The 72,089-nt window shown below is 39.6% G+C and overlaps 1 protein-coding gene across 2 annotated transcripts; it reads left to right on the top strand.

Annotated features, from left to right (window-relative positions):
* Positions 1-34,743: 34,743 nt before the first annotated feature.
* Positions 34,744-71,280, top strand: HNMT (histamine N-methyltransferase). 2 transcript variants are annotated; one of them, XM_032636534.1, is made up of 6 exons: positions 35,034-35,170; positions 41,821-41,873; positions 58,428-58,535; positions 59,583-59,713; positions 63,274-63,367; positions 70,533-71,280. In XM_032636534.1, the coding sequence occupies exons 1-6, from the start codon at positions 35,034-35,036 to the stop codon at positions 70,886-70,888; spliced, it is 879 nt and encodes a 292-aa protein (XP_032492425.1). In that variant the 3' UTR covers positions 70,889-71,280. The 2 variants fall into 2 exon arrangements, with proteins under 2 accessions (XP_032492426.1, XP_032492425.1); XM_032636535.1 differs by lacking the exon at positions 58,428-58,535 and having other exon boundaries at positions 34,744-35,170.
* The last annotated feature ends 809 nt before the right edge of the window (positions 71,281-72,089 follow it).

Raw genomic sequence — 72,089 nt, 5'->3', positions numbered from 1 at the left:
CCCTTAACTCTGTCCACACACTAAATGGCCTCTTCTTTAAACTCCCTTCAATTACTCTTTAAAAAAAAAAAAAAAGACTTTTTTAAAGAGCAGTTTTATATTCACAGCAAAATAAAGAGGGAGGTACAGAGACTTCTCATATACCCCCTGTCCTCACACATGCATAGACCTCCCCCCAATTATCAACATCACCCCAGAGTAGTACATTTGTTACAGCTGATGAACCTACATTGACACATCATCATCACCCAAAGTCCACAGTGTACATTAGGGTTCACTCTTGGTGTTGTACATTCTATGGGTTTGGACAAATATGTAATGACAGGTATCTACAATTGTATTATCATACAGACTCTCTTCACTGCCCTAAAATCCTCTGGGCCCCGCCTATTCATCCTTCTATCCAGCCCTCACCCCTGAAAACAGCTGATCTTTCTACTATCTAAATAGTTTGCCTTTTCCAGAAGGCCATATATTCAGAATCATACAATGTGTAGTCTATTCATTGTGATTTCTTTCACTTACCAACATACACTTAAGTTTCTTCCATGTCTTTTCACAGCTTGATAGCTCATTTCTTTTCAGCACTGAATAGTATTCCTTTGTTGAGATATCCCACAGTCTATTTATCCATTCACCTACTGAAGGACAACTTGGTTGCTTCCAAGTTTGGGCAATTATGAATAAGCTGCTATCAACATCCATTTGCAGGTTTTTGTGTGGACACACATTTTCGGCTCCATTGAGTTAATACCAAGAAATGTGATTGCTAGATCATAGGGAAAGAATATGTTCAGTTTTGTAAGAAACTGACAAACTGTCTCCCAAAGTCGCTGTACCATTTTTCATTCCCACTGGCAATGAATGAGAGTTCTGTCACTCCACTTTCTCACCAGCATTTGGTGTTGTCAAGGTTCCAGTGTCTAATAGGTGTGTAGTCATATCTTCTTGTTTTAATTTGCATTTCCTTGATAACATATGAGGTAGAACATCTTCTCATATGCTTATATGCTATCTGTATATCTTCTTTGGTGAGGTGTCTATCAAGGTCTTTGGCCCATGCGTTGTTTTCTTACTGTTGAATTTTAAGCAGTTACACTTTCTAGCATGCCAACTGCCCCCAGCAGGGATCTTGCTGGTGAAATTATTATTTCTACATCATAGCTGAGGAATCCAAAGCTTCAATATTTTCAGAAGCTTGCTGAAGAGCACACAGATAGGAATGGCCGGGATTAAAACTGAAACTCCAGTTTTAATCCCGGTAGACTTTGTCTAGCTTCAAAGTCTGGATTCTAAAATAACAATTTCTCTCCTTTTGACAGATACATAAACCCTAGAGCACATACCTCATTGTCATTCACCTGTTCTGACTATACAAATAGGATGGACCTGGCAGACAGAGCTTTTGCCTCCTACAGCCAAAATGGCTCATATGTTAAAGGGCAAAAGGGAATACAATGGAGAATATCACCCCACCTACCACTCATGATGGTTGATGAACCCAGTTTGGCTTTTTTATTTTGGTTGTACACGTGCTCAAGTTCTCATCGTCTGTGGAGATCTGGGACCTTTGTAAGTCTGTACAAAGAGGTAAGTTTTGCAGTTATAATTCCCCCCTCTCCTTATACATTTCTGAAAGTAAATTGCGAATTAACTCATGAAAGAGTAAAATTCTCGGTTGTATCTTGGGGGAAATGTGTAGTTTTGTGTGGAGGAAAATAGGGGTCCGTTGGAAACTTGGTCTCAATGAACCTCAGTCCTTTGAGGAAGGTCGGCAATGGGTACAGGATTCATGAGAGGCACCCTCAGTGATCCTCAGCTATAAATGTAAACTTTTTTTTTAAGTTACATGATTACTTTTAATTCTTTACCATAAAACTTACTCCAGCACCAAATTCATAGAAGTATAATTCAGCAATATAAGTGCCCAGGCCCTGGCTTGTTGTCCGGGGCTTCCAGACATACAGTGTTTGGAAGGCACAAAAACAAATGTGTAAGGGTAAAGAAACACAGCTGATCCAGGGTACTAAAGTTCATTCCCTTCTCACTTCCTTTCCATGATATCTCCTTACCCAAATGATGCACAAAAATGCATTATGAAATTAAGAAGCTTAAGAAATTAAATGGAAAATCATAGCAGGAGTAAACTGCAATTAAAGGCATAGGCAGGAAGGAAAAATGCATCTGAGATTTGACACACTGGGATTCAGCTCAGCAAAGCAAGAAGGAAAATTGGGCCAGCCAAGTCCTGCTGAGAGAGCGAGCTGCTTTCAGTTCTGCATCGTCCATTTATGTGAAGAATCACAGAAGATCCGATATGCAGGAGAAATGAGCAGTGTGGTTTGTGGGAAGAATCTAACACAACGAAGCATTTGCATGCAGGCTAAACACTGACTTGGAACAGCCAAGAAAGACAGAAGCTTTATTTAATGACAGGGTAACAAAAAGGAAAGAATATATACAAAATTATAAAAATCTTACTTCTTACAAATAGACATGTCCCCAAGTTGGGGAGACTTTTCAAAAGTGCAAATTCACAAAGGAGACAAGTTTATTTTGAGGAAAGTTTAGAGCAAAGAAGGAGGGACAGAGGCTCTTTGTGGCCAGAGTCTGCTTTGAGAGGGGACCCTTGTCTCTCAGGGTGCTGGGAAGTCATGGTGACCCACAGATGCAGCAGCAACGATCGTGCATTTTCTCCTACAAAATTCCAGTCACCTCCCAGAGCCTTCACAGATGGTGAAGATGACCTCTGAAGGTTTGTGTTTGTTTTGCTGCAAGGTTGCAGGCTCCTTTGTAGCCTATGAGCACCCTGAGAGCAGGGACAGCCTTTACTCATCATTGTTCTTTATTCCTTACCTTTGTACCTGGACACACAGCAGGCATTTGATAAAGTCAGTTCTGTTGACCTAATTTTTTTCTCTCTCTCTTATTCCTTTTTTTAAATTGAAATATAGTTGGTTTACAATGTCTCTGGTGTACAGCAAAGTATTCAATTATACATATGCATATATATCTATCCTTTTTCAGATTCTTTTTCATTATAGGTTATTACAAGATATTGAATATAGTTCTCTGTGCTATACAGTAGGTACTTGTTTATCTATTTAATATATAGGAGTGTGTATCTGTTAATCCCAAATTCCTTATTCCTAATTTATGCCCCTAATTATGACCTAATTTTTATTTTATTTATTTATTTATTTATTTTTTGCGGTACGCGGGCCTCTCACTGTTGTGGCCTCTCCCGTTGCGGAGCACAGGCTCCGGACGTGCAGGCTCAGCGGCCACGGCCCACGGGCCCAGCCGCTCCGTGGCATGTGGGATCTTCCCAGACCGGGGCACGAACCCGTGTCCCCTGCATCGGCAGGTGGACTCTCAACCACTGCGCCACCAGGGAAGCCCTATGACCTAATTTTTAAATGTCTATATTTTTCCTCCTTAGGAAAAAGACTTATACACACACACACACGTTTTTTAAAAAATAAAAATTAATAATAATGGTAAATCAAAGGCAATAAAACATTCATTTATGCTAAAATTTTAAAAAAGCTCAAAGTAAAAGATTAAAAGATAGAGAAGCTACAGAAAAACATAGACCCACAAAGCATATTTCATGTCTCCATATCTTGATTTTTTTTTCTCTTTAACATGGAGAACGAGGTAGGATTTCTATGGCCCGCATTTTCTGTTGGCTGCTGAGGACCATACTTTCTTTTCTAATCAGAAACTCAGCAGTTAACCATAGGTGTTCTTGTCACTAAATAAACCTTGCTTATCATTAAACAAATATAAATTATAAAAAGGAAGGCAGTGTAGTGGAATAAAGTATCCTCCCAAAATGTATGTGCACCCTGAACATCAGAATGTGACCTTATTTAAAAATAGAGTCTTTGTAGATGTAATTAGGAAGTAAAAAAAGAATCTTGAGGTGAAATCGCCCTGGATTTTTTTTTTTTTTTTTTTTTGCGTGGTTACAAAGACTTTATCAAACTATTTCAAATGTTGGCATTTATGTATTCGCATGTATACATAAAACAATTACATAGAATCTTCAGGTCACTGGGGTGTTAATGTGGTATACACATGAGCCTGGCAGGGACTCAAGTGAGACCAGGCTTGGAGGCACGGGGCTTTGAAAAACTGGACATGCTTCTAAGGACCTGAGAGGAGTACGGTGAAGAGGAAAGGGCATTTCGGGGGTTTGGCTTAAGTCCACTGCTCAGAGCTCCACCTCAAGCTCCTTTTCTGTCTTCAGGGGGAGGAGACTCATTTTCAGACTGTAACCCCACTACACAACAAGCCCGGTCCCTAAAGTCTTCATGTGGCAAACACACCCAAGAATCCACTGGACCTGGTCCTTACAAATATATTTATATCAGAGAAAACAAGGCACTTTGGGAGCATGACGGCTCACTCTCCTACACATACATCATTCTAAACAGAAAATAAAAATTGCTTAGTTTCTCAAGTGAGTTAAGTGAGTAAAGTTAGTACAATAACAAAATTGTTCCCTAGCCCTTCCTGAGGCACAGGATGAGACGCATCTCTGGGCGACACCTGGTCCCAGGTCAGGTGAACCCCCGTAGGGCTCAAAGCCCCCAAGAAGCCTGACCTCTCTCCTGAGCAAAAGCCCCTGGCCTCGGGGGCACTGGCCCCCTCCTCAAGCCCCGAGGTCAGGTGAGAGGGGTTGCAGTGGGCGACAGGCTGACAGCAGAGCTGGGATATGGTGGGAATGCTTAAGCAGTGTCACCAAAGCCACAGAGACCTCAGTCTGTCCGAGCTGGTGCTGCCGAGCCAGGGGATTGGCGCCACGGGAAGAGATTTCACATTAGCCCTGATAACACCGCCTCTGCTCTGTGGTGACACTGGCCAGGGTCGTTTCTGAAGGATGCTCGAGCTTCCGTTGGAGGCGAGGTTACCTGGATTTTAATCCTAAATCCAAGACAGGTGTCCTTAAAAAGCAAGGGAAGGGCACAGAGACATAAGAGAGAAGGCCACGTGAAGACAGAGGCGATACAGGAGTTGAGAAAGTGTGACTGCTTGGTTTATCTCTACATAAATACTTCCTGCCCAAGAAATGCCCCATCACCCTCCTCTACTGCCACCAATATTTCATTTTTATTCAGACTTTTCAATCCTTTAGAAGTGTTAGATGAAATTCCAGACTTTGTTCCTGGTTTGAATTGAGTTATATGCTAGGTAGTATCAGTGTCCCAGGGAGGGAAAGGAGAGCTGAAGTAGATGCCCCCTTCCAAATCTGTACCACCCAGAGAATAATGTTCTGGATTTTTCTGACATGCTTCTCGAGGGTGATGACGCTAAATGTCCCTCACAGTGTCACTTCTCATTCCTAAATTAACAGACTTTATTATGTCTCAGGAATCAAATTTTCTGATTAAGTCTTCCCTTTGCTCCTGTTGAATTGTAATGACTTTAGAATGACTGCCCTTCTTAGGTATGATTTGATTTCACTGTGGTGGTGGAGGCTTTAGGTTGGGAGGACTAGATACATGTGTTGTGTCTTACTCCTCCAGGAGATAAAATTAATGTTCAGAAAATGTGGCCTTTCAAGGGACATGGCTGTCAACTATAGTTAATCTTATGAGCTGATTCTTTTTTTTTTTTTTATAATTACAAGGTGAATACAAAAAGTGTTTCTAGTTAAGTACTCTTATTTTTGAGACATAAGATCTAGGCTTTGGAAGCTGGAGCCGAAATTGTCCTAAGACCTGAATGACCTGATGAGACGGGCTAGTTGTCACGAAAACAAAATATTTTATTTTCTTTGTTTTATCACATTTATACCACAACTGAGAAACCCTGACATTTGCAAATATATGTTCTTGCTCATAAGCACACATACACATATCTTACACATAATTATTTCAATATATCTTCACTTAACAGATGAGCAAACTGAAGCTCAGGTGGGTTAGGGGACTTATCCAAGCCTACACAGTTCATTAATGCCTTTAGCATTAATGAAGAGCTTAACAGAATACCTTAAGCTCTTGTTTCTCAGGCTTTTAAAACTAATACTCCCTTCAGATAAACCTAAAAGTTTTGTGAAGTTGCATGGAGTTTATTATAGACAGCTCCTCTCCCTTCCCCCATACTTCAGCTCCTTTACAGTCACTGGTATACTTAGAAGATGGCTTATTTTCTGTGTACACTAGTCAGATTGAGCTTTTATTTTTCTGTGGTTGAAAAATAGATTTATTTTTGAATTTATATATTCTACCCTGACCCTTGCTCCATTACCCTCAAAACATGAGTTAAGAATGGTATCATTTTGGGACCTCCCTGGAAGTCCAGTGGTTAAGACTCTGTACTTCCACTGCAGCAGGTGCAGGTTCAATCCCTGGTCGGGGAACGAAGATCCCACAGTCCATGTAGCATGGCAAAAAAAAAAGAATGGTAGCATTTTAATTACAAAGTTCTTTGTTTACACTTAAAACATGCTTTTTATTTATAAATGTTGAGGTGAGGCTCCAACTTGTACAGACAGCCTCTGAAGAATGTTACAAACATGTGTGAACTTTTTAAATACCTTAGCTCCACCTTTTGGTTCTTCATTTACATCTGTCCCTAATCCAGCCCTGTGCTGGAAGCCTCTTCAGAGTAAGCCAAGCTAACATTAGGCCTTTAAAACAGTTGTTCAGAAGTGTGTTGTTTAATTTCCACATATGTTTAAATTTTCCAATTTTCTTCCTGCTATTGATTTCTACTTTCATACCATTATGGTGGTAAAAGATACTTGATATGATTTCAATCTTCTTAGATTTGATAAGACTTGTTTTGTGACCTATCAGATGATCTGTCCTGGAGAATGTTCCATGTGCACTTGAGAAAAATGTGTATTTTGCTACCATTGAATGGAATCTCTATATATGCCTCTTAGGGCTATTTGGTATATATTGTTATTCAATACCAATATTTCCATATTGGTTTTTTTGTCTGGATGACCTACCCATTGTCGAAAGTGTGGTACCGAAGCCCTTTACCGCTATCTGTGTCTCCCTACAGTTCTGTTAATATTTGCTGTTTATATTTAGGTGCTCCGTTGTCGAGTGCATATACATTTACTATTTTTACATCCTCTTGATGAACTGACCCCTTTATCATTATGCAGTGACTTTCTTTGTCTCTTGACTTCCTGATTTCATATTATATTACAAAACTATAGTAGTGAAAACGGTACGAATACTGGCATAAAAACAGACACACAGACCAATGGAACAGAATAGAAAGCCCAGAAATAAACCCTCACATATATGGCCAACTAATATTTGGCAAGGGCATGAGGAATACACAGTGGAGACAGGGTAATATCTTCAACAAATGGTACTGGGACAACTGGATAGCCACATACAAAAAAAAAAGAAAAGAAAAAAAAGAAAAGAAACTGGACCTTTATCTTATACTATACACACATACACACAAAATGGATTAAAGACTTAAATGAAGAACTGGAACTGTAAAACTCCTATTAAAATAAATAGAGAAAACCTCCTTGACATTGACCTTGGCAATGATGATTTTGGACATGACACCAACAGCACAGGCAACAAAAGCAAAAATAAACAAGTGGAACTACATCGGACTATAGCAAAGAAGCTATATCAAAGCTTATATATAGGGCTTCCCTGGTGGCGCAGTGGTTGAGAGTCCGCCTGCCGATGCAGGGGACGCGGGTTCGTGCCCCGGTCCGGGAAGATCCCACATGCCGCGGAGCGGCTGGGCCCGTGAGCCATGGCCGCTGAGCCTGCGCGTCTGGAGCCTGTGCTCCACAACAGGAGAGGCCACAACAGTGAGAGGCCCGCATATCGGAAAAAAAAAAAAAAAAAAGCTTATATATAGTAAAGGAAACAATCAACACAGTGAAACGGCAACCTATGGAATGGGAGAAAATATCTGCAAACCATGTATTTGATAAGGTGTTAATATCCAAAAGTATATAAGAAACTCATACAACTCAATAGAAAAAAAAACCCAATTAAAGATTAGGCAAAGGACTTGAATAGACCCTTTTCCAAAGAAGACTTACAAATAGCCAACAAGTATATCAAAAGGCACTCAGCATCATTAGTCACTAGGGAAATACAAGTCAAAACCACAATATCACCATCTCACACTTGTTAGAATGGCTATTAACAAAAAAAGGAAGAGATCACAAGTACTGGCAAGGGTGTGGAGAAAAGGGAACCCTTGTGCACTGTTGGTGGGACTGTAATTGGTATAGTCATTGTGGAAAATAGTATAGAGGTTCCTCATAAAATTAAAAATAGAACTACCACATTATCTACCAATCCCACCTCTGGGTATATATCCAGAGGAAGTGAGATCAATTTCTCAAAGAAATATCTGTCCTTCCATGTTCATTGCAGCATTATTCACAATAGCTAAGATATGGAAACGACTTGAGTTTCTATCAACAACTAAATGGATAAAGAAACTGTGGTATATGTATGTACACACACACACACACACACACACACACACACACACAATGTTATTTAACCTTAAAAAGAAGGAAATCCTGCCATTTGTGACAAAATGGATAAAGCTGGAGGGCATTATACTAAGTGAAATAAGCCAGACATAGAAAAACAAGTACTGTATGATCTTACTTATATGAATCTAAAAAAGTCAAACCCATAGAACTAGAGAGTAGAGTGGTGGTTGTCAGGTGTCGGGAAAATGGGGAGATGTTGACAAAATGGTACACATTTTCATTCATAAGATGGAAGTTTCTTGGGATTTCTCCCATCACCAACACAAGAACAACTAAAAAGGTAACTGTGACATAACAGATGTGTTAATTAACTTGACTGTGGTAATCGTTTCACAATGTGTGTGTATATTAAATCATCATGTTGTACACTGTAAACAAAGCAAAACAAAACTAAATAAAGAGGTGTTAGCTTTTCTTTCTTTGTTTAAAAAATCATCTGTGGAGTTGACCCCAAGGAACCTTTTGCACTGAGGTAAAGTTTGCATAAATTCCAACCTATACACTTTGAGAAAAGGGATATCACAAACTTGATTAGCTCTGCTTGGTCTTTGCATTAGAAAAAAAACCCACCAGCTGTTTTCAGAGATAAAGCCTGAAATCTCAGTGGATTAACAAAAAAAAAAGAGGTTTATTTTTCATCATGCAAAATCCAATATGCAACAGGGGTGGGGATGGGAGTGGGATCTATGTTGGATTTATCAGCTCAGGCCACCATAACAAAACACCACAGACTGAGTGGCTTAAACAACAGAAATTTATTGTCTCATAGTTCTGGAGGCTGGAAGTACAAGATCAACACGTCCCCAGGGCTGGTTTCTGGTGTGATCTCTCTGGTTTGCAGATGGCCGCCTTCTGGCTCTGTCCTCGCATGGCCTTTTCTCTGTGTGTGCACAAAAAGAGAAAGCACGAGCTCTGCTCTTCCTCTTCTTATGAGGACCAGTCCTATTGAATTAGAGCCCTACCCATATGACTTCATTTAACCTTAATTCCCTCCTTAAAGGACCTACGTCCAAAGTCACACTAAAAGTTAAGCCTTCAAAATATAAAATTTCTTTTTGAGGGGAGAGGCCACAATTCAGTCCATAACAGTGATGTACACAGTCTCTCAGAGATTCAGGCTGAAAGAGAATCCAACATTTTCAGTGCAGAGCTTCCAAGGTCTCCCTGAGTGTCAATATCCAACAGTAATAAGTGAAGAGAAAGGACTGAGCACAGGAGGGTAAGGGGCGAAGAGTAGTGATCACTTTTGCCTGCATTCCACTGGCCAGATGCAGTCATGTCACCTAACTGCAAGGGAGATTGGGAAATGTTGTCTAGTGTGTGCCTAGGGTAAAAGAAATCTCTACTCCAGCCCTTGGTACTCCTAGACATGGTTAAAAAGAAAAGAGAAGAAAGGAAAAAGTATACTTTTTATTAGCTCTCCCAGAGTGTTCTCTAGCTCATGTTACTTTCAAGTTCTTTTCCCCAAATTTTCCACCTGCTTTCGTCTACAGAGCTATGTGACTCAGGAAGTGCATGGGCAATGTGTTCATGTAGGAAAAAGGGAGTGTAAGACCACATATAGCTTATGTTTTAGATCTAGAGAATGACAAAAGATGTCAGTCTGAGGGTGTATGTGCAATTGTAGTGAAGAGCTTCATCCACTTCCTTTTTTTTTTCTTTTTTAATTGAAGTATAGTTGATTTACAATGTTGTGTTAATTTCTGCGGTACGGCAAAGTGATCCAGTTGTACGTATATACACACTCTTTTTTTAATATTCTTTTCCATTATGGTTTAGCATAGGATACTGAATATAGTTCCCTATGCTATACAGTAGGACTTTGTTGTGCTTCATCCACTTTCAATCTGAGAAGTCCTGAAGCCCTCACACTGCACACGCAGAGACACCAGATCTGTGTACACAAGAAAAGAGAAGCAAGCCCCTGTGTGCACTCCATGTTTTCTGTCACGGTGGGAAGCGGTAGGAGAGAGCTAGAATAAGACCCTAGAAAAAGAGGCAGCAGCAGAGCACAGATACCTTCTGTCATCCCTTCTACTATCTTTCCAAGAAATCCCATGTAAAGCTTAAGCACACTGCAAAGCCCTGGCTTAGACACGTTTATCTCCCCAGTATCAAAGCCCAAGCCCTTCCCCAATGCCACTGGGGCCCTTTCAGGGCACCACTCTCAGCATAAGCTATTGGTTGGATCGAGTATGTAGGGGATCTCCTAGTGCCACTGAGATGAGGTGATGATCCTGGTCTCCCAGCCGAGGAAGCAGGCTGGTCCAGCTGGCAGGGAGGGCTGGGTGTGCCGTTCGTTCCTCTGTGAGAAATTCCTCAGACACACCTCCCCTTCCAGTTAATTCTCCTAGGAAACTCAGTATCTTTTGCTATTCTTTTTTTGTTGTTTTGTTTGTTTTTAATTTTTTTTTTTTTTTGCTATTTTTTTTTTGCAGTTCACGGGCCTCTCACTGCTGTGGCCTCTCCCGTTGTGGAGCACAGGCTCCGGACGCACAGGCTCAGCGGCCATGGCTCACGGGCCCAGCCGCTCCGCGGCATGTGGGATCTTCCCAGACCAGGGCACGAACCCGTGTCCCCTGCGTCAGCAGGCTGACTCTCAACCACTGCGCCACCAGGGAAGTCCTTTTTTGCTATTCTTTAAAGGGTACAAATGAAGACCCAATTTTTTCCCCCAGCAATCTGGGTATAGTAGTCTAAACGTTTTAATGTTTTGTTTCCTGAAAACAGTAAAATTTCATTGCCATCCATTTTTTTTCCCCATACAATCCTCTTTACTGTAATTTCAAAGTAAGCCTTTCTCATCACCCTGAAATGCTTTTGTCCTTAGGTGGTCAGTAAAAACAAGTCGGCCTCTTTGACTCAGTTCATTGAGATATGAGTGCACTGAAATGTGTCCAAAGGGCCATTGCCAAAGTTGCTGTATTTCAAATCGTGTTTGAGACAGAAGAGTCCGAGGAGGATTCCACTTGTGTAGGCTGTATAAGAGCCGACAAACAAAGCTGAACGGGATAAGAGTATAGAGAAAATAAAAGCAGCATAATATGTGATAGAGGCCACAGATACTGCGAGGAGGGAGAGCAAGATTGTGACAAGGTGAAAAGAAGCTGCACATTTATTAAGTGGCTCAGTCCTTCCTGAGAGCTCTCTTCCATATCTCCTTTGCACAGGTGCAGATTTTGCCTTTAGTTTTACAAAGATTAGAGCAAGAAAGAAGCTGCTTTAAAAACACAGGGAAAACATCAGTTTCAGGGCACTGGCTTGTAGTATATCCTGGAGCACCCTGTTACGGTCCCTGCATCATCTTATTCTCACATTGTGCCATGTATATAGTATGAGCTTAATAAATGTCTGTTGCACTGAATTGCCCAATTTTCTATGAATTCATAGAAAGAGAAATAACCCATACTATATGTCATTTCTGTGCATAATCCAAGTGTTACACTTTGAATGTATCAACCCGAAACATTTTATACATTTTATAAGCCAATCACCAGATTCATTTTGCCCACTCCACCATCTCTAGGCAGAACTCTGTCAAACCTACCTTGATTAAAAAAAGACATTTACAGCTGACTTTATGATGGTTGTACCACAAACCTCTCTAAGTAATTAATCCCAGTATTAATTAGCAGCTACTTTTAGGAAAGTTCTCCATGGTTACTTGGATTCCAAACACCTAATGTAAAAGAGTGTGTGCTTCTCTCTTCCTGTTTATTTGGCTTTTAGAGATTAGGAAGAGAACCAACCATACATGCAGCTTGTCGACCACAACAATGTACCTTTTCAACTTTTGGTGGATCAAGACATGAAAAGGTAATAATTTGACTACTTTTTATACCAATATACATGCATATTTTCACAGCTTTGCTTCAAGACTTAAACTTCTCCAGCTGATTATTAATTGCCAGGAAATGTCTGCCCAGTCTATCACAGTGTCTTATTTAAGCCAATGCACAGAAATTACATGGGAGCAGCGGGCCATGGAATTCACCAGGTGTAAAGAATTCTGAAGAAGCAGTAGCTATAGATTTCCCAGGGTGTGCTAATAATACATACAAGTTAGGGGACAACAGAATTAAGAATTCTTTTTTTCCCTCCTTTCTACCAATCTCCTCCCTTTCTAACTCTTCAGTCTTTAACTCTCCATGTAGGTGCCTCTTCTCTCCAGAGAATTTCTCAGTCTTCCTTTTCTGCCCTCTATTAGGCTACATTAAGTGACCCTCCTCTGCATTCCTACCGGTAAACAGCATTGCCATTGTTCTAACCACAGTCTGCTCTAATGACTTCATTAGGTGTTTGTCTCCCCCCCGATAAGTCTACGGTCTTGCCCATGCCTTATTCATCAAAGTATTACCAGAATTACATAAAATGCCCAGTCTACAGTTCTCTCCAAAAACTGATTGGTGCAATGAAATGTACAATATCACCATTTTGAACTACCCAGAGCACTTTAGAAAACAGAGGAGCAGAAGGTGTTATTTCTTTTTAACTTTTCAATATTATGCTTATTTTGTTGAGATGTGGATGGATCTAGAGACTGTCATACAGAGTGAAGTAAGTCAGAAAGAGAGAAACAAATATCGGATATAAACGCATGTATGTGGAACCTAGAAAAATGGTACAGATGAACCGGTTCGCAGGGCAGAAGGTGAGACACAGATGCAGAGAACAAACTTATGGACACTAAGCGGGGAAAACCACGGTGGGGTGGGGATGGTGGTGTGATGAATTGGGAGATTGGTATTGACATGTATACACGGACGTGTATAAAATTGATGACTAATAAGAACCTGCTGTATAAAAAAACAAACAAAAAAACTAACACTAAACTTTCTTTGGGTTATTTGTATGGAAATACGTTAATATAAATGTTTCAGACATTACAGGAAATTTCTAAAAATCTTGTATGTTCTGGTATAATGTTATAAGTCATAATTCTAGTTATTACTTTAAAATGTATATCTCTGAAAAAACTAAATTTCCTTGCCAACTGCATTATCATGAACTTTCATCAAATCTTTAACCGTGGTCACTTTTAAGTCTTTTGTCATTTACAGACAGTTCTGGGTGTACTCTGAGGCTTTTGCAAAAATGTTCCTATAAAAGCGTTTCATCTTCAAAGAATTCATGGAAAAGACTGACAAGTACAGGTTTCTGGTAACTCAGTATACTGCTGAACTGAATGAATAAGCATTTTCAGAACTCTAATGGAAAACTGATGAACTCATAAAAGTGTTAACAAAAGATCAAGATGAAAAAAAAATTAGTTACATGGGACCGAGTGAACTGATGAGGATGCTTATAATTTTTGTGACTTTCTGTTTGAATAAAAATAAATAAATAAATAAATAATAAATAAATAAATCTTATGCTTATGAACAGAGCCTGCAGTGGGCAAACCTTCAGTTAATTCCCTATCTATTTTTTGCCAAGCTGGGAACTAAAACATTTTGGATTATATTCTCTGTAGGCTGCTGTGTTTTCCATAAGTCACTCCTCAGAGGACTTCACCAAGGGCCTGGGGGTGGAGAGGGGCCCACTGGTGAAGAGCAGATGCCCAGCAGACCTAAGGCATGTCTGACATATGCATGATGGAGAAGATGGGGAAAGGGCGCAGCAGTTCCTGCCGTGACATATTTAAGAGACTGAGGAGGTGTATTGCTTTAAAATGACTGATCCTAAGAAACAGTTGCTGCAAATGGTGTGTGGGATGTACCCTTCTGTCCACACCAATGCAGTTGGTAAACACAGAGAAACGGAATCTTCCCTGAGTACTTGAAGCTCAGAGAAATGTCAAGAGGAAGAGGGGTGATGCAGTTAGAATCCCTGAATAGTCTGGAGCTCAAGTCTGAAGGTGAGAGAGGATGAAGGAGCTAAGAGTGAACAGGCTGGGGCATCAAGCAGCAATAATACGTGACTCGGTGCTTGTCTAAAGGAAGGGAGACAAAATGTTCACTGCTTTAGGAAAAGTCAAGTGCTCACCTTTCTGAGGACCTGGCCTTCCAAGAAGAGATATGTGAGCTGCACGAGATGAGCACTTTCTCCAAGAAGCTGCGGGTTTGGCTTCCTTAATCTTTGCAAAAATAAAAGAAAAAGCAAATGCAGCCACTGATGTTCAAAGAGTGGGAGGGAAGCCAGAAATGACCACATCAATGACTGCAGAGTTGTTCACAGGATTTGCAGGGGTACATGGGATTTGCATCCCAAGGAAGGGCACTGGCCCTGTTCAAGGAAGATTAATTTGGGTAACACTGGTTGAATTTCCCCTCCCTTTGGCATTTGAAACAACAAAATCTATTACTCGTGCATTGTTAGCAGGGTAGTAAGGGAGTACAAGCAGCAAGAGACATTCTCTGTCCCAAAGGACCGTCAGGACTTTTGAGAAGATTGTATAAATAGATGAAAGTCAGCGAACCATGGTGTATACATTTGGCATAGAATGGGCAATAGGTGAATGCTTATAGGGATTTCTGCTTAGTGATAAAGCGTGCAGTCTAGCTGCTAGATCGTACTAGGTGTTAGGTGCATGGTATCATCTAATCTATGCTCAGCCTAGACGAAGAGCGAGGCCTGGACTTGGCACTGCCTCTCCCTCAGGTCTGCACACGGAGTCCCTGTGGTTCGCTGTCCTCAGGGATACCTGCCCTTTAGTTTCACGAGGCCTCTTTCAGGACGTGACTCCTTGGCCCCAACCTACACTCGTAGCCTGGCAATTGCTGCAATTCCAGTTTATCTGCCAAAGGAAACTCATCTGTGCGATTGTGAAAGTCTGTAGTACTGGGATCACGTGTGAGGGCTCCGCCTTTCGACAAGAGATTGATGAGCTCTAACGCAGAGAGAAGACACTGCACTTGGAGTTGGAGTGCAAAGTACAGTCCGTCCGGGTCTGTCTTTTACAAGCGTGTGCCCTCACACAACTCACTGACTCAGAGCCCCAATTTCCTCATCTTTGCAGAGCAGGGATCCCAAAAGCAGTATAGGCTTTGCTAGCCCAGTGGAGTGAGCCGACCAGGAGTGGACAGGCTTCAGTTCGTTTTGCATGAACGATGCTTTGTTTGACTCAAAACACACATGTTCCCGGGGGTCCTTCATGGGTGAATGTTGGCAAAATCAAGTAAAACTTAGGTTACAGCCAATGATTTGACCTCACCCGTGCCAGTTTCGTAGAAACTTGGGAAATGCAGCTTACATATAATGGGAAAGTACATCATTTTCCTCAGTAAGGTTATTACGAGCATCCAAAAGAACCTAATCTCAGTGCCTAAACGTTTCTCTTCTTTTCACTTTTTGCAGATTTATTGAGATATAATTGACGATAAGGTGCACATATTTAAAATATACAGTGCCCAAACTCTTCTTAAATCTATTTTACAACTAAAATTATTAAGAAAAAATTGTGGTTGATAGTAAAAATAGAAGGCTTAGGGTACAGGGAAGTAATCTGGGCTTTGTACTCTTACTCCAAGGTGGTGGCCACCCGCTCTATGTTTCTTCTGGGGGTCAGCCCAGCTGCCAGCTTTCAGTACCTTGAGGCATCGATTCCGTCTTATTTATCGCTATATCCGCCACAACAGCTCATAAAGTGGCTTATGACACTAGAAGTTCAACACTAATACGCGAAATGAAAAAGGAATAAAATTATAATCGGAAGTCCATAACATCAAGGAGTGGCGAGACTAATGCATGCAACAAAGTGTTTGCTGAGGAACTGCTTAGCAACCCACGGTTTGGAAATGCTACGCTCACGAGTGTGCCGTTAATTAATGAACAGCCAAGTTCTGAGTTCAGGAATGCGAAGACAATTATAGCTCAGCTGCTGGTGAGGCAGCTCTTTCATCGACATGTGAGCCCTGCACAAAGCCTTGGATATTTCCATTTGAATAAAAACAACCTTGGAGAATCACAGGCGACAGGAGAATCTGTTCTCTATCCCTGACACTTCGGTTGTCTCTCACAATGAGGTTCTGCTAGCCTGATGCGAAATCCTGGCTGCTAGTTCTGTTCACATTTGCAGGCCCCCTCTTGGCCCTCTAAGAAAAGAGACGGGAGAGAGGTTGTGGGTATTCAACTCCCACCAGACCTCTTTCATGCTGACTATAATTAGATTTTAGTCTGAGGTCAGAAGGAAAAGGGTAATTGGGGCAAAATGTTATCAAGCCAGGCACTTGGCGTGTGACTTCGGTTCTGAACTCAAACGAGCTCGGCCTCTCTTGCGGATTTCCGCTTCTGTGGGATCTCTCCTGCCATTCCTGGTGGCTCCCCCACTACTAGTGGCCCTTTTCACTAAGCAGTCCTCTCTGGGATCTCTCAGTCATTATTTATGTTCTTGAGAGGCTCACTGACTCTTTTCCCCTTAGATCTCTGACTAAGGATCCCAGTTTTCAGCAGTCTCTGCAATCCTTTGCAACTCTAAAAGAAACACTCAACTTAATCATTATTTGTGGATTGCCAAGAGCTAGATCCCAGCAGGATAGTTTTTCTGACTGACATGAAGGATTCAGTCAGAGATGAGCTGGGAGTCAGATGAGTTGGGTAATTAAAGGCGTTTTTGCTTAAAAACCATGCATGGAGAGCTCAGTCAAGACAACTAAGACTCATCCATGTGTTGAAAGCAGTCATAGAATTGCATTTGAGCCCTGAGAGGGGGAAAAGAAGACACAGGATGGAACCCGCTTTGTCCATGTGATGATGCCAAAGAATCCCAGGGGGGTTTGTTATCCTTGTCGATGCTCTTTTCATTAGGGGCTTGGGGTGGGCGTGAGTGAGGACAGCCAGAGTCTGAGCTAACTCAGTGACACTCTGCAGTTCTGGGTTTCAAAGCCAATGAGGAGTTAGGACTGGTCCAAGTGCAGTGAGTACAGGTTGCTGGGTGTTCTAGCAAAGCAGAGACCATATCCTGTGGGAAGGATGGACTTCTGGGTATCAAGGATTATGGACAAGGACAGCAGGACTGGGGTGAGTGTCCTAAAGCAACCAAGGAAGGGAATAAATAACAAATGCAATATGGTCTTTTTTTCATTTTCTATTGCTGCTATAACAAATTACTACAAACTTAGGGGCTTAAAACAACACGGATTTTTTTTATCTTCTAGCTTTGGAGGCCCGAAGTCCAAAATGCATCTCACTGGGCTAAAATCAAGGTGTTGACCAGGCTGCCTTGCTTTCTGGAGGACTAGAGGAGAGTCCTTCTTCTTGCCTTCTCCAGCTTCTGGAGCTTGCCTGCGTTCCTTGGTTCATGGCCCCCTTCCATCAAATCTTTCTCATGATGTCATTTCTCTGGTTCTACCTCTTCTGCCTCCTTCTTCTACTTCTTTTTCCTTTTTTGCTCTGTTTTTGAGGAGTTATCCTGAATTTTATCTTCTAACCTTTCTATTGCATTTATCTTGGCTATTGTATATTTAATTTCATTTTTCATAGCACCTTAGTCTTATGGATATATCAGCTCCTCTTATCTATTTGAGATTGTTAATGATAGCATTATTTTGCCTTATAATCTTGTTTCTTCTCTGTGATGATCTGTTTCCTCCATGTTCTGCATATTTAACCTTAGGTTTCCTGGACATTCTCTCTTGTCTTGCTTCCAGAGCACTAACTGGCAGTCAGGAGCTATACCCCTGGGCAAAGGCAGAGGGGTCCTCTCTAGAGAAATGGAAGAGCCCCAGAAACTATGTCTACATATTGTCAGGAAAAGGATCTTTGGTTTAAAAAAAGCCAAAATTTGGTAAACCTCCATGATAAAATCTACTTGCTGGCAAACTCTCCCTATGCATCCTGAGTGAGCCCTTAAAAAAGTATTTAGAAGCTCAGGTCCATGGGTGCAAGCATGTAGATGTTTACATAAACTGCATTCATCCCCTAACCCTCATATAAAGTGGTATCCACGTCTATCACAGGCCAATCAAATTTCTCCCCAGAATTATCCTCCTGGGATGTGAGAGAGGGGTGTTATCTATTCTAGCAGCTGTCAACCAGAAGAATATGTGGAATATAGAACTGAAAGACAAAGTGTCTGATCTGAAGAAGGCCAAAGTGTGGTGACACTGATATGCATTTAAACTGATCTAATATACATTGCTTTGATAGAAGTATAATGAGGAGTTGATAAGAACATTGTAAGATGAAAACAAAATGCAATCAGTGATGTCACAGAGCGAAGAAGTGTTGTCTCTGCTTGGGGAAAGTTTTAGAAAGCTTTCCAGGATGAGGAAAGCCTTTGAACAAGAAGTTTCTGAAAGAAATGTGTAGACAGTAGGGTGGAATTTCCAAGCAGCAGGAGGCATTAAGAAAGGTACCAAGAGGGGCTTCCCTGGTGGCGCAGTGGTTCAGAGTCCGCCTGCCAATGCAGGGGACACGGGTTCCTGCCCCGGTCCGGGAAGATCCCACATGCCGCGGAGCGGCTGGGCCCGTGAGCCGTGGCCGCTGAGCCTGCGCGTCTGGAGCCTGTGCTCTGCAACGGGAGAGGCCACGGCAGTGAGAGGCCCGCGTACAGCGAAAAAAAAAAAGAAAGGTACCAAGAAATCTTAAAATGCCCTGTTATTTTTGGAAAATCATAAGGAGTTACGGGTGATGGAATGTTGGCCCTGAGAGTAAATATTCACTCTCAGAGATCAAGATTATCAGCAGCTATGCACCTATACTGTGATATTACTTCAGTAAAATTCAATTGTTACCTTATTCCTTGAAATGTTTTGGGCTGCTCATTTTCACTGTCTTTCTCACTGTGATTTTGTCCACGTATTACTCCTTTCCTAAACTACTGTGGTTCTCTCATGTCTTCTATTACTCGGTAATTTAAGAGAGATCTGAGGCTTATTGAATCAAAAGGAAACAGAAGGGGGTAATTCGAACATATGTGATGGGATTTGCAGTTTTAATTCACATCACATCTACTGCTATCAGAAACCTTGTGGATTCCAGCTCTGGCTGTGAGTTTCATAAGAAATCATTAAAGTATAGATATTTATGGCTGGAGGACCTTTACAGACTAGACATGTTATAATGTTGCACAAGGTGACATGGCTCTTAATCTCAGTGCTCCAAAAACTTAGACCTCTGGTATACCAGCTCAGTGTTCTTTCTATTCTGCGTCAACCCTGCTTAGGTCCACAGGATCAAGAATCAACAAGATTTCTTCTTTCAGTGGAAACAGGGTCACAAGCCACCAGGTGGCACTGGCTGTTAAAGGTGGATGCAAATCAAGAATACTCTGTACTCATTGTTCTTCTTTTCATTCTGGCCATATTTAAAGACTTTTACACATTCTAAAGGTTCATCTAAAACACCGAGCCAGATACTTCTTTTCTAGGGGCGATGTCATGCTCTCAAGTTAGGAAATCTGAATTATATTTCACCCTTCTAAGGCCTTAATCATTATCCAATTAATCTTTACTTCTTACTAAAACGGTGCTGTTGTCTGAATCTTCTCACTTACTTCTAATGGCTTAACTACTGAGCAGAATCTAAGCACTTCAGACTAATAACCAGAGTTCTAACAACCCTTGCCTTTATTTTTTTTTGAACTTTTGAATTTTATTTATTTTTTATACAGCAGGTTCTTATTAGTTATCCATTTTATACACATCAGTGTATACATGTCAATCCCAGTTGCCCAATTCATCACACCACCACCACCACCCGCCGCTTCCCCCCCTTGGTAGCTATACGTTTGTTCTCTACATCTGTGTCTCAGTTTCTGCCCTGCAAACCGGTTCATCTGTACCATTTTTCTAGGTTCCACATGTATGCGTTGACATACGGCATTTGGTTTTCTCTTTCTGACTTACTTCACTCTGTAGGACAGTCTCTAGATCCATCCACGTCTCTGCAAATGACCCAATTTCGTTCCTAACCTTGCCTTTATATAAACATAGAATCACACTGTGTTATACTTTGAAGGTGCTTAATAAAATTTGTTCTCTGATTGACATTTGTATGTAATTATACAAATTTATATAACTGAAAATATAAGGGATACTGTCTTTCAACCATTTGTATTACTGCTAGCTCTCTCTGCAAATAATATACCAAAAGCAAATAAGTCATTCAGAGCCTATAGGCCCTTGAAGTATAAAGACTGTAAATGTCAGTGTCACCTCAGAATTTAACCACAGAGCCACAGTAGAACACTACACATCTTTCTGTGACAAGAACCAGCTTTTTCTTCCATTCGGGTTAACTAGTTTAGTTCACTTACATCCAGGAAATAAACTCACCAACTGATTTAAGATTTCATGCAGACAGTAACGGTAATAATAATTTCATCTTGCATGCACAGAATAGTTTATAAGTGCATAAGATATCTTTACTTATTATATCATTTGAAGTTATGATATCATTTGAGCCATACAGGTCTCATATGAAGTTGACAGAAGAGTATTAGTTGTTCTCTTTTACCGAAAGGGGAATGTAGCTTTAGTGGAAATAAGGTATTTTTCCATGGTGACATGGCTAAGAAATATGATCTCCACTGGGTCTCCAGACCCCCAGTTAAAATATAAGCTGGACAAACTTTGAATGTTGGAAAAGGAACAGGTGGCCAGGTGGCCACTGTGGCTTACTTCACTACCAGAATATTTCACCCAAGTCTGGAAGAACAGCTCTGTCTTGCTATTCAGGGAAAGGCCAGAAAAGTTAATGGAATTTGGTAGAGACTAAAGAACGTCTTCCCTGCTACCCAAATGTGGGTTCCAAACTTTTTTCTTGGCAGTAGAAACCCTTTTTCATAAGAAAACATTAAATGGAACTGCCCTGGTTGAAGGGGATGGTGAACCCAGAGAAATGCAGCCTTGGCGTACTTTGTCTTCTCCACATTGCTCCTGGGGTACCCACAGAACCACAAGATTCCAAGAAATATAGTCAGAAACAAACAACAAAAAAAAGCATTTGCAGTATTCAAGATCCCGCTTTACAAGCAACAGAACCTGAGTCTAGCTGATCTGGGCAGAGAAGGCATTTATTTACTTGAATATTCTGAAGGGTTTTGAGTCTCTCACAGGGAGGCCTAGAGAAGTGGATCTGAGGGCTGCTTGCCAGAAACAAGCCAGAATGATGCGATAAGGATACTGCTGCTGCAGCAACTGATGCTGGGACGGACCTGCTTCCACTGTGGCCCAAGAAATTCATTCTTGGTGTCACAGCCACTGCCAGCAGAGAGACCTGCTGTGACCTTAGCGTCCTGGGATCTCCAATTCCCATTCCAATTCCCCAAATCCAAGGCTGGTGTGTCTGATTGAAAGGGTTTCACTCTCAGGCCCTCAAGACCTTCTAGCTGCAAGGGAGGCTGGGGACCTGGGAAAAGGTGCTGCCACCACCACAACTCACGAGGTGGGGAATCCCCTGAACACAGAGCCCGGGATCAGATGCTACTGGGCAGCCAAAGCAGGTGACCAGAGTATCTCAAATCTTTGGTTCATAGGCATCATTCTCAAACCTGGCTGCACAGCCAAATCACCTGGTGGGAGGGGAGGGGGAGTGGGGAGGGCTTTGAGGACAAATTAAATGACAAAATACCAAGGAGACCAAATGAATCTGAATCCCTAAACAATGGGGCCCAGGCATCCATACATTTATTTCTGTCTCTACTGGGGATTCTGAAACCAAGTGGGGCCCTGTGTGCCTCCCAGGCATGGAAGCACCTTTGTCCACCATTTCTTGTAGGCAAGACTCCAGCCTCCATGACCTTCCCTGAGTTCCAAAGGGCAGATTATCAAACAGTTGCTAATCAAGAGATGAACAGCCAAGGACCACCTGAGGCAAGATTAAAGGGACCAGAGAAGCTCATCAAGATGAGATGAAGGGAGTGTAAGCCCTACATAGACCCTAATCTTGTCAGAGACCCTACCCTGAACCACTGTTATGAACCCCTCATCAAATCCTCTGGGGTTGAGACACATAGTTTCTCGAGGCAGAAGCCCAGTGTGTCCCGGTTTGCCTGGCAAAGCAAAACTTCACCCAAAACTCTGTCTCTAGGATTTGATTCGGCACCTGTGTACAGAGAGGCCAAGCTTTCAGTAACAATTCTAACACACAGTGAGGGTTGAAAACCAACAGCCATGATGGTTTTTAAAGTAGTTCCAGCTCTATTTTTAGGATTTCAATACAGCAAGTCCAGTGCTCGTTCCACAAGTTTTTGCACATTTTACATTTTAAGCAACTGAGTTTCTCACACCAAAATGGAGCAAACCCCAGCAGTAATCCTCCTAATTTTTGCCTTCTAGCCTGTCCAACCTTCAAAAGAAGAGACCTTGAAGGTAGAAGAGAGGTTTTATATTCTCCCACAGTTGCATGCACCCCTGGGGGGCTGCCCATGTATCCAGAATCATCTGACATGAGACACATTTTTCCTACCATGTAAAGGGAGGAATGAAAGGGAGGGAGGAAAAGTCTTCCTCTGTCCAGCTTTTCTGGCCCATAGTTATGGGCACTCCATAGCCGTGTGCTCCATTTATTAATCTAACCTACCTCATGTGCCAAGGACTGTGAGAGGCACTAGGAATACACAGAGATCCACCTATGGCTCAAACACACAGTTCCTGGCCCTTCTGGTATTTCAGCCTAATGAAGACCTAAGGGATCTTCGATCTTTTTCTTTGAAGGGAAAGATCTAAGTTATATTGGAGAATAACAGGTTGGAGGAGGCCAGGAAGGGGATTGGAAAGGGGCAGTGGGGGGGGGGGGGGGGTCAGGGATTGTCCCTCTGATGAAATGACTTTCAGGTATGAGTTAATGTGGCCAGATCAGATGTGAAATAGAGCCACCAACTCTCCTCCAAGTTTTTAAGTCAAAGGCAAATTTCTTTTCCTCTGTTTAAAAAGAGGAGATTCGACAATCAGATAGGCATTTGCTCAACTGGTTTCCTATTTATACTGTGAAATATATTGAGAAATACTGAATCCATTACAGAGAGCAAAACACACAACATTTGGGCAAACCAAAGCCTCCTGAGGAAATGTCTCAGGAAGTGCTGGGGCCCATCTTCCTTGAACTATGTTTGCTCAACAGGACTAGATCTGGGATTTCCTAGCTAGCCTTCTCAAATCGTTTGTGGAACAAGGCACAGCATAAACAAAGATATTAATCTCTAGTTAATTACTTCCTGCCTCATGAGGGAAAACCTGCCTGACACACTCTTTGAATTGGTCAAATCCCTCTCCTATACCACATGGGAGAGGAGATCTCAGGCACTCTTTTCTGGGTTTGGATTTTCAAATTGACGCTGCCTGTTGTGCAAATGGCCTTTGACTGAGAGAACACTGTTCCCCAGCCTGAGCTACCTATTTCTATGGCTTTTCTAGACCAAATTAAAATAGTAAGAGCAAACCCATCAACACAGCATTGGCTGCAACGTCATCACTAAAAGATGTACCCAAAGTCTACAGACTCATTCCCACCCACACCCTTTGACCACTGTCCAGAAGGATTTCACTGGGGGGGTGACATCCCTGTCAGTGGCTCTGGACTCATAGCATTTGGGCAGAGGCTACATGGGGTTCTAGATTGAAGCCAGTGCTTAGAACCCGATGTAAAACAAAGAATGTGGCCCGCCATCCAGTCCTACATGAATCAAGTCATTAGCCACTACAGTCACTGACCTACAGTATACCCTGAAAGGAATCCAGGGTGACGATCAGGACGAGGCAGTCTGTGCTCTGGGAAAACAGGCAAAACAAGCCCTTAGACAGTTAGAAATATTTCAGGAGAAATTTTTTATGAACCTAGGTTCTTGCATCTTCCTATACTTAGAGAAGCACTAAAATCATTTAACTGAGATATGTGACTAGCAGTGATCTTCTACCAAGACGTTTGCTTGACTGCACGTACCCCTTGGCCAAAATCGCATATATATTTTGGTCTCTCCCCCTACCTCTTCAGAGCAGCTCCTCAGAGCTACCCGAGAAACTGTCTCCTGGGACTACAGTATCCAAATAAAACTGAAACTCACAGCTCTCATGTTGTATGTTTTCATTTTATTCAGCACAGGAATCCTAGCTCACATACAAGCTTTCTCACGTACTAGCCCTGTTTTCTCATCTGTAAAATGGGGGAGCAATGAACCCTATCTACACGAACAGATAGATGGAATATTACAGGAGCTCGTTTAAGATTATCATAAACTAAAACACACTTTACAAAAAGGTAGGATTAGTCTATCTTTCTCGTCATTCCTTCCCTAGTCCCCCACTTTCAGAGGTCCTGCAGAAAAAGGAACCCCTCGCCTCCCCACCAACTTTCTGTGCGAAGCTTTCCCATCAGCACATTTTCTCCCCTGATGCTCTATCCCAGGTCTGAATTCTTTTCATCATCATTAATTTGATGCCTTGGTTCTCAAAGGTTTTTTTGCACAAGAAGAGAAATCAGGAAATCATAGCAAGCTCTGAGGAAGAGGCGAAACTGAGGAGAGGTGAGAGGGAGGGGGCCTTTGAAATCGTAATTAGGGAGGCGGAGAAGTACCAGTAAGATGTCAAGTCTATTGATGGACTTATGTAACAGAAAGCTAAACTGACACACTTTTTTAAAATGTCAAAGTTGCTAACGTTTGCTTGTTTGTTTATTTTTAAATTTACATATGGTAAAATGTCCTCATTTGGGGCGTACAGTTCTAGACATCTTGACAAATGCCATGACCACGCTCAGACTACGGAATAGTCCCATTAACTCCAAAAATACTCTCTCTTGTTGCTTCTTCATAGTCCAAACCCTCCCCCTGACCTTTAACCCCTGGCCATCACCCATCTGTTCTCTGGCCCTACCAGAATTTTAAATGTGGAAATGAAAATTTCTCACGTGGATGGTAAATGTGGTTTCCTTTTTATCTTGGCGTTGCCCTTGGTCTGGATTTTTGGTTGTACTGTAGCTCACAGCAATAAAGTTCAGAGAAGAACTATTATCTTCCAAGCATTCCTATCATTGTTTTGGCAAATGCTCTCCTGTCTGGGTACCAGAGGAAGGTCCTGGGGGTGGCGATATACTGTTTTTGAAAAAATGAACAAGATCTCACAGAAGGGCCATTTTCAGCATAGAATTGCAAGCCTGGTATAAAATTAGAATTGCTTCTCAATGAGAAACAGCCTTTATTAAAGAAAGTACAAATTCTTTCAGGAGAATCCCAGGTTTGATACCACTTTTAATTAAGTTTCTCAAAAGCTAGAGCTCATTTATTCTTCTCTCTGTCTGCCATCTAGCAGCAGTGTGCAGGGCCCCATATTCACCAAGACCTTGCTTTGAATTCTAATTCCAATGTGAGTCTCTATACATAATTTTGGTTCATTCCATGGGTTTTCTAAAATTATTTGTTTGAATATCATTAATATCTATCTCCCCCTCTCCCTCCATTTTCACTATGAAAATCTCTCTGGATAGAGCTCTTAAGGAGTGTAAGCTATCTCTCCTCAATACTGGATTACAGCTAGTATTTTAAAACCAAATTAAACAAAATGAATTCCCTACACAAATTAAGTTCCAGTATGCATTCACTTCTTATCCTGACTGGAGATAAAAAGGTGATAAAATGAAACTTAAGAAAATGATTCTAGCAGCAATATTATGAAAAACAGATGAGCTTTTCGGTGTTTATCTGGCCAGCGAAAGACCAAATACTGTGAAAAGTTTTAATCAACTTTGGAATTCCAACCAGTGTTTCCTCTGGCATCCAAACTAAAGGCAGACTATAAAAAAGAGCAGGCATTTGTGGAAGGCAAAAATCACTCTGTGATCTTTTTTGGGGGGTAGGAGGGAGTGATAAGATGCTTCGGAGGCAAGGTAGCCCACACATGTATTCAGAATTCCCCAAAGCAAATTTTCAAAATTGACTGAGTTAATTCCACATACTCTCACCATCTTTGACCCAATATGCATTTCACTGCTGCTAGAACTGTCCCAGGTGGAAGTATTTCTTTGGACTAGCAGAATAGAGAGATTTCATATGCACTTTGCACACTCGATGCCGCTTCCTTAAATCATGTGTTTATTGACTGCAAATTTCACTTGACTGCACAAAATGCATTCAGAATTGATAACTCTGAAATGTAACAGCAATTGTGTTTATGGGAGACCATCTTCTGGCTACTGAAACCGGTTAACACTCCACGTCTAATGTCTGATTACAGAACATCCTGGGAAAAGAGTTAGTTCTTCAGGTTCTGCAGGTATCAACAACTCTTAGAGGCCTATATAAGAAATAATAAAAACAGATTTTGATACATATACATGCTTTTTGCTTTTAAGTAGCCATACTGATAAACAGATCTTAATTATTTTCTACTGCCTGAGAGCATATGGGTAATTACTATACTCTCCTTATGTTTACCAAATAATTAGTGCATTATGGTGATATCATTTATGCTTAAAAATGGAAAATAGCTTTGAATTTAGTGAAGGAGGAACATCGAAGAGTCAGAGAACGAGGCATACATTTCTGAGAAGTGGCATCCTGTTTTGCTACCTGAAATCCTAGCCACTGGCTCTGAATAACAGGTTTATACCCAAGTAATCTTAGAATTTTAGAACCGGAAATGGATGATGGAATCTAGTGCTTTACATTTGAAGAAACTCAAGGCCAACTGATTTAAATACTTGCTCAAAGTCACACATGGAGATAGTAAGCAGAGTGGCAAGAAGTAGAACCAGCAGTCACAGGCTGCTCTGCTTACTAACCCCATCTGCATAGAGAAGAGGGGACTTACCCGACCCTGCTCCTGGCCGGCTCTGAAACGTTCAGAGGTTAGAGCGGCCCCCGGTGCCCACCGATGGCTCTTTGTGATGAGCTTACTGAACCCTGACAGATTCCCAAGGAACACCAACCAAATACCCACCTCCTAAAACAAAGCCCATCTTCCTGATGATCTGAGGGAATCAATGATCATATCTCAGCTCCTCATTTTAAAGATTTTATAAATGTTAGCCTTCCTTTGACCCTGCAGCTATCATAATAACTATAATAACAACATAATATATAACATATATGATAATACCATAATAGCTACAAAAATAGCATCATACAATGAAAACAGCCTTTATTTTCACTATTTTACTGTGATTATCTGGCATTCATTGAGCATTTTAAAAACTATTTTATTGAAGTATCATTGATTTTCATTGAGCATTTAATACGTTCTAGGTGTTTCGCTTTACACTTTTTAAAAAAAATTTAACTCTCACAACAAATTAATCCAGTAGGCACTTGTGCTGGTTTCTGCCTATTTTCTGTCAGAGCTGCTTCTGGTTTTTCCCCTGCTCTGTGCCATACTGAAGGGGGCTGAACCCTGCAAGTTACGTCACCCGAGCTTTCTTGCCAACTGGTTTTCAGTTAGTTTTAGGAAAGAGGGAAAGTGACAAAGATGAGAAGGTAGGAAGCGGAGAGACACTGGACATTTCTGCCCATTTCCTTGGGTTTCAGGAAGCATCTCCAAGAGCGGCTGAGTCCCCTTCATTGTTCTGGCTCTTACTGCGTAGCCCAGAGTCCAGGGGTTTGGTAACAGCCCTACAGGTGGTAGAAGCTTCCTGGTGGGTTGCCTTACCATCTCGGTTGGCCCCTTCAGCTCTCCCAGTACCTTTACAATTAGTTCCCGCTATGAAAAATGCCCTCTGGACCACTTGACATGGATTCTGCCATTTGGACTTGAATCTCACGATTGTCCTCATCCTATAAATGAAGGCCGTGAAGGTTAGAGAGGCCTGTCTCACGCCAGAGAGAGTACTATGTGTTAGATACTATGCCGAGCACTTTTACACAGTATTTCATGTAATCCTCACGAAAGTCTTATGAGGTAGATGTGATTATTCCTATTTCACAGACAAGAAAGGGAACATAAATAACCTACCTAACATCATAATAGTTAGTGGCAGACCTAGGAGCTATGCTTATAACGAAGCACGACCCTATGGGGTCTGCCTGGCACAGACCCCCTCCGTCATATCCTCTGCTGTAGCTCCTCTCTGAAGTGCCCAAATAATAGTATCTCAGGCATATTTCCTGAGGTTTTCAGATGCTAAAAACCACCACCAAATGAAAGAAATTAACTACTTGATGATCACAAGCATGAGCACATAGCCCCCAGACCTACTGGTGCCTAAGGATTGATAATGTTAACTGCCCTGTGACCTCACCATCAACCAATCAGAGAATTGTTCATGAGCTGCTCACAAACCCTGCAACCCTCCTCCCTCACCTGGCCTTTAAAAATGCTTTGCTGAAACCCTTCGGGGAGTTCGGAGTCTTTTGTGCCTGAGCCACCCGTCTCCTTGCATGGCCCTGTAATAATCCTTTCTCTGCTCCAAACTCTGACGTTTTGGTATTGTTCGGCCTCACTGTGCATAGGGCACACAAATTTGCATTTGGTAACATTCTAGACATTCTAGATCACAGTGAGGGTACAACCAATTAATTAAGAGATGCTGGAAGATGGTACCACCTCTTCCAGAGTTTGACTGGTCAAACTCTTCAGGAAGGGCATGCTAGAGACTGGAAAAGGAGGCCTCTGCTGCATTACCACAACTCAGGTAGTTTACCAGAAGGCTCTCCACAGCTGCTTTGCAAATAATCACAGGGCTAAAAGCAGTGGGGTGCTGCTAATGGTTTAACAATCTGCCCTCCAGGAAAAAATAAGTCTAGATTCCTTTCTTTTGCCAATTTCCATGGTGTAAATATTCCCACTACGGGTGATTTTAAGCTACTAATGTGATGTCAACCAGCTCATGAGATTCCTGAAACTCTAACAATCAGCTCCATCACACCAATGGCTAAAGGTACAAAAGGCACGAGGGTAGTTTTAGTTGACTTGGTTCTATTAAACACATATATTGCCAGATTAAGTCGGGATTTAAAAAGGATAAGTTGATGAATTTCTATTCTTCAAAAAAATCATCAAAAAATGAACAGCACATCACAGACTGGGAGAAGATATTTCACACATACATTTACATATATATAACAGGATATCTAGAATATAAAAATTAATCTTACATAAATCAATAAGAAAAGAGGCAAATGATACAGTTTAAAAAACGGACAAAAGATTTTAACAGGCCCTTCATAAAACATTACATAACTTTTATGGCCCACAAGTATTGGAAAAAATCTTTACTCAAATGCAAACCACAAAGAGATACTGCTACACAACCCCAGAAGAGTTAAAGCAAAGGTGACTGGCAGGGGCTTCCCTGGTGGTGCAGTGGTTGAGAGTCCGCCTGCCGATGCAGGGAACACGGGTTCGTGCCCCGGTCCGGGAGGATCCCACATGGCGCGGAGCGTCTGGGCCCGTGAGCCATGGCCGCTGAGCCTGCGCATCTGGAGCCTGTGCTCTGCAATGGGAGGGGCCAGGACAGTGAGAGGCCCACGTACCTCAAAAAAACAAAAACAAACAAACAAAAAAAAGATGACTGGCAATACCAGAATTGCTGAGGATATGGAGAAATTAATATCCTTATATTTTGCTGGTGATTGTGGACATTTGCAAAACATTTTTTTTTTTTTTTTTTTTTTTTTTTTTTTTTTTGTGGTACGCGGGCCTCTCACTGCTGTGGCCTCTCCCATTGTGGAGCACAGGCTCTGGACGCGCAGGCTCAGCGGCCATGGCTCACGGGCCCAGCTGCTCTGCGGCATGTGGGATCTTCCCGGACCAGGGCACGAACCCGCGTCCCCTGCATCTGCAAGTGGACTCTCAACCACTGCGCCACCAGGGAAGCCCTGCAAAACATTTTTGCGATGCCTTCTACAGTTAAATATTTGCTTATCCTATGACATTTTACTCATGGTAACAAAAATAAGTGCCTATATCCACCGAAAGATATGTACAAAAATGTTTCTACCAGCTTTATTCATAATAGCCCCAACCTGGAATAGCCCAAATATCCATTAAGAGAAAAGTGGTTTAAAAATTATGAAATATTTATAAAATATAATATCTAGGAATAAAAAAGAATGAACTGCTGATGCCTCCCCCCCCAAAAAAATATGGGTGAATCTCAAAAATATGATGATGAGCAAAAGTAGTCAGACACAAAAGAATGTATTGTGTGGAGCTTTCACATGAAGTTCGAGAACAGGAAAAACTAACCTATGGGGATAAAAGTCAGAACGGTGGCTCTCTGGAGTGGCAGGGAGGCAGTATTATTGACTACAGACATGAGTTAATCTTCTGGGATGTATACATGTGCAAGGTTTCCTCAATCTGTACACTTGAGATTTATGTATTTTATTGTATGTAAATTATGCTTTGATTTTTTTAACAAAAGTAATTTTGGGACCTCTTGGGCATGTGTATCCTTTCATTCTCTGGATCATTCACAGGCAAGGTCCCAGGTGGAAGGATGTTTTAGCCCGGCACATTCTTGAGCACATGCCCCTGTACCAAATGCCAGAGAAGTTTATTTACCATGACCACTCTCTTTATAAAAGCTTCTCTTGGACTTCCCTGGTGGCGCAGTGGTTAAGAATCTGCCTGCCAACACAGGGCACGTGGGTTTGAGCCCTGGTCTGGGAGGATCCCACATGCCGCGGAGCAACTGGGCCCATGAGCCACAACTACTGAGCCTGCGTGTCTGGAGCCCGTGCTCCGCAACAAGAGAGGCCGCAATAGTGAGAGGCCCACGCACCGCGATGAAGAGTGGCCCCCGCTCACCGCAACTAGAGAAAGCCCTCGCACAGAAACGAAGACCCAACACAGCCAAAAATAAATAAATTAATTAATTCAGAAAAAAAAAATACGGGGGTCCATGTATTTAAAAAAAAAAAAGTTTCTCTTACATGAACCCTTAACCTTCACCAGATCCCTAATTCAACATGAGACCTACTCCTTAGGGTCACTGAGTCAGTAACCGAGATGATCTGTAGCACAGACTCAGGCAAAGGCTGTTTGATGAATTGCATTATTTTATGTTTTTCTTTTCTTTTCTTTCTTTTTTTGACAATTTCCCAGTTCCTGATAATTTACCAGGTTCTAAGTACTTACCAACCTCTATCTTTGCAAGGGATTCTAGACTTTTGCAGGTGACTTTTTAAATTTTTGGCTTATTAAATAGGAACTAAGTTCTTAGACTATTTCTTCCTTGTCTTGTCTCATAATCACCCTTAAACATTTCATATAAGCTTTACATCTCTAGAATATCACTGTTTTCTACAGCTTTTAACATTATTTGTCTACCCATCCACCCCTCTCCCTCTTAACTAATGATTCCCCAAATATTTCTTCTGCATTATTTTGTTTGGTTTGTTTCCTCTCTGGGTATTTTGGGACTTTTTTTTTCTGTTATAAGTTAATTAAAACAAAACCATTATAAACCACATGTCAATAAAGTGCAATTGAAACAGCTATGCTATTAAAAACAAGACATATGGCATATCATCACCTATGTGAGCTCAAGCACTTTATACTGATAAAATATGGCCAGTGACATTTCATATAAAGTCAAGGGGCTGCCTATCCAGAGACTATCTTTAGGTTATCAATTATCTGCAGTCTTTGGATACAGTGGCTCTCCTAGGTATGAATCTATCTATTTTCAGTTTCACAGGCTCACAGTTATTTTTTTTTTTTTAAAGATGAAGACTAATCGGAACTTCAAGGAACGTTAAAGATCATCTAGTCTACCTTCTTTTCCCATATTTACATATAACATGGATGCGGGGGAAGGAAGCATAGAGCACTTACGCTGTTTATCCAATGTTGTTTGGTTAGTAAGAGGCTAAGCTTGTATAGCACTCAGGTCTCTTGCTTCTTGGATTGTTTCTACACTCATGAGAAACTCAGCCAATTGTCCTGTTGAAACTCAGATTCCTGATATCTATTATATTTGCCTGAAATTGCCAGTCTAATTGAGCTCTAAAATCTTATGTACTATGATTTCAAACCTCCCTTCAAGACTACTGTGGTCACCTACTTGCTAAATTTCAAACAAACCAACACACCAAGTGAGCCAATCCATTTGTATAAAAATATCTTCCTTCTCTTTTCTTGTTGAGAGAAAATAAAATGAACTCTTCTAACTATTTGATTATGATAATTTAACAATATTACCATTGTCATATACATATATGCTATGCTATGGGGCATATTACTAAGGGTAAGAAGCCAGTCCAATAAGGACTGTATTCAGAAGACTACATACCAGGGTGAATGAGAGAGCCAAAAAATGCTATGTACAATAAAGATGCGTCCTTAGAATTCTGCTAATGTATATTTTTCTCTTTGGTTCATTTGTTTGTATTTTTGGAATAGCACATAAGCCTAATAAGAATAAAGCAATGGAATAAGAATATAAGAGCAATAAGAATAAACAAGGGAAACCCTTTGCTTTTTGACCTAGCACACAGATAGTATTATATTACTAGGTGATTGGATCAATACAGAACTACTACACTTTTGCTTTGTTCTAGTCTCCTCTACCATGGAAAATAATCCTTATGTTGGAAAGCTACAAAGTGGTGAGAGGTAATAAGATGTAATTTTTAAAAATCAGTCCATGGAGTTCAACAACATGAATTTGGACCCAGACTCTTCTCTCATGAGTTATGTGATCTTGTACAACTTATGTGCTCTGAGTCTTGCTTGATGATATCAATAGTTTCATCCCCAGAGGGTTAGGAGTATTAAAGGAGATAATTCATGGAAGGCACTTTGACACAGTAACAGCCTAATAAGTGGTAGGGAACAGGGAACAGAAGCCCAAAGTAGGTAAGAGAATATCTAAGAATTCTAAACTTGACAATCTTTCAAGGCCTAGAAGAAACGTATCCCAATGTACTAAAACAATTTATAAAAGCAATAATGATGCTATGGCCAGTAACCTTCGAGAAGTCATGGCAAATGATAGATGTGCTGGACTGTTTGCCCCAATTTTCAAAAAAGAGGGGAAAACTTAGTCATCCCAACCAGCCAGCTAGATGTTTTAATCTCCAGGGACATTCCAGATGCATTATGGATTACGAAATGGATATTCTAAATGCAATTTTAAAAGGTAGTTGTGATTGCTAAAACCAGCATTTAGTCAAGTGCAAGTCATGCTGAAAGTGTGACTCCTAATGCAGGAAAGTGGGTGAGAAAAAAAAAAAGAGAGAATCTCAGTATCATGAAAGCAACAAGAATGGAGAGGAAATCCTTGATGAGTCACACATGAAGAGCAGATTGTTGGGAAAGACGTGTGAACAAGTGAGGCAGGCGAGGGCCTCAGGTGAAGATTGAGTTTTAGTTAGTTTTAGTTTTTAGTAGGAAGTTTTTAGTAGGAAAATAGAGGTTAAGGTTATTTCTTCTCAGCAGAATGGCACACAGTAGACCCTTACTAAATATTTGTTCAGTAGATGAATACATGAATGAATGATTTGGATTAAGTTCTAAAGAGAAGGGTAGAAAATGGTAATATAAGAATTAAAAAATTGTGAGAGTCAGTATGAAGAAGGCGAGGCTCTTTGCATAGAGATGGGAGTTAAGTAGCACATGTACAGAGGCCTAGGGGTCGACCAACCAGGGCCACTGGGCCATATCCAGGCCAGCACTTGATTTTGTGCAGCCCACGAGCTAAGAATAACTTTTACATTTTTAAATGATTGAAAAAAATCCAAAGAAGAGTAATATTTTGTGACATGTGAAAATAATATAAAATTCAATTTTCAGTGTCCATACATAAAACCACTGCTTTTTCGTTGTTCTACTGTTGCAGAAGGAGCCAGTTATTATGCGGTAATAATGTGCTAAAGCACTTTATAAATGTTATTTATATAATTCTCACTACAACCTGTGAGATATAATTCACTGTTCCCATTTTACTGATGAGCAAACTGAAACTTACGTTTCAGCCAAGTTCACACAGTTTATTAGTGGCAGAGTCAGAAACTATCAATACATCCACAGTACCTCCCAACCAGGCTTCTCAGACCTTTCAGTTAATAGCTCTGTTCCTGAATCACAACAAATCAATCAGCATATGAAGAAATGCAGCAGAGTTTAAAGTTCAAGCGTTTAGGGATGTGAAGGCATGAAACTCTCCTAACAGAAAGCCTGGAGGCAGATGACAATCTTTTGTCAAAGATTCAGCAGCTGTAGATTTCTGGAAGTGGTTTATAACCTTGCAGCTGGCCTGTTTATTCCTGCCTTTGCTGCCTTTGGCGCTGAAAGCAGCCCCGTTCCCACTGGGAACTTACTGGCTGGCCCCTGCTGCCAAAACAGGAAGTGATTTGAATGTCATCTGTTTTTAGGGCTTTCTGAACTTCATGAGTTTTAAAACAAGTTTCAGCAGTGGATTTACTGCTTTGCTTTACTACTCATTTCTTCTAAAACGCCCGTGCCGGGGTTAAAGTCTCAGGGGCAAAGTCCTGTACAAATAGTCACTTAGTAACGAGCTTTGCAAACCCAGCCTCTCCAGCACATTAAATTCAAAGCAGGGCTTTTTTGTGGGTTTTTTTTTTTTTTTTTTTTTGGATATAAACTGGTGCGGGTGGAGAGAGAAAGAAGGAACAGGGAAGGGAAGGAAGGGAAGAGGGAAGTTAGACCTCCCTTCCCTCCTTGTCTTTCTCAGAAAACCAAACATGGCATCTTCCATGAAGAGCTTGTTTTCTGACCACAGCAGATATGTTGAATCTTTCCGGAGGTTTCTCAACAATTCCACGGAGCATCAGTGCATGCAGCAATTCATGGACGAGAAGCTGCCGGGCATACTAGCAAGGTAACCGAAAAAAAAGGCCGTTTTTGTCCCATGGACAAGCCTCGGTCTCGTTCTGTGCAGTGATAGATGGGTCAAGGCCATCCCGGGAGGCTGGGCGCGGGGATAAGAACGAGGTACTGACAGCCGCCCCGCTCGACCCTCCGGTGCCCCTTCTCCTGCCGCGTTTCAGTTAGACGCTCGCTTGAAACGTTCAAAGGCTCTGATTTGTGCTGGATTTCCAGCTGCTGGGAGATAAGCGTTAACCATCTGAAGGCACGAATCCACGTTCCTTTGGGAAAAGATAAGATCCCAATCTTTGAGCTCAGATTTTTCAGCCCTCCTCCAAATTTTACCTTCCAAAAAAAAAAAAAAAAAAAAAAAAAAATCCCCAACGAAGTCCAGTATTTTTGCATTAGAATCAAATAATTACCAAATACTATTTACCCCTGAGGACTGAGTGGGTGCCTCTCAATTCTCTTAATACCCATTTAAATTCATTCTCCTTATCCATTATTATAGTTACCTCTCTCCAAAAAAAAAATAATAATAATTGTCTTTTACTTTCAACTTAATATTAGCAATGTGGCCCTAAAAAAGCATTTTCCCATTATCAGTGAAACTCATTAGTGTCTACCCTTCTCACAGACTCCTTTTTTTTTGGGTGATTAATGTGTTCAATTTGTGCCAGAGCTGATAAGCATTATGAGAGTAACAGATTTCACATGGCAACGATAATCAAATCACTTATCTGGGGGTGGATTGCGGGAACTTACTCTGCGCTTCAGGAAATAATGATGGAAAACTGGGGAAAATGGCTGGGGATCCAATTTGCAACTGGAAAGGAAAGTTTCCTATCAGCAAAGGAAACTGATATTTTTATCTTTTGCTGGATTTTTCTATTGTAGGCCTGTAATGCTTTCACCAGGACAGTTAACTCCACCTGACCAGCGAAGGCATTGTTGGATGTATATGGAATTTTATTACCCTTTCTATCTTCTATTTTTCATGGTTCAGTTTTTAAATGTGTTTTTTTTAAATTGAGTATCATATATTAATAAGTAATAGGATAACAATGCAAAAATCAAAGCAGACAGCAAATACAATTTCTTATCTAGGAACTAATTATAGTTTACTTCTTTGAGTCTTTTTGCTTATTTCTGAAATTAAAGGTAATGAGTTAATTTCTGAGTTCTTTTGCAATACTAAGCATCTGTGTTCATGTCTGTGGCTTATGCAGATCCTTGGTTTACTTCCGCCATCCGTTTGGTTTGAAGACATACTATGGATGCTTAGAATAACGACAACAAAAATAGTGGTTCCTTGCCTTACCCACTTCCATTCCTGATTCGGGCTCTCCGGAGACAACCACTTTCAACACTCTGAAAACATTTAGTTGTTAGGAATTTTCTTTCCTAATTCTAAATAACATGTTATTCTCTTTCTTAATTTTGATGTATTAAAGTAGCTAAATAAACATGCACATCCCTCCCCCCATCATGTCAATACAACATAGATATATATAGTGGGTATATATAATATATACGTGTATATATATATATATATATGAATATATACATATATATGTCTAAATTTGGGTTAATTTGTTTATATCATATCATTTTGCCTGTGTAAATATTTTTCATAATTGAACAATGCATTTATACTATCATTACTACAATCATTATATTTCCTTTCATGTACAGCCTTTTGTTTTTTCTAGAGTTAACTACTGTCTTGATTTTAGTTTATTTACTTAGCTTCCTATGTACCTATCACTACTTATACCCTAAGCAGAAGTATTAATCTCCTCTCAATATATTCCAACAGATCAAGTAACCTGCTGATTTTTCCTCATGGAAACATCTTTTCTGGAGTTCTCTGTTCTTTTTTTCCAGTCTGGGTTGATTTGCTTTTGGCCTGCTATACAAGTATTGATGAGGAATTTATTTCATCTTCTAGAAATTCCCTTCTCTCTCCAGTACTGAATTCCCAGCTTCTGGATCTGATGCTGTTTTTTTCTTGGTTTCTTTAGTCTTTTTTTTTTTTCTTCCCTGCTAATCCTTTAAGAACTTTCTAAGAAAGAGTGCATGGGAGGTAAATTTTTTGAGACTTTGTGTGTTTAAAAATGCTTTCACTCCTTGCTCATCATCGTTAGATAGTTAGATAGTTTGGGTAGAAAACTCTACAATGAAAATGATTTTATATCAGAAATTTAAAGATATTTTTCCATGGTCTTGTAGTTACTGTTGAGAAATCTAATGCCATTCAAATTCTTCATCTTTGGTTTGTGACCTTTCTGTTTTTTAGGATCTTCTCTTATATCTAGTATTCTGAAATTTTAAGATGATGAGTTATGGTGTGGGTCTTTCTCACCCATTTTTGTGAGTAGTCCCTGGGCCATTTCAATTAAGATTCAGATCCTTCAGTTTAGGGAAGCTTTGGTATTATTTAATCATTCCTGCCCTCTGTTTTGCTTTTTTTCTTTCTTTCTTTCTGGAACTTCTATTCATCAAACAGAAGACTTTCTCAGTTGATTCTCTAATTTTCTTATATTTCCAGTTTTCACAATTTTATCTTTCAGCCCTCTATTGTTTGCTATTGTATTTTTAATTTCCAAGAATGTTCCTTTTTTATAGCATCCTGTTCATCTTTCATAGATATAATGCCATCTTTTATTTATTATAAAATTTTCCTCTGCTCTCTGCATGTTTCTTCTGAATTCTCCTTTTCTGTTTCTTTTGGTCTCTCTCATGTTAGGGGAGCTCCCCAACTACTGATGAGTCTTGGTTGTCCATCCAATCAAATAATGAGGCACTAAAAATTAGTTCAGGTCCTCTCTGTGTATGTACAGGAACAGTCTGTTGAGCAGTCAGCTTACCGTAGTAATTTGATGTAGATTTTGCACTTGATGGGAGATTCTCAGATGCCAATATAGATAAGTTTATTTAGTGAAGTGGATTATTTTTTCACGGAGGAATTATTCAATCCCCTATCTGGAGGTGGTAAACAGGGTGAGGATGCTTATAGCATACAGCTGTAAATAGTAAAGTTTGTTGTTGTCACATATAATGCATTTAGATCCTTGCCCGGAAAATAGCAAGTTTTCAGTAATTCTTAGTTATCATCATAATATATGAAATAGGATGATAATAGTATCTAACTCATAGAGGAGTTGTAAGAATTCAAAGAGTTAATTCACTACAGATGACCGACAGGCACATAAAAAGATGCCCAACATTGCTAATTCTTAGAGAAATGCAAATCAAAACTACAATGAGGGACCACCTCACACTGGTCAGACTGACCATCATTAAAAAGTCTACAAATAACAAATGCTGGAGAAGGTGTGGAGAAAAGGGAACCCTCCTACACTGTTGGTGGGAATGTAAGTTGGTGCAGCCACTATGGAAAACAGTATGGAGGTTCCTCAGAACACTAAAAATGGAACTACCATATGATCCAGCAATCCCACTCCTGGGCATATATTCAGGCAAAAATATAATTCAAAAATATACATCCCTATGCACCCCTATGTTCCTAGCAGCACTATTCACAATAGCCAAGACATGGAAACAACCTAAATGTCCATCAACAAATGAATGGCTAAAGAAGATGTAGTACATACACACAATGGAATACTACTCAGCTGTGCCATTTGTGGGACTTCCCTGGTGGCGCAGTGGTTAAGAATCTGCCTGCCAATGCAGGGGACATGGGTTTGATCCCTGGTCCAGAAGATCCCACAAGCCGCGGAGCAACTACGCCTGTGAGCCACAACTACTGAGCCTGTGCTCTAGAGCCCGCAAGCCACAACTGCTGAAGCCTGCACACTCTAGGGCCCACGTGCTGCAACTACTGAGCCCACGTGCTGCAGCTACTGAAGCCTGTGCTCCTAGAGCCCATGCTCAGCAACAAGAGAAGCCACTGCAGTGAGAAGCTGTGCACTGCAACAAAGAGTAATTAGAGAAAACCTGCACGCAGCAACGGAGACCCAATGCAGCCAAAAAGAAAAAAAAGAAAAAGAAATAACGCCATTTGCAGCAACATGGATGCGACTAGAGATTATCACACTAAGTGAAATAAATCAGAAAGAGAAAGACAAATGCCATATGATATCACTTATATGTGGAATCTACAATGTGACACAAATGAACCTACCTAGGAAACAGAAACAGAATCACGGACACAGAAAACAGACTGGTGGTTGCCAAGGAGGAGGGGGTTGGGGGAGGCATGGAATGGGAGGTTGGGGTGAGCAGATGTGAGCTTTTTTTTTATATAAATTTACTTATTTGTCTATTTATTTATTTTTGGCTGCCGTGGGTCTTCATTGCTGCGTTCAGGCTTTCTCTGGTTGAGGCAAGCAGGGGCTACTCTTCATTGTGGTGCACAGGCTTCTCATCGCAGTGGCCTCTCCCACTGTGGAGCACAGGCTCTAGGCATGCAGGCTCAGCAGTTGTGGCATGCGGGCTCAGTAGTTGTGGCTCGTGGGCTCTAGAGCGCAGGCTCAGTAGTTGTGGCACACGGGACCAGCCCCTCTGTGGCACGTGGGATCCTCCCAGACCAGGAGTCAAACCTGTGTCCTCTGCATCGGCAGGCGGGCCCCCAACCAATGCACCACCAGGGAAGTCCCAGATGTGAGCTTTTATATACAGAGTGAATAAACAACAAAGTCCTACTGTATAGCACACAGAACTATATTCAGTATCCTATGATAACCCATAATGGAAAAGAATATGAAAAAATAATGTATATATATGTATAATTGAGTCACTTTGCAGCAGTAATTAACACAACATTGTAAATCAACCATACTTCAATAAAATTTTTTTTTTTAAAAAGAGTTAAGTCATATAAATCACTTAGCTGTGCCTGGAATAATAATAAGTTGAGTGTTTGTCATGTGCAGACACATTTCTAAAAGATTCACATCAGTTACATCATTTAATCCTCACAACTCCTCCATAAGGCAGATACTATAATTATAACCCTACAAGGTAGGTGGTATTATTACCCTATTTCTTAGAATCAATAATAAAGGCACAGAGAAGTTCAATAACTTGCTCAAGGTTACGTATTAGTAAGCTAGGATTTCAACCTAGGTGCTCTGCTCCGTAACCTCACTATGCTAGCTAATGATAGAAGCATTTTTAAGAATTAACCAAGGGCACAGACAGGGATGGGTGTATTAGGACTCATGATTATGAACTGGAAGATAATTAGAACTGAGGAAGGCAACTCATTCACAGGTGTCCTTGACTCTGTGTTTCCCAGTGTCCTTAAGAACTCCGCTTCAATCTGTCTTCTTCCTATTACTCTGGGCAGGCTCTTCACTTTAGCCAAAAACTAGGCTTGTTTACCATCCTGAAGCACAAACAAACAAGCACCGTTCTTTCAGTTCATGTTTTCTCTCTAGCAGTCTCCCTTTTTCGTTCTCACTCTTTCATCCTTTTTCAAAAATCTCTAGATCTTCTTCTTCTTTATCGAGTTCACTTTTAATCCCACTGCCATCTGACTCCTGCCCTTAACCACCTTTTAAAGCTGCTATTATCAAAGATATTCATATTGCCAAATTCAATGGAGAGTTGTCCTCTTTTTATGTTTTAGTAGTACAGTCTGCCATGTACAATGGCCTTTTCCTTCTCTAATTCTCTTATCATCTCTCTGAGCTTTACTGCTTTCCTCTCTGTCTTCTTTGTGTGTTCCCCATTATCCCATGACTTTTAAAAGTTGGTATCTTGTCATAATCCCACTGCTCTTCTCTTTGCAATACCCTTGGGTGATAGAATCTATTCTCCTAGTTTCGACCATTACTATATGATAATTCTCCAGAATACATCATCAGTCCTGATCTCTCTCCTACCCAGCTTCAATCTTGCATATCCAAATGTCTGTTGAATTCAGATCAAAAAAAGAAACACAAAACACTGAAAAAACGTAAACTTGCCATAAAATCATATTGTCCAGCTTCCTTTTCGATAACACCCTTCACCCAGTCATCCAAATTCACAACGTGGCAGTCATCGTGCACCTCGTCCTTTTTCTGACCCCCCCCCTTTTTTTTTTTTTTACATCAGTTTAAAGAAAGTCCTACTGTTGCATCCCAGTCCATCAGTTCCACTCTATTTCTGTATAGAGCCATAATACTGGGCTTTATTGTCTCACATTTCAACTTGACAGCAAAGTGGTCTCTTCATTTTTATGTATCAGTGCTTAGGATAGGCACATAATAAATGCTTAATAAACATTTGTTTATTGAAAGGAAGTTAGCAAGAAGAAGGAAACAAGGCAAATATCAGAGATAGTATGAATCACCTTAGCCTTTCTCCCATCTACAATGAATGGTTTATTATATTACCAGACTCAAAGGCCCACTTTTTCTGTTTTTGTTCTCCAAACAATCTTCAAACAAATGCTATTTCCTACGTCTGAGATGTTTATAGTGCTGTTTCTGAAAGTCTCCCAGTTCAAGGTTGGTAATAAGTGGAACCTTTACTTCTAAAGACGTCTGAAGACAGCAATATAGCCACTGAAATGATCGAGGCCTTTCTTGTTGGCCTAGCTTTTGTTCACTGTAATTTTAGTCTGTTCTCTTCAACTAGACTTGATAATCAGATTTTACAAACCACCTGGCACATTTTTCTTAAACTACATAATTTTTTTTTTTTCAGGATTGGAGACACAAAATCTGAAATTAAGATTCTAAGCATTGGTGGTGGTGCAGGTATGAATAACACATTTTAAAATTTGTACTTCACTCCAAACATCATGCTGTCTGACAGCGACATTGTTCATTCTTTAGGAAAGCCATCTTCCTTTGCTTTTAGCAGAGATTAGTTTGTTAAAACTAGTAAGAGACATACCACTTCAGCTAAGATTAATGTCCGCGTAGATTTACAGCGTTTAAGACATCGGCCTTCATTATTATCTGTGATATGGATACGTGTGGCTTTCTTATTTTTTTTATATATAAATGGAAAAAATATAGGATAACTTTGAGGATACCTTTGATCCAAAATGATTTAACTGTTCACAGAAAAGGGAAATTTCATAAGACATTCCTTAAGCTTGTGCCACTTAAAGCAAGGTCCATAGACTGGTTAATGGTTTGCAAACTATTACTGGTGCATGAGAAGATAAGTGTGTGCTGGAAAGTAAATCAGTGCACAGCTCCTTTCATTGAGAAAGCATTGCTATGGGGAAAAGTATGCTTAATGACGCAGTTAATTTACACTCTTGTGACCCCACTCTTTTTGAGTTGCACTGGCCTAAACCATTCCCTTCCTCTGGCTCAGTTCTAAAGCTGCCCTCTAAGAATTCAGCACACTCCCCAACTCCCTTTCGTAAGCAGTTCATGTTCTCATTACTTAGAGCCAGTGCTTTTATCCTAGGGGAATTGGGAAGTCTGGAAAGACAGGTTAATGTGGGTGTAGTTTCTGACTCTGCCACTAATGAACTGTGTGAACTTGGCTGAAACATAAGCTTCAGTTTGCTCATCAGTAAAATGGGAACAGTGAATTGTCTCATAGGTTTGTAGTGAGATTTATATAGATTAGTTTCTAAAGTGCTTCTCTAAGGTGGAGGTAGGTCCTTTCTGCAAAAATAAAACAAGAAAAATCATCTCCAGACTTTGCCTCATATCAAACTCCTGAGTAGTGTATGCTTTACTTTTAAGTTGCTAGTCATCTGGAGGTCCGAGTTAACATAATAATAATATATATTATATGATATATATGATATATTAATACTATAACATAATATAGTCATATATTATTTATAATATATAATATATCCATATATAATAATATATAGTCAGGTATAATATTTAAACATATTATTCATATGTTTATATCCTTATTATTGTTTTCATTTGAAATAACCATGGAGTGATGGTTAGTATAGGTTACAACTTGGTAACAAGTGGACACTACATTTCCACTTGTCACGTAGTGCCAAATGGTAATCTCTTGAGTCTTCTAAGTGTAATGTTCTAATCTGCCCATCTTAACACAAAGATAACCAAGAGCCCTCTAAAGGAATAGGATAGCTAGTTTTTGATGTCATCATTTGCTCATTTTTCATAAAATACACTGTAATATAATGTAATAAGGACTGACTGTTAAAATAATTTTATGTTATTATCATCTTTCACCAAGAAAACAGAAACCAACAAGGACAGGTAATGAAAGATACTGTCATGAATGATCTAATACAGTGCGTTTAAGCTAAAATACTCTATTATTGCTTGTGATATTTTATGTCCTAAGGTTTATAAGAGTGATGAATTGCCCAAAGAGTGTCCTATTAATTCATTTAACCAAGACAGTCATTTCCAGTGTGTTTTGCAAATGAATTTCAGGCAACCACAGGCAATGAGACTATCATTTGATAGTGTCACTTGTTCTTGGACAAGAAAAGAAGCCCTACAAGGAAAAGTAATTAAAAACAAACTCTACCGTGGCCAAGTTAATTGACCTTTTAATATAAAGTTAATTGAATTTCTAATGTAAATTTATCAAGCAAGATGCTTATAAGCTATCTAGAGAAGGGAACGTTTGCCCCATACAGTGATTCCTTACATAAAGGTGCACGTAGGGGCTAATATAGAGAACTTTTCCAAACAGAGGGCGCAGTACTTGGTGTTCTTCTGACTGAGCCCTAACATTGTATTAATAACAAGCTCTGCCTTGGAGAGAATATGGGTGCCCTTTAAGCTCATTCTTCATAAGAAACTGATCAGAAACATAAGAACTGCAAGAGAAATTCAAACTGTAGATACTTAGTCTTCACTGCTCAAGTAAGTTACATGAAATCAAAAGCAAGGCACTTAAAACCCCTAGGTCTAGAGGTCCTTGGCATGAAAGAGTAGTGTTTTGGGGGAAAGGACACCTCACTCAGTTAGTCTGAGTGCTTATATACCAACTGGGAGATGCTTATCTAATAATCTGTCGTTGCCTAACTGCAAGGACTGCATGCGCAGAAGAAAAATATATAGTGAGCAACTTCCTGTACTTGCCTTAGAGAAATGGGTTCGCCGCATGTTTCACAATCTACAGTGTGCCTGAGACTTTTGCATTATCCTGCGGCTTAGGTATCCTTCCAAATCAGTGTCTGAACTCCAGTCCCTGGGCAAATGAGGCCATTGGCCCCGTGTGACACCTTGTGCTCGGCTCCCATAATGCATCTTACAGGGTTCTACTCTGGCCTTAGCTTATGGGCCTCTCTGGTTTCACTTCCTAGATGTTTTCTTTTGGATGTCCATATACCTACAGATCCTATCCTGCATATCTTTGGTGCAAATACTCTCTCTGTATTTGTAATGGTGATACCATTCTTACCATCATGATGAAAAAACACACCAAAAGCAAACACACTAAAAACTTCCCTAAATCAAACTGCTGCATTTATATCACTTAATGTTCATATTCTTTGGGGGCCTGTTTGATTTTCTCAGAAACATGAGCAGGGGCTGCTATGTACCCTATCTGTCTTCTGTCTCTTCTACAGAGGTTGGTATTTGGGTGGAGAGGGATTTCATAATTTAAGAGAGAATGTAAGGTTTTAGAAAAAGGTGTTTGGCAATTCAGTTCAGAAGCCAAGCAATTATTAGGGCTCTGAGCAGTTCAAAAGAAAGGAAACTGATGGAAAACTTTTCCATGTCTTCTGTAAGTGATCTACTACATCAGTGAAATACAATTGATAAGCAGCATTGTTACTCATAGACTATATATTTAATTTTAGAAGAATGTTTGAAATAAACATTATGTGTATCCACAAAAGAAAGAGAGGAAATCAGGAGAAAAACAAATCATGTACAGAAATATAGACCATACAGGTTTTACAAAGGCCAAATAGAGAAGTGTAACGCTGTATGTGTATGTGCATAAGTTTGTATACTTTCATGAAACAAAGTGAGCAACGGGAATGCTTCATTCGAGGTCTCAGAGTATTCATATCATGCTTATTTCAACAATTTTTTTTTTTTTTTTTTTTTTTTTTGGCTGCGCGGCTTGCGGGATCTTAGTTCCCTGACCAGGGATCGAACCCATGCCCTCAGCAGTAAAAGCAATGGACCGCCGGGGAATTCCCAATTGTTTTTAGCTATTGAGAGCAACTGCATTGTATTCCAAGTCTCAGCGAACATGCTTTTTTTGGTCCATCTTCAACACTGATGCTTCCTAAAATTAAACCACCCAATGGAGCTTCCTCATTACTCAACTTTTAATGAGTGTTGTCTTTATGTTTGATGGTACATGAAGAAAAAGAAACCCATACTCTTTTTGGTAAGGGAGAATGCTGTTAATTTACAGTGCATATTTATACGTGGAAAAAGGCTCCAGAAGGCAGTAATGGGCAATGTTTTCTCCTTGCTCTGGGCTTTGCTTCAAGGAGAATCACTTTATCTGCTGCATTGTTCAGTTCTTATGTTCAAATGCCAGAAAATTTTATAAGGTTTAGACAGGACTCAAATAATCTCATTTTATCCAGCTCTCTACTTTTATTTTTATTAACCTATTATGTACCAACTCAGGTGTCATAACTTATATAATAGTGTGTATATAGATAAATTTTTAATCCACTGAAGCAATTCACATATGAAACACAGGTGGTATAAACCCTTTTATACCATTTTTTGGAAAATAATTATGCTGACATATGTTGAGTTAGGTTGTTTTCTTATTCTGTAACATATAGACACCAACATTACTACAGAGATTAAAAAATAGAAGAGAATTTAGAGACCATCAATACCCTCATTCTACAAACAAAAAGCCTGAGAACCATCAAGGCAGAATAAAAGGTCTGCCTTTTATTAGATTCTGACTACAATCACAGGTCTCTTGATTGTAGTCTAGTCCAACAAGCTGTACTAAACAGATACAAAAGTTAACTATCGACTTGGCAAAAGAGAGATTCGGTATTTAGTAATGACCAGCTATTTGAAAATCTAATTTTATCAGATTATTAATCTTGTTTCCTTTCACAAATGGCATGTTAAGGTGACCCTGAAGTTTAAGCTAGGTGGATAGAAGTAGAAAAATGTAATTAAGGCAAGAACTGGAAGAGCCAGTGTATCCAGTTTAGAAGCAGGAGCTGGTGGCAAGCAAAGGTTAATGTTTCCAATGGTCTAGAGTAAGACAACAGTCTATATCAGCAACTAAAGAATGACTGGGGAAATATAGGGAATTGGGGGATTTTTTTTGCCTAGAAAAAAAGTATTTGAATGTGCTTACTGCCATCTGCAGATATTTCCTATTGAGCAAACCACAGAATATTTGCCCCTAAAGGGCCAGTGGTTAAAAGAGAGAGATTTCTTTGTTCGGTATTAGAATTTACTAATGATCAAACCTGTTCAGAAATGAAAGCAGAAATGAAATTGAGCTATTTATAATGAGATGGATAGACCTAGAGTCTGTCATACAGAGTGAAGTAAGTCAGAAAGAAAAAGACAAATACCGTATGCTAACACATATATATGGAATTTAAGGGAAAAAAATGTCATGAAGAACCTAGGGGTAAGACAGGAATAAAGACGCAGACCTACTGGAGAACGGACTTGAGGATATGGGGAGGGGGAAGGGTGAGTTTTGACAGGGCGAGAGAGAGTCATGGACATATACACACTAACAAACGTAGTAAGGTAGATAGCTAGGGGGAAGCAGCCGCAAGGCACAGGGATATTAGCTCGGTGCTTTGTGACAGCCTGGAGGGGTGGGATTGGTAGAGTGGGAGGGAGGGAGACGCAAGAGGGAAGACATATGGGAACATATGTATATGTATAGCTGATTCACTTTGTTATAAAGCAGAAACTAACACACCATTGTAAAGCAATTATACCCCAATAAAGATGTTTAAAAGAAAAAAAAAAAAAAAAAAAGAAATGAAAGCACACATCTTGGGATATAAAGACCAGTCACTCTAGGAGTACTAGCTTAGGCTGGAAAAACACTTTGCACATATGCTATGGAAAGGAATCAGGCACTGATTTCTTGGGTGTTTGGGCCACTGAAGGTGCTTTCAGTCCAGAAAATCTATGATCTTATGAGTAACCTTCTAGAAAGAGGTAGGCATTTCTTCAGAGTGGTGTGGCTAACACCATGTTTTGTTATATTGAAGAAGTAGAGTTTAAATAGGACTTCTAGACATGCAGACGATTTTTGTCTGGATTCTAATTGCTTTATAACTTGACGTGAGTAAGAACTGTTTTACTTATGTGCAGCATGCTAGCACTTATTCCATAACTGGAAGGATATGGACTCTAGTCAATTATTAATCTGTAGGATTTAGGACTGTCTACTTCAGATAATTTGGGGCATCAGATACAAAGTATTGTTAAAGGCATTCATAATTATGTTATTTTGAAAAAAACAATTCTACATATATAAATTTACCGAAATAGTTTACCTCATTGTATTGTATTTAAAACTTTCAGTGAACATGAAAGTACCGTTAAAGACAGACACAGTACAGAATGGAGAGACGTGAACATAATGCTACAATACTGGAGCCACTGTCATTAAAACCGAAATAAACAAGATTGTCTTGGCTAATTCAATAAGGCCTGAAACAGGAAAATGGGGATAATGAGCAGAGTGAAGACAAAACTATCATTATCTGCAGATTAAATGACTGTATACTTAGAAAAGAAAATAAACTCAGTTGTATAGCCTTAAAATTAATAAGAATGCAGTAATGGCCTGATAAAGGTAAAATAGGAAGAAAGCAATATGGTAGATCCACCTTTCTTTTTTTGTCAACATCTGAGTGTTTTTCATTTACAGTTTTGATTATTTTACAACGTACTAGAAAGTCTGTGGCATGTGGTTATGTGTAATTTTGCTGAAGGACAAGTTTGTATCTTCCCAGTTCTTGTGCCAGTTTGGGACACAGTCTCTTAGTCGATGAATATGCTTCTACTTGACATACACTATTGAATACAACTTTGCGATTTAAGACACACAGTCACATAACCCTGGTGTAGGGTGTCTGCTGTCATCTTCATTTTATACATGGTGAACCTAATCGTATATGCCACAAGGGGATTGGGGGTCCTAGAGATTGGGGTCAATGCCCAAAGTCTTCTGAGGCTTTGTCTCTATTAACAATAACAAACTGATAGGAGTGGTTAAAAAAAAAATACTGGATTGCTGAGCTACTAATATATTCAGTACAAAATATAAGAAACCTCTTTGAAGAAAAGTTCAAATTTTTACTGAGAACAATTTGAGAAGATTTAAAAAGCAAATATGCAATAGTGATGAGGTTACAGTGACATGAAAGCTTTCATGTACAAAAGGTAAGAGTTTGAAATGAAACAAAGTTTTCCTGAAAGTAGCGTGGCGTTATATATCAAGAACAGTTCTGATATTCATCTATCACACAAGGCCCTTGTGATGCTTGTTGTTAAAATACTGACATACTTGGTAAATAGCCAATCCGGGATGTCCCAACACAGGCCCTGCTGCTGCTTCAGCCTCTCCTCATAGATTCTGTACATCCTCCACCCACCCTGTACCTCAGCCCCCCACCTCCAAGCGTTCCAACTATTGGACTGGTCTTGCCTACCCAGAGGGCCTCTGAGAATGTTGTTTAGTTCTTTAGCCTGCATTCTTTCTCAGCAGCTGGCGTCTGACACCTGTTTTTTTGTTTGTTTTGTTTTGTTTTATATCACCAAAGATCAAGGATCTCATTCTAATCATTAATTCTGGTTCTTGGAATTAATCTGCAAAAAAGATTTTTGCACAAAAATTCACGGTTCATTGTCAGATGCCTCAGAATAGCAAAAATACTTAAAACTAAGTATAACTATACATATAAAACTATATATAAAAATGTATTTCTATGTATAAATACATATTCATATATATTTCCACATATAAATGCACACATTTATACATTTTTTGGATACTTTTATTTATATTATATATAAAAGGTTAATAATGAAATTGATTATCCCACATATCCGTCTTTGAGAATACGAATAGCACTTTCAAATAAATTTTGATATATTCATGGTTTAAGTCTCAAGTGGGAAAGTCAAAATAATTCATATACATAATAATCATAATGGGTAAACTAAAGAAAATTATTTGCTCAAACGGGAAAAAAACAACTTAGGAGAAAATAAACCAAAACATTAACCTTTGCTTTCTTCCGTAGTGAGATTTTTATTTTATTTTTACTTTACACTTCTAGGTCTTGAGTTTTCTATAGTATTAATTTTACAGCCAGGGACAGGAAAAATAAACCCAATTTAAATTATAATTTTATACTTGATGAGAGATGATGGTAAAGAATAGACTCACTGACTTCTAACAGTTCCTTCAGCTATTTGGCTGACGCCCAAAGCACTGTTCTGACACACGTTTTCATGACAATTTTCCTTTGGTTATTTCTGACTCACTGGTAATAATATTGCACCCATACGAATACTTTAAGAACAATCTCGCTTGTGTTGTAGCTTAGCAGATCTTTTCTTCAGAGTCCATCTGTTCTCCCATGGCTGCTGCGAGGACATGGTGGCCATGGTGATGAGAGTGAGGGTGATGTGGCAAGAGGATGGTGGTTGTCGGCTCTCTGGTCCTTCAGGTCCTTGATTGTTTTCTGTTGATTATTTCTTGCTTTTTTTTCTACAAGGGCAACAGGCTCTCAGACTCTACGCACGCTAGGGCTGAAAATTTTCCTCAGCAACATTTGTGTTTTAACCACTATTAATGTGGCGGGCCAATGGTGTAAGGGTCAAATGAGAGATCGTGAAGGTTAAGAGCACGTAAGAACACGGATGCACACTGATATTGATGAAATCACACCAACTACGTGATTATCTTGGACTACCTTTGTCAGCTCAAGTAGTTTCATCTTATAAATCCTGTCTTTGGGCATGAAGAAGGTAGAAGAAAGTTGGTACTTTATTAAGGGTAATTCAATATAACTTATAAACATCATAATATGGTAGGTATAGAATTTACCTCTCTATGTATGTGATGAAGTAGCAAATATCTTGATGTTTAAAATGTATAAATTGAAAGGTAAGGCAAAATGCAGTCTTTTTTGAGTTGTTTATGAAATATCTCTACACTTCAGTGTTCATCACCCTTTGGGACATTTTCTCTATGTTTGTGCTTCATAGAACATTTTGGTAGCATGGCTTTTCTTCTGAAGTTGCAAAGCAATCAGGCAGTATTGTTCCTGGGCCAACAGCTGGAAGACACACGAAAGTAAATGGCAATGCCCTTTTGGCTCAGAATTTATATTTATAATCCCCTTCCTGAGACTCTCCAGCTATTTTAATATTCTACTCTTGTCTTTCCATACTGACAGAACTGCCTCCATACTGAGGCTCCCATGGGGCGAGAGAGAGAGAGAGAGAGAGAGAGAGAGAGAGAGAGAGAGAGAGAGAGAGAGAAGAGAAGGGATCTCGTCAAGAATCTTTTATCTTTTATACTGCAGCTCAGAATCAGATTGTTCTTGTTCTGGTTGCAAACCCATAGCTGAAATTATTTTTCATCACTAAGCAGAGAGTTATCTGGGCAATTTTTCTCCCTAGAAACAATTTTTTTGTGCCTGATACTCTAGTAGAGGGAAAAAGGAAGATTGTAATCTTAATGCAACTGTAATAGAATAAAATTTTTCCTGCTGATACTCTAAAGAATTCACTTTTTTTTTTTTTTTTTTGCGGTACGGGGGCCTCTCACTGTTGTGGCCTCTCCCGTTGCGGAGCACAGGCTCCGGACACGTAGGCTCAGTGGCCATGGCTCACGGGCCCAGCCGCTCCGTGGCATGTGGGATCTTCCCAAACACGAACCCGCATCCTCTGCATTGGCAGGCAGACTTTCAACCACTGCGCCACCAGGGAAGCCCTTCACATATATTTTGATATTAGAAATGAAGCAAGAATAGACGGAAATCAAATGGCTGGAGATAACTTGACCAGTCTTTAATCCTCCATTTTCTTGGCATGGAGGATGTTCTTATTTGGGGCAGCCCCAGGGTTCTCAAGCTGGGCTTTGTGTTTCATTGAATGTAGCTCAGTCAGAAAGACAAGCCATCACGAATACATGATGAGTGCTCTTTCCATTTTATTATGGAGCTGCCCATTTAGAAAGGCAAATCTTCATTCCTTCTTTCCCAGTCTCCTTCAGCCTTCTCTTAAATGTCACCTTTTCCTGGAGGCTTACATGACCACCCAACTGAAAATCACAGAGCTTCCCCTCATGGCTTCCCCTTGCTATTTTTTGCCTTGGTTTTCTCCATGGGACTTATCATCATCCATAACGGTTAGATATTTTGTCTATTTTATTCATTGCTGTATCTCCAGTGATTAGAACCTAGCATTTAGTAGGTGCTTAAAAATATTTGTTGAGTTAATGTATAATAACTTCAATTTATTGAATTATGACTATATATCATGAACTGTGGTAAATTATCTCCATATAATGTCTTTAACATTCAGAGTGACCCTGCAGAGTAGACCATATTATCCCTAATTTACACATATGCAATTTAAAGGGCAGAGATATTAACAAATTTGCATAAGACATTTCTAGTGAATACTAAATTTGAGTTCAATTTTTCTATAGCCTCTAACTTTTCCTTTTCATATTTTTGTTTTCCTTTTTAATCAAATGACCTCGGATTTCAAGCAAAAAGGCAACATTCCTCTGCTATCTCATGAAATATATCCTTGAAGTTCAGGGAATGGAGAAAAATTGTCTGGAAGATAATGTCCCCACCTTTTCCCTATTTTTGAACTTTTTAAGTTCCACTGTCAGGTTTCAATTATATGTTGTTCTTCAAATATAGGTATGATGCATTTAAAATATGGCCCATATGAAAGCAAGATATTATAACCACAAAAATACCTGACTGTGAAATTAAGTAAAACACTCAACTTAGGTCAGAAAGGAGACATGGGAAGTCATACTATAGTTGTAGATGATTTGAGGGACAGAGTAGTACAAAAGAAAGAGATTTGCGAGGAAGGAGATTTTAAAAAGTTAGTTTTCATTTAACTTCCCAAATCAAAAAGTCAGGATAGAAAATAATACAGGAGTGAACAGAACAGAAAAAAACAACAAAACACCCACAACCCAGCCTAATAGAAAAAAAACACAAAAAAACAAAACAAAAAAAAAACCACCCACAACTCAGCCTACTAGAAAATAATTTCTGATTCATGCTGACACATGTTTGGATTTTCCTCTTTGCTCAATCTCCACATATTGATCAACTGAGAAAATCAGTTACATCATCATAAAATGCCCAGACTCCAAAATCATTAATTTGCTTTGCTAGTCACAAAACGGGGTGCGGGAGGGAAGGAAAGAAAAGAAAAAAAAAAGAAGGATGGTATATTGGAAAGAGTTTGCTTAATCCCTATAATTTTTCCATTTGTCACAGGAAACTTTGCAGATTTTGTTCCAAAGCTTTAGGGGGAAACATGTAATAATAAGGCTTTAGTTAACTCAAACAACTGCTGGCCTAAAGGCTTAGGATGTCATCAATAAGTAGTCTACAATTGCCAGAATTATGATCAAGCAATGCCTAACGAGAGAGCATATATGAAAGGAGACTGACTATAAAATGAATAAGTACTCCCTTACTCCTCTTAAATATTGTTTTCTGGACCTGAAAGTTAAGATTTCCAGAAGGCTCTGCGATGCACAATAAAAGCAGCAGACTGCTGGCTTCCACGTTTCTTTTGTTTACCCCTGAATTTGTGGAGAATTTCTGAATTATTTGACTGATTCATTTCTAGTTTACCTTCCCCCATTCTTTTGGCATATTAGTTTGGCTTGGGTGCTCTTTAAAAGCCTTTATAGGGCATTTAACGTCTGATACTGGAACACATTCATAATGTTATGGCTCCTATTCAGAAGGATCCAGCTGAGAAAGAACAAATGATCTGCTTTCTTTCTTTTTTTTTTTTCATTGTTTGAATCTCTTTACTGCTGGCTCATGGTACTATAGGGTCTGATAACCCCTCACATGCTTTTCAGTGATTAATGATCAACCTGCTCAGTTGCTTAATCCAGCATTTTAGAGTCCTTGATACTTTTTTAACAAACTCATTGGAATCAAGCCTTTGCTAGTGAATAAAATAAATAAGTGCATTAAAGCAATAATTCAGATCAGGGAACACAAGGTTTTATCTGTGTTGCCAACTCCAATCAAATAACTGGCAGCTTCTTTTTTTTTTTTTTTTTTGTGATACGTGGGCCTCTCACCGCTGTGGCCTCTCCCGTTGCGGAGCACAGGCTCCAGACGCTCAGGCTCAACGGCCGTGGCTCACGGGCCCAGCTGCTCCACGGTATGTGGGATCCTCCCGGACCGGGGCACGAACCCGCGTCCCCTACATTGGCAGGCGGACTCCCAACCACTGCGCCACCAGGGAAGCCCAACTGGCAGCTTCTGTCTGAAGGATTCTGATGCTACTGCTAGGCTCTGTGAGAAAGCCTGTAGTTAGTGATGTGTGGAAGAGTTCATGCCTAAGAGTCAGTCGGATGAAGTGAGGCAGTGAGGGGAGAGTCTTCCTGGCAGAGGAGAGAGCACAGGCAAAATGTAGGGAAGAGTCATGATGTCGATGGGGGGGGCGCGGGGGAGAGCGAAGCGTAGAAACACAAGAAATTCAAGGTTCCTAGAGACAAAAATTTCAAAACATGAAGTTGTGAGAGATGAGAATAAGAAAGCAGGCAAGGTGGTCTGTGCTCAGTTAAGGAGTTTGGACTTAATCTAGTTGATTAGTCATTAGAAGGTTTTAACCTCAGAAATATTGGGCTTGCTTATTAGCTCAGGGTTTTAAATGGTTGTTGTAGTGATGGCTTTGAGGGAGACAAAATTCAGCAGAGACAGGCTGAACTTTTAGGTTATTATTTTAGTATTCCAAGAGATAGGTAATTTGGGCCTAAACAAGGACATTGCTAGTATGGATGGAAAAGAGAAAGTAAAGAAACATTTAGCAGGAAAACTTACAGGTGGCCAGGGAGGGAAGATGAAGAAAAGAGCAAAGCTTGGATGTCTGGATGGAAAGTAAACAGGATAGGTGATGTATCAAGAAAATATTTGTAACTAAATTTATTTAGAACTGAATTATACATGTTTAGACTGTAATACTACAGAACATCTGAACCACCTCTCTACTGACTCTCTTTTATGGGGGAAAGAGGTTCATATAATTTTTTTAAATGCATTTCTCTTATTTCTGAGTGATACAAGAATGCAAACTACATATGGTATGAGATCAAGGAATATATTGTCTTATGGGAGATCTCTCTCTCTCTCTCTCTCTCTATATATATATATATATATATATATATATAATCTCACAATAAGAAATAATAGAGTCTGTTATAAATAACAAACATAACACAGAAAATAAGTGCCTTACAAGCATGGTGACATTGTTTATTGTCAAACCCAGGATACTTTTAAGAATGAGAGTGGGAGGGAGTGAAAGGAGTAAAATTATTACAGTTTTTTGAAATATTTATTTATTGAACAAATTGTTTTTATTATATCGGTCAATTTATAAAATAGTTCTTTTATGTCATCAAAAAGTTTATGAATAACAAATGTTGGCAAGGATGTGGAGAAAAGGGAACCCTAGTACACCGCTGGTAGGAATGTAAATTGGTGTAGCCGCTATGGAAAACAGTATGGAGATTCCTCAAAAAACTAAAACTAGAAATATCAAATGATCCAGAAATTCCACTCCTGGGTATATAGCCAAAGAAAACAAAAACACTAATTCGAAAAGATACATGCACCCCAATGTTCACAGCAGTATTACTTACAATAGCCAAGATACGAAAGCAACCTAAGTGTTCATCAACAGTTGAATGGATAAATAAGATGGGATACATATATCACCATGGAATATTACTCAGCCATAAAAAAAGAATGAACTTCTGCCATTTGCAACAACATGGATGGACCTAGAAGGTATTTGTGCTAAGTGAAATAAGTCAGACAGAGAGAGACAAATACTTGGTTATCACCTATACGTGCAATCTAAAAAATAAAATGAAAGAATGAATATAACAAAACAGAAACAGACTCAAAGAGAACAAACTAGTGGTTACCAGTGAGGAGAGAAAAGGGGGCAGGAGCAAGATAGACGTACGGGATTAAGAAGTACAAACTACTATGTATGAAGTAAATAAGCTATACAACAGCACAGGGAATATAGCCAATATTTTATAATAACTACGTATGAAGTATCATCTATAAAAATTTTGAATCATTCTGTTGTACACCTGAAAACTAATATAATATTGTAAATCAACTATATCTCAATACAAAAAACTTTAAAATATAGTTATTTTTTTTAAAGTATTTTCAAAAATAAAATTGCAGTGATAATATTTTGTTAGAAATTAAAGAAACTTGGGAAACAAAACCAGATGGGACATTAGCACCAGGAGCAAGTACAACTGTCCCTGGCAAACAAGAAGTGTGGTCACCTGACTTATGAAGTCAGAACTGCATTTTACGTGCTACCCCCTGAGGAAATAATTTCATTATCTCCTCTTGTTGTTAATTTCTTCTAGGGACCCAGCAGTGAATGCACAGAAGGTTCGTGTCCACACGTGGGCTCACACTCTATAGAGGTTGTTACATGAACCTACGGGTTCCGAGTCTCCATTGCAATTCTAGCATTGTGTCCTCTGTCATTGCCATAGGAGGTGGGACTGGGTGGCTCTATGGTAGAACATTCTGCAGGTTGGGAAAGGGACAAGATGGGAACGAGCCCTGGGGATGTGCTAGATACATTCTTCCATTTGGGTAGATCCCACTATCTGAATTTTAAAATGTTGGGTTTGGGAGCCTCAGAATTAATGATTTTTTTAATCTAAAATATATGGCTAGGCGCATAGCACAGGGAGATCAGCTCGGTGCTTTGTGACCACCTAGAGGGGTGGGATAGGGAGGGTGAGAGGGAGGGAGATGCAAGAGGGAAGAGATATGGGGACATATGTATATGTATAGCTGATTCACTTTGTTATACAGCAGAAACTAACACACCATTGTAAAGCAGTTATACTCCAATAAAGATGTTAAAAAATAACAATAATAAAATCATTGCATGCTAATAGAAAAAATAAAATAAAATACGTGGCTAGGCTGATAGAGGCAAGAACAGAACTTTTGGCCTCTGGGCCTTTGGGGCAAGCTGGAATCTCTCTATTTCTCATTAGCCCACAGATTTTCCTATCAGCCTTTTGCCTTAGTTATCTTTTGTACCCTCCAAAAATAATTACTGTAGAGAAAAACTTCCTATGTCCTTTTAGTATTTGGTGTTTTCCTATGGCTTAGTATGAAGTTGTTAGAAAAACAAACACTTCGGAGTCAGACAAGTATGCCGTAAACTTTAGGCACATTAATGTCCCCTCGGCGTCCAGTTACTCAAATCACCTTATCTAGTTGGGAACAATACTGTGGCATTTGCGATAGCACTGTGGTCAGGATTAAGTGAGATGTTTCAAGTCAAGTGCCTAGCACAGTGTTTGACAAATAATAGGTGGCCAATAAATGACGGCTAGAATAATGATTAAGGAAGGACTAAAAGGTGTCAGGTCCAGCTACGGAGAAAACTGTCACATAGGCTTCTTCATCCTCTGTTTCAGCTTCCTTCCCATATCTTCTCCCCCCTAATCCCCACTGTCTCCCATTACCAGTACTTGGGACTCTCATTATACCATTAGACGGCCCTCTTTTCCAAGTCTAGCATCTTTTGTTCCTGATTTATCTTCCTCATCTCCTTCTTTTCAGACCTCTCAGTCTTACGACCTATGCTTTTTCCGCCCACCATATCTAACCTTGTAAAGGTTCTGTTAATGCCATTTATGCCAAAATGTTAACGACTAATGTCATTTTCATATGCTAGTCTTGCCAGCACATAAGTCTGTTTTAGTGAAGGTCAACATGATAACTAAGAGAATAAAAGTGCAAACTTAATTTGGAGGCATCAGTAATAGAGAAAGAAGAGAGATTTTTAAAGAGAAGGACTCAATGATAACAATAAAAATAACGAACAGCTAACATTTATTAGGTGCCAATTCTATTTTGCACCATGCTTTATAAGCATTGCCTCATTTAATCCCCTCACCCAATAAATTATGTACTATTAATATTGCTGTTTTTCTCATGAGGAAAATGCACCTTGGAGAGATAAAGCAAGTTTCCAAAGGTCCTAATACCAAGTAAGCGGATCAGACAGGTTTGGAACTCAAGTCTATCCAACTTACCGTCATCTGTCTCTCTTACATAGTCACCTACAGGCTAAATTTTCATCAGGGCAGGTATCTATTTGCTCCTCTTATCATCATTTGCTAGAGCCTGGTGTAGTGCCTGGCACATAGTAAATAATCAATCATTGGTGCCTGAATTAATGCATAAATATCTATTCTGCCATAACTTCCTCTCCATTTACCTCTCTGGGATCACCTCTTGCATGGAGGCACTGCCTTGCCTAACATTCCAAAACTCTGAATTGCCACTAGTCCCACATATACGATTCTGTTTCCTGACTTCCTGTCCTCTCTACCTGCAATTCTCATTTCCCCGGAAGTCCCTGGGCTAACTTCCACTTACCCTGTAACAGAGAACTCAGGAGTGATCTGCCATGAAGCTTTCCCTCTCTCTGGCCTCTCCTCCTATCCTCTCCCTCACTGTCTCCTTTCTCCTTCCCACCTTGGTCCAGCCCAGCCAGAGTTCTTTCCATGTCTGTCTATACCACTAGACCATGGTGTTTTTGAGGGCACATGTCTGATATACTTGTTTATCCTTTTTTATACCTGACATATTTTGTATGTGACATATATTTTGTATGCATCTGGCCTAGCCTAATTTATCAATTCTATGGCATGTTTTTTCCATACTTAACATCTCTGAAATTGATATACATCTTCCAGTTGATGAAATCTTAAAATTATAATTGACAGTATTTTTTCCGATTTAATGATATAAAAAGAAGGGCTGTTTGCATCCTATAATGAAGGGCATCTTAGACTTACTGTAATATAATAACTGATATTAAATAAAGGCTATATGAATGAATGAATGAATGAATGAACAGCAATCATAGCCCTCCTCAAATCACATTACTCTTCCTACTTACAACTTAGCTGTTCTGCATCATAGACGTTGTGGCAGGGCAACAGCTGAGTATTATTCTTTATTTATGCTGGGCTTTCCTAGAGATAATAAACTCGTTCAAATTATTCTTACTCATTTCTTTCTGTACTGAGGTGATCTGTTCCCTATGCTTTTCTTCCAGGTGAAATTGATCTTCATATCCTCTCCAAAGTGCAGGCTCAATACCCAGGAGTTAGTATCAACACTGAAGTGGTTGAACCAAGTGCTGAACAAATCACCAAGTACAAAGGTACTTGTAATCCACAGTGCTGTAGATCAAATTCTGTTCTGAAAGGCCTGTCACCCCAAATGCGTCCCTTCAGTCATTAACAACACAGCTGCTGTGGTATGTTCTTTGTAAGCTTATTGAGAGAAGAACCTGATTAATTTGTTTTCTTGGCAGGAATGACGAAACATCTCAGAATATAAATAGTGATGAGAATCCCCCCCCCCTTTTTTTTTTTTACTGACTCTCCATCCCTCCCCTGGTCATCAACTATTATTTTTGATATTTATTCTTAGAGACAGAGTCATTAATTCATTCAGAGGTATTTAAACAGAATCCCTGCCCTTAAAGAGCTTACGTTTCATTGCTTACAGCAGGAATCAGGAAACTTTTCTTTAAAAAGGGCCACAGAGTAAGTATTTTAGACTTAGAGGGCCACATGGTCTCTGTCACAACTAATCAGCTCTGCCACTGAAGCCCAAAAGCAGCCATAGATAATACATACACTAATGAGTGTGGGTGTGTTGCAATAAAACTTTATAAACACTAAAATTTGAATTTTATATCATTTTTACCTATCATGAAGTATTATTCTTCTTTTGATTTTGTTCAACCATTTAAAAGTGTAATGGCACAAGATATGAAAGAAGCATGAAATCAGAAAGTAGTGTATATTTTTAGCTTGCAGTCTATTTAAAAATAGGTGGTGGGAAGATATGGCCCATGCCATGGTTTGCTGATTCCTGACTTACAGAATCATATCACCTGTCTTACATCAATCTTCCATTGATAAAATTCACCAGTTGATTTCCCATTAACACCAAGGTAATAGCACCTATGTCTGATCAGGATTCTCGTAATTATTTCTTATTGACTCCATTCTCTAATTTCATTTAACACTAGAGGAAAAACTAGGATGAACTCTTTGGTCTTCTGGAGATTTATAAAAAAGAAAAGTGTGCTTTATATCTGTTATGTATATAACACTGATTGCATTAAAATTCTAAATGGAAATGGGTTCCGAATTTGCAGTTAAAATTGATGGTGTGCCACCTCTTCTCCGTATTTTAGAGCTTGTAGCCAAGACATCAAACCTCGAGAACATAAAGTTTACTTGGCATAAGGAGACATCATCTGAATATCAAAATAGAATGATGGAGAAAAAAGAACTTCAGAAGTGGGACTTTATTCATATGATTCAGGTAAGAAATATTTATTGTTATATACTCTCAAAGATTTTTCAGAAATATTTCAGAGTACCTAATATTTTAACTTTAAAAAGAAAAATGAAAATCTGATTTCTGATTTTACAAGTGACCATTATCTGTCCAAATTGAAGTTAAAGATGTTGACAATACTAAGAGATCCTCTGTAACATTTAAAAAGCCAGTTTTCTCTATGAAAAATACCCCCATAGTTACTGATTTTTTTTCAATGCTGGCTTGACTTTTGTGGGATTGAAAGTTCATAGATAGTAGAGTGTAACACATCCTAACACAATTCTCCAGTAACTCTAATGGTCTGGATGGACCAACATCCCAGAGTTTTTTCTGAATCCTCTTGCTTTTGCCTTCTTTTGATGACCTGGCTCGTGTGCACATGACAGAAGGGCAGGCTAGATGATTTCTCAGGTCAACAAAGTGTTACTGACATTAGTCAGCCATTACATAGGAATTTATTTCCATGGTCCAGCACTTATAGTGTATTTCTTAGAAATACGATAGTGTATTTCTTAGAAATATGGTAGTGTATTTCTTAGAAATACGATAGTGTATTTCCTAGAAATACGATAGTGTATTTCTTGGAAAGGGGGAGACAATTCAGTAGGTGGTATGGGGACATACTTCCAGAGGCCACTGACATATCTGGATAGCATATAGGTGTATAGGCTTTGGGTGTTGGCTACCATTAAAAGATGTGTATATTTTAGAAATACCACGATGAACAAGATGCTTTTTGCTTTCTATAGTCCACAAGCACAGTCATCCCAAAGGAATAAAGTTTTTAAAATCATAGGAAGAAATGACTCCAAGATCAGCATATCCAGGCAATCCTACATCTTTGCTTTCTTAGCGGACAAAATCTTTTACCTATAAGGGAGTCCTAACATTGCTCAGCAAACCTATGTTTCTCTAGTAGACTTACTTTCCCACCTTCTCAAACAGCTGGCCCTTGAACAACACAGGTTCGAACTGCGTGGGTCCACTTATATGTGGATTTTTTCAATAATAAATGCTACATGACTGGACGCAGAACCCCAGAAACAGAGAAACTGCATATAGGGAGGGCCAACTCTGTGTTATGTGTGAATATTTGTGCACAGAGTGTTGGTGTTCCTAACCCCTGCCTTGTTCAAGGGTCACCTGTATAACTATCTCATACCTCCCTCTCTCTCCTTATACCTCCTGTAATCCCTCCTCCACCACTCATTTCCAACTGATGACCTCACGTCCTATTCTGTAGCAAAAAGAGAAACCATCAGGTAAAAAATCATCTTTCACTCTCCAAATTTACAAACATAGCTGCACTTGTACGCACCATGTCTTTCTTTCCCCTTATTACAAAAGCCTCCCTTTATCAAAAACCAATGCCTCCACATATGCTCTGGATCCCATTCTTATAAAATTCTTTTTTTTTTTTTTTAGCATTTAAAAAAATCTGTATTCTACAAACATACCAGTGAATGCTATAAATAAGGTAATATGACATAAAACAAAATGAAAAATATATGTGAGACTGTTCTCTTTAGTGTAGAGAATTCATGGCAGTTGCTGTACTATCGAGCTACTTAAATAGATCTATATATTTATATCTATATATATATATATAATTCTTATATAATGTTGTAGCTTCAGAGATCATTCACCAGTTTCTCTCAAAAGCTCCACGTCTGTTCTTTCTTTCTCACAGCAACTCTGCTTCCTCTGCATTACTCCTCTGTCCCTCTCCATCTACTCTGCATTTTTCTGTGCTATTTCTCTGTCTCTCTATTGCTCCTTGCGGTCCTAGCATTCTCATGACATCCTTCAACTTAATATTCATAATCAACTGCAGAGATTCTGTGTCTATTAGATCAAATTTCAGAGCCTCTGCTATGACCCACCTCCTCTTTTCAGCCAGGTCATGTCATGGATGGTTAGCCACCTTGTGGATTAGCGGCATCTGGGTGCCTGTCTATGTATGGTCCCTGTGATGAACAGCATGGAGTGACATGATACTAAATATGGCCTGTGATGCTGCACAAGCCGTGTGCAGCTCCACTGTATTTCATTCATTTGTGTGAGAGGGGCATAGCTTAGGTTGTTTATGCTTTATGCAATAAATTCTATCATGGCATCTACATAAAACATTGAATTCTTGTTTAAGAGAGCTGAAGATGAGACGTAAAAAGTGTCTATGGGGGTAGATTCCAGGGATGTAAGTCCTTAGGGAAAATTTTCTACTGCCAATGTTTAATTCCAAGCTCTATCTGTGTTGGATGGAAAGACCTCTCCCTGCACTTCACCAGAGATGGTTCAGTTATTAAAAATGGGTGGGCTGGGCTTCCCTGGTGGCGCAGTGGTTGAGAGTCCGCCTGCCGATGCAGGGGATGCGGGTTCGTGCCCCGGTCCTGGAAGATCCCACATGCCGCGGAGTGGCGGGGCCCGAGAACCATGGCCGCTGAGCCTGCGCGTCCGGAGCCTGTGCTCCACGATGGGAGAGGCCACAACAGTGAGAGGCCCGCATACCGCAAAAAAAAAAAAAAAAAAAATGGGTGGGCTTACTTCACTCTGGGTCAGAAAGAGAAAAACAAATACCGTATGCTAACACATATATATGGAATATAAAAAAAAAAAAAAAGCTACTGGTGAACCTAGTTGCAGGGTAGGAATAAAGAGGTAGACATAGAGAATGGACTTGAGGACACGGGGTGGGAGGGCAAAGCTGGGGCGAAGTGAGAGTAGCATCGACATATATACACTACCGAATGTAAAATAGTTGGCTGGTGGGAAGCAGCGGCATAGCACAGGGAGATGAGCTGGGTGCTTTGTGACCACCTAGAGGGGTGGGATAGGGAGGATGGGAGGGAGGGGATATGCGGACATAGGTAGGCTTATGGCTGATTCACTTTGTTGTGCAACAGAAACTAACACGGTATTGTGAAGGAATTATACTCCAATAAAGATCTATTTAAAAAAAAAAAAAAAGGGGGTGGGCTGACTCCTAGCACCCTGGGACCATGCATGTAACTTTAGGCTTTATCCAGTCCATTTCCCTAGAGAATCTGTCAACATCAAAGCCTGTCACATTTTCCATGATTTTAAAAAAAAGCATCTGTGAGCCTACGGTGAAGCTAGTGCAAAGGGCTTAATTTTAAAACAACGCTCCATGAAATGGAATGTTTCTACGGTGCCAGCACCATTTTTGCCCAGAACTACCAAAACTCACAAAATATAGAGTGAGCATTAGAATTCAGTGCCCCCATGTGGAATGCAGACTGTCTCGAGCTATAAATGTCTGTGTTAATGAAGCCAGAAAGAGTAAAGTTTAAGCTGTTTGACTCTAGTTGAGTAAATACCATAGTTTCCCCTCTCCCCAAATATTTTCTCACACTATTATTCTATCTCTATATATAACATTTTTAATTTTTAAATTTCTTAAGTGTTTTGTTGAATAAAAATCCACTCAACTTGAACATCAAACCTTCTAGTGAGTATTTAGTCCAAGCAACAAAGACATTGACACAGAAAAGCATCTCGTTTCTCTCTTCCTTCATTTCTAGATGCTGTATTATGTAAAAGACATCCCAGCCACGCTGAAATTCTTCCATAGTCTCTTAGCTACCCGTGCTAAGATTCTCATTACTCTTGTGTCCGGTAAGTTATTTTCCTTCAGCCTGAATTTTAAAACAGTGATAGCGCATGGATACATGTGTTTGAAGGCAGCTGGTATATTTCATCTTCATTATGAAATTCTTGATTTGGCTTCTGATCAGAGTCAATTAATTAACACAGTATTAGGAAAATCCTTCACAACAGCTTTCAATTTAGGAGTTCCAGTGGAATTAAATGTCTGTTTACTTCTTTCTCTCGGGCAAATATATCCTTGTTGTCTCTATATAAAAAATATTTAACATACAGCAAATACAATGGATAGGAATGTTTTTAACGAGACTAAAAATAGTAAATATTCCTATTTACCTCCTTTTTGTCTCTTGAATGTCTCTCTTCTGTGATGTTTATTAATAAATGTCAATAAAATAAAGGTTTAAATATTTGGGACACTATCATATTTGATTAATCTGCATTTCTAGAGCCATTATCAATGTTCATTTAGGTTTTCTCAAATAAGTATCAAACATGGTCCCCTTGTTTTGTTTTGTGTTGTCGTGTTATTTTCCAAAGAAGGCATTTGATCATGTCATGTTGTTTCCAATGATACAATAAGTACCACACAGAGAACGTAAGTAAACAGATTAGCAAATGAAACACAGACATTGTTGCATTCATTAATTCATTACTTCTTTCATTCAGCAGTCTTTGTGGATTGTCCACACAGTGCTAGGCAGGTTCACTCCACATACACAGCAGCCTCTGTCTCCCTAAGCTTATACCAGACCCTGTACTCAGAAACCATATGTCGCAAAATGTATTTATTCTTTTCTTTATAAATTTATTTATTTATTTATTTTTGGCTGCATTGGGTCTTCGCTGCTGGCCGTGGGCTTTCTCTAATTGCTACGAGCAGGGGCTACTCTTCTCTGTGGTGCGCGGGCTTCAGTAGTTGTGGCGCCAGAGCTCAGTAGTTGTGGCTCACGGGCTCTAGAGTACAGGCTCAGTAGTTGTGGTGCATGGGCTTAGTTGCTCCCCAGCATGTGGGATCTTCCCGGACCAGGGCTCGAACCTGTGTGCCCTGCACTGGCAGGTGGATTCTCAACCACTGCGCCACCAGGGAAGTCCCCATGTATTCTTAAATATGAAGAATGGCTTTAAGGATGGCAAACATAGCTGTTGCCTATAATCCTGGGTTTGAACTCATGTGGGAGTTTGGCAAATGAGAGTTCCTGTACACAACCTCTTCTCTAAGGGAACATTTGATATACTATTTTTATCTCAGGTTAGTTAAAAATACTCATTTGTGTGGGAGAGTTCTATCTTACCATTTAGGAGGGCTTCCGTAAACTGGATGTTTCCCACCAACCTCTCTCTAAATTAGGACACTTGGGTAAAGCACTTTGTACTGCATTTAGGAATACAGAAGTCAATTTAGTTATCAACACTGAGGGCAGTCTATTCTTGATAATCTGTGTCAATAATAAAGAAACAGTGTTGCAGACAGAAATAGCAATTCATCCAGTAGTCATATATGTTTGATTTTAGGATATATTTCATATCAAATGAAGATCTACTGTTCTATATATTTGGTTTATGCTTAAATATTTTCAGAAGTCAAGTATTTGAGTGTCAGAAGGCAGCTGTCTATGAGTATAGGCCTACCAATAAGAAAAAGCCAGCCTAAGGTTTAGGAAGTGGAATGACCAGTCTACAAGCAACTGAGAATGGACTAAGTGCCCTTATGGATACAGTATTCTGCTGGCTACATCATGAATACGTTAATAGAATGCATGGTTTATTGGCATCAGGATATGTGCAAACCAAAACAGGTCCAGTGAAATGCAGGATGATACATAAAATCAAGAATGCTGAGGCACTTCCTAGCTGTGTGAACTTGGTCTGTGAGTCTTAGTTCATGCAAGGCCTATTCCCAGATAATCATACCTACATAATACGGCATCTATGCATACATGTAGTTCACATGTACTATGTCTATATACATTCATGGGGGAAAAAAATCAAAGAAAGGGAGTAAAAGCGCAAAAACCAGTTAGCTTTCATAAAAAAAAAGGTATTTTGAGTCAAAACTTATTCATTCGTAGTTTGATGGTGGAGATGTTTTACTAACTTTTTAAGCACACAGCTTACAATTTTTCATTACTGCACACAGCAGTGGGAGGCAGGTATCCCAAAGAGGAAAACACTGGTAACACACAACCCTCTTAACTCCGTGCTCTTCCTAAGATACCAGCTCCTTACTTCCCCCTTCTACCCCTCTTATTTGTTACCTAGAGCAGTTTAACTCCCTTTTGCTCTGCCTCTCTGACCTAGATAAACCTGTGCACCTATAAACCCATCTTAACAACAGTATATTTCTCTGAGATAAATTCTGTTGGCCCCTCGGTGTATGGAAGTGCCTATGGTCTTCTTTTTTAAAAATAGCAAGAACTGCTTTGTCGTATTAATAAAGCTGATATAAACATATGGGTCAACTTTCAGGAAAATAGAGCATAGTCAATTTCCAACAGTGAAAACAAAGTTAATCGCAAGAACTTTCCAATCAGATTTGTTTTATATCGTTGTCAATTAACATGTATAGAATTGATCCACATTTTTATTAGTCACTTTTTCATTTGATGATATCACTGCAAATCCCTATCTGCCAGACCAGTCTGTGGATAGCAGACAGGTTTGGGAAAGCTCCCCAGGTCATCTGAGGTGCCTGATCTACTTCCTACCTTACCGCTGTAGAAAAACCATTACCCTAAACTACCTTCTCAGCCCCAACTTGAACCCCCATTCTTCATACTTGCCCAATGAAAACATTCCTTAAACTTGAATATTACCCTAAAACTTGAAACACCCACACCAAAATGGTTCACACTAGGCTCTGTTTATATCACATTTGTTGCAGTCACTTTCTAAATGGAAGTTGCTTCATAATTACCCAGAAGTGAAGAAGCCTGTTTGTGTATTTCCTTTCTTTGGGGGCAATATTCTCATCCATAGCCTCATTGCAGTACAGCAAACTGAGTACTCGATGCCAGCAGAGTCAGACAAACATAGAACTAGTCACTAAATTAAATTTCTAAGAACACTCATCAAGCCAGTATCTCACCTAAGCACATAATGGTATGTCTGGATTAACATCTTGCTCTAAAAGGTCATCTTAAATATGCCCCACAGCTAAGGCTTCTGCCTGTCCATCCGAGTCAGACACTGACCTGTTACTGAACTGATGCGTTCTCTCTGTGAATAAACTGAAGTACTCAGTTATTTGAGCACCATATGGACACCCACTGTTTGCAATTTATTAGATTCTAAGATAATGAAATATAGGGTCAGTTTCTAGATTTAATTATGCAGGGCACCTAGCCTGGTTAAGGTGACAGGTGTATTCAGCATATTCAAACACAGCCTACACTCTTGGTCCCAAGTTGACTGCATAGGACAGTCATGTAGATTTGGTTCATCCAGCTTTTATTGAGCTCCTCTAGTTGGTCACTGCTAGGCTCCGGGGTTGCAAAGATGACTGTTACTCCTCTGCCTTTGAAAGGCTCCTAATCTAATGGAGGATTCAGACATGTACATACTTTCAAAACGGTGCTAATTTCTGATCAGAGGCAGATAGGGAGTTTAAGGAGAGTTCCCGGAGAGCAAGAGGCTCTGCCTCTTATCTCTAGTCCCAGATCTTTGCAAAACCCTTGGCAACTAGAAGAAGACACCCAGTGAATGTGTTTGAATTGAACTGAATAATTGTTTATTATTTCTGTCTTATACTATCCCAACTACAGCTAGTTCTGAATGTCCATTCAAAAAAAGATACTGTGTTTTAGCTAACATGATAGACATGGAATCAGAGAATACAGAAAGTTCTGGAGATCTGAAGATGGATTTAATAAACAGGAATAAAGGACTCAATAAAGAAGATACACATATTCACACGCACACAGTGCACACCGAAATAGGCAGAACAGAGGCTTTTCTCCTGTTCCTAAGTATCCATTAAAGAGTTAGCCCAGCTCAGTAAATATTTATTTATTTATAACAAACAGAAGTTCCTGATTATAATGATAAAAGGTTTGATTTGGGGATGAAAAAGAAGAGAAATAAGAAGAGGTGGATTTTTAAAATGAGGAGTATCCCACACTAAAATAATGTTAGTGGCATGTTTTTCTGCAAATGTAGTAGCCAGGCATTCGTTGAGAGAGTTGCTAATTAAAATGCAACTTATCTGGTTACAGGAGATTAGCCAGGAGATCAGTGACATTTTCTGTCTTGCCCTCTCCTTATCTAAGGAAGGAGGCAAATCATGGCGTGTTATTTTTAATAAGGGGGGTGGGGGTGAGGGACCTGGTTTACATCATGTTGAAAACAAAAGTAACACCATATGTTGTGCCCACCGAGAGCCATTATGATAATGTATCAGTCAGAAAGTTTCTAATTGCTCAGCTCAGAAATGGCACTGAGTCACAGAACACTGACACCAGCAAATTCTCTGCAATTAGTGTTTGGTTCTTTTTTCTCTGCCAGGGTGAAAAAAAAAAAAAATGATAACAGAGCCTTTCCTCAACCACCGAAATATTTATTTTCTTGTAGTCTTGTTTGCAGGCAAATTCTTATTTAGGCAGTCACTGTCTTTGGAATGAAAGATTTTTGTAACACATGCTCATGACCCTTATTTTTTTTCCCACTGAACTGAGGTTTTATTTTTTTCTGCTTCATTCCAATTCCACCTTCTTCTAGAGCTTATCCTGTAGTTATCGTTCCCTCTTCTGAAATGTTAGTGGAACATCAATTATCTAGGCTATTTATTATTTACCATTTTCTGCCTTGGTTATTCTCTTTTGTTGAGTTAAATCAGGAGACATTAGCCAAGCCCATGGATGAGGCCAACGTCCTATAATTATATGCAGAATTGTGTGGCTATATAGTGTTTGTGTACTTTTCTGGAGAGTCCGATTACTTTGATTACATCATAAAGGAGCTTTCGGAACCAAAAAAGTTCACGCCTTTGAAATCTTAATTTTTAATCCTGGAAACTCATAGAGTTGTAAGTTCTCTCTTATATTGCTTTGGCCAAGTCCAACTTAATTTCCTAACACTTGAGCAGTGTTTACTATGTGCCAGTCATGGTTCTAAGTGCCTTACTTTATCAACTTGGTGATCCTTGCAACAATCCTATGAAGATAGTCTATTATTATCCCTGATTTATAGATGACAAAACTGAGGCACAGGTTCATAAAGCTAGTAAGAGGAGAAGCCAGGCTTCACACTCAGAAAGTCAGGCTTCAGAGACCACTCTTAAATGCTGCACATATCCACTATCTCTGTAACAGCCCACTATTAGATGCGTATATTAGAAAGTCCATAAATAGCTGTTCTTTTGTTTTGATTTATTAGTATTATTACAGATGTCTGAAAAGCAAATTTGTCTTTTTACATTCTCAAGATTACAACCAGTGGAAATACATTATCAAAGTAATTCCATATAATATTCATTTATTTTGTAAGCACTTATTACACATCTGCCATGTGCTTACCATTGAGCAACGATTCACTTCAATTATCTCATTTAATACTTGCAGTTGCATTTGGGGTAAGTATGGTTATCTCTATCTTATAGATGAGAAAACTGAGGTTCTGAGAGACTAAATACCAAACCTCATCTCATTCATGAAGTGTCAGAACAGTCCAACCTATCTCTCCCACAGATGCTGTATCTCTTAGCTTCTACACTGGGCCAGGTTTTCAACTAAATACAACATACACTGCTAATATATCTTCTAAAGCTGGGGACAAAATTTTTAGGACTCAACCTAGTTGTTGCTGTCCAAGGCAGCATCCTGTAATTGTATAGACATGAGAGGCTACCCCATCTTTGGTCTGGGTAAACTATCATTGTATTTGCTGTGCTCTTTCTTTCTATTTCAATTTTTACTCTTAGACCCTTTCCTCTGAACCAGACTAACATAAACAACTGCCTTCCTCCTATCACCACCTGAATGTCCAATGGGGACCTCAACCTTATGTCTCCAAAACCAGATGCCTGATAACACATTTAAACATGTTCCTCCCCCATTCTTCCCATTTCCAATAATGGCAATTTTCTCTTTTCAGATGCTTGGGCCAAAATGACTGGGATCATCACTGATTCTTTTCTTTCCTTCACTATCCAAATTATTATTGTTAACAATATCCAAATCATTAGCAAATGGCATTGGATCTAGGAGTGTAATATATAAAAAAATTCAACCACTTCTCATCACCTCCAATCTTGCTGGTGCAACGTAACATCATCTAACACCCAGATTATTGCAGTAGCTTTCTTACTGTTCTTCCTGATCTGTCCTTATGCCCCTATAGTCTATTCTCAATAGAGAATAGTCCATCTGTGTGGCCAGAGCGACCTTATGAAAATGCAAATCAGGTTAAGTCACTCTAATATTGTGTTGTCCAATATGGAAGCCACAGTTGGCTACTGAAAGTGAAATGAATTAAGATGGAGTAACACTTAAAATTCATTCCCTTAGTCACACTAGCCACAGTTTACATGTTCCATAACCATAAAGTGGTTACTGGCTAGGATACTGGACAACGCAAATATGGAACATGTCCAAGAGTCCAGAAAATTCTATTAGACCACACTACAATGGCTTCTCATCTTTTTCCATATGATCTAGCACCCAGTCTACTCCTCACCATCACCCATACAACCTCCTCTCCTTCCACGCTCCCCTCTGTTCACTCAATTCCAATCTCACTGGCTTCCTGGCTAGTTCTTAACAAGCCAAGCCTGTTCCTGCTTCAGGTCCTTTGCAGTTGCTCTTCTCTCTACCTGGAGTAATCTTCTCTCTGATATCTGTGTGGATTGCTGTCATGTCTCTGCTCCAATGTCACATTATTAGAGAGACTGTCTGCGACCACCTGATATAAAACAGCAACCCATCCAACTCTTTGATCCCCCTTATTCCTTGCTCTGATTTGTTTTTCATTAGCACTCTGCACCATCTGATATACGACCTATTTACTTATTTAACTTTCTCTCCTCCCACCCCCTTCACTCCTTGAACTGAGCTACACAAAGGCAAGGATTTCTTTTTTTTTAAATTGACTGCTCTATTCCAAGCATCTAGTGTACTGGCTGGCAGAGTAGGTAAAGGCAAAGAAGAATAGCTGAAAGCATGAATTTTGTTCTGTTGCACAGAAACCAGTGGCTGGGACAAGCTATGGAAAAAGTACGGATCTCACTTACCCCGGGATGACCTCTGCCAGTATGTCACGTCATCTGACCTCGTGCAGATGCTGGACAAGTTGAGGATTAAGTATGAGTGTTATGACCTTCTTTCCACCATGGACATATCTGACTGTTTTATTGATGGCAATGAGAATGGAGACCTGCTTTGGGATTTTTTGACAGAAACCTGCAACTTTAGTACAACAGCACCACCTGATCTCAAAGCAGAGATTATGAAAGATCTGCAAGACCCTGAATTCAGTGTCAAGAAAGAGGGGAAGGTTCTTTTCAATAACAGTCTGAGTTTCATAGTGGTTGAGGCATAAATGTCCACCATGAGAATGTATTCAAAAGCTATAGTCTGAACAATTTTGATCATCCACTTATTTGTGCATTAAAATTATAAATATATCTCATAATATAAACAGAGCATTTTCTCTGAGATGTAAAATCTAGAAAATCCCAAGATATTCTTGGACTTCCACGTGGAATCATATATGACACTGCTGGTCTTATCCCATCCCTTCTATCGGTAAAGAGACTACATGCTGTCTACACACCACATAATCTGGAAAAATGAGACAACTAGGTTTCACGGGCTTATTGACAATAAAACCCTTTCCATTTGTTGATTATAATGGAATTTCCTGGAATACTAATAAAATGTGTGCTATGGATTTTTAAAATACTAGTAAAGTATATGCTTATTGATACCTTGCACATTAAGAAAGCATATGTTTATTGATTTTTTCCCCTTCTGTGAAGAAGTATTTCTCTATGTGCATTTCTTTATTGTAGTTTCTTATTTTTAAAGATTACTCTAATTAACTTTGTTATGTGTTGTCATTTCCTCCCACTTTGTTTCCTCTTTTAATTTTGTCTATGATCTTGTAGTGTTTTGTTTGTTTTCTGCTATACTAAAGATTTTCTACTTTATTCAGTCAAATTTAGTTTTTTTCCTTTTTTAATTTCTGGACTTCTGACACATTTTAAAAGGCCTCCTAAAACCAAGGTTTTAGAATATTAACATATTTAATCATAATAATTTTATAATTTCACTGTAAAAAAATCTTTGATATGTTTGAAGTTTACATAAGTATCAAGAGTGAGTTGAGAACAAGCTGATTTTCCTCAAAAAAACCCCCATCTATATCAACACAATTGACAAAAAAACCCACTGACTTAAAATATACCTTTTATCATTCACTAAATTTCTTGAAAACACTTGAGTCTATTTCAATACTCCATCATCCTTATGCCCCTCTGTCTTAAGATCTCCTCTAAGATCAAGAATCATCTTTAGGGCTTCCCTGGTGGCACAGTGGTTAAGAATCCACCTGCCAATGCAAGGGACATGGGTTTGAGCCCTGGTCTGGGAGGATCCCATGTGCTACGGAGCAGCTGGGCCCGTGTGGTACAGCTGCTGAGCCTGCGCTCTGGAGCCTGCGAGCCACAGCTACTGAAGCCCGCGCACCTGGAGCCTGTGCTCCGCAGCAGGAGAAGCCACTGCAACAAAGAGTAGCCCCC

The sequence above is a fragment of the Phocoena sinus genome, chromosome 7 (genome assembly GCF_008692025.1).
Source record: "Phocoena sinus isolate mPhoSin1 chromosome 7, mPhoSin1.pri, whole genome shotgun sequence".
Lineage (NCBI taxonomy): Eukaryota > Metazoa > Chordata > Mammalia > Artiodactyla > Phocoenidae > Phocoena > Phocoena sinus.
The sequence above is the reverse complement of the archived record's forward strand: the minus strand, read 5'-3'. Positions and strand labels throughout refer to the sequence as shown.

What these genes read in the sequence shown, in the direction of transcription:
- HNMT (XM_032636534.1), top strand. Translation starts at nt 35,034, where the DNA reads ATGGCATCTTCCATGAAGAGCTTGTTTTCTGACCACAGCAGATATGTT. An exon ending in ACAAATCACCAAGTACAAAG is followed by an intron (nt 58,536 to 59,582) that starts GTACTTGTAATC and finishes TCCGTATTTTAG; the next exon opens with AGCTTGTAGCCAAGACATCA. An exon ending in ACTTTATTCATATGATTCAG is followed by an intron (nt 59,714 to 63,273) that starts GTAAGAAATATT and finishes CTTCATTTCTAG; the next exon opens with ATGCTGTATTATGTAAAAGA.